Source organism: Pristiophorus japonicus, chromosome 6, assembly GCF_044704955.1.
Source record: "Pristiophorus japonicus isolate sPriJap1 chromosome 6, sPriJap1.hap1, whole genome shotgun sequence".
NCBI classification, from domain to species: Eukaryota; Metazoa; Chordata; class Chondrichthyes; family Pristiophoridae; genus Pristiophorus; species Pristiophorus japonicus.
In genome coordinates, this window is record NC_091982.1 from 255020929 (window position 1) to 255093017 (window position 72089).

Here is a 72089-nt window from a genome sequence, read left to right on the forward strand (position 1 = left end):
CAAATAGCTCTCAAAGGAAAGCTTCCACCACCTAAATATCCTTTCTCAGTCAGGTGGGTGCAATGTGGGCCATAAGGTTTAACCCGCAGCCGCTGTCGATGCTGCTATTCAATGGAAAACAGATTGAGATGGCAAAAATGAAGCATTTTCAGATTTTTCGAGACCGTCTGAGCTGGAAAGTCTCATGCCTGCTTTAACCTCTACAGTAGAATTGATGAACTTACCTGACCAAAGCAACCAATTCTACGTGACCGGCTGGGAATTCTTAACCTATTCTTTCGAAATAAAACTAAAGCCACTGGAACTTGAGGCTTTATCGTTCTCACTTTTTTTAAAAGAAGAAATTTTCCCTTCGTCTTAATTCATTCGAATGCTTTGCAAAGGTACTAGATTTTACCACTAGTTTCCGGCTGTATTTTCTGGCGCAGCGTGTGATAATTCAGTAAATTAAATCATCCTTTTAAATTCAGTCGGTCATTCCTCTGGAACAGTAAAATTAACAGCTGCATTCAAACCTCATGAGTACAAACTTGCAAGGGCTGACAGAATAATTCTTAAGTTGGGAGGGATACATCTCATTTTGTTGATTATAATGTTCAGCTTTGACCATGGAAAAAGTTTGTAAAAACATGGAATTTATAATTGTTACAAGTTTTGATTATATGGAATACTAAAATTAAATCGGTTGCATCTTGTATTTTGTCTCAGGGCATTGAATAAGTGAGTATCAAACTCCATTTAATACTGAGGAAATAAGGAATAAATATGGAGTTCAGTCAGAACTACTTCACACAAAGAGTAATAGGTGCAAGTTCTAGGGAAGACCTTGAAACAAATAAATGGGCTCAAGAGGCAACTAGATATCATTCCAGAAGAGATGGGAACGTGGGGTTAGGACCAGCAAATAATGCATCTTTTTCCTGTTCTAAAAAATTTCTGTATTGCTCTTGTCATGGATCCATTTCTTCCAAAATATCGCTTGGAAAATGTTTTCACCTTTTACACATTATGCCAACAGGAAAAAAGTTCTGCATAATTCTAGATGATTAGTTATTTGGTTTGATATTGAAACCTATTATCAAGCAATGTGTTCCTAAATCGACTGTGGAATGCAGAATCATATGATGTTATCAGTATATAGGTCAAAAACTGCCATGTAAAGTGGAAGTCTTTTCTACACAGAACATGGCCATCTCATAAGAACATAAGAAATAGAAGCAGGTGTAGGCCATATGGCCCCTCGAGCCTGCTCCGCCATTTAATAAGATCATGGCTGATCTGATCATGGACTCAGCTCCACTTCCCTACCTACTCTCCATAACCCCTTATCCGATTATCGTTTAAGAAACTCTCTATTTCTGTCTTAAATTTATTCAATGTTCCAGTTGCCACAGCTCTCTGAGGCAGCTAATTCCACAGATTTACAACCCTCTGAGAAGAAATTCCTCCTCATCACTGTTTTAAATGGGCGGCCCCTTATTCCAAGATCATGCCCTCTAGTTCTAGTCTTCCCCATCAGTGGAAACATCTCTCTGCATCCACCTTGTCAAGCCTCCTCATAATCTTATACGTTTCGATAAGATCACCTCTCATTCTTCTGAACTCCAATGAGTAGAGGCCCAATCTACTCAACCTTTCCTCATAAGTCAACCCCCTCATCCCCGGAATCAATCCAGTAAATCTTCTCTGAACTGCCTCCAAAGCAACTATATCCTTTCGTAAATATGGAAACCAAAACTGCATGCAGTATTCCAGGTGTGGCCTCACCAATACCTTGTAAAGCTGTAGCAAGACTTCCCTGCTTTTATACTCCATTACCTTTGCAATAAAGGCCATTGGCTTTCCTGATCACTTGCTGTACCTGCATACTAAGCTTTTGTGTTTCATGCACATCTCATGGGTTAGTAATATCTAATTATGTCAGGCACATGGATCAAATCTCTGTTATCAGTAAGTGGTTCGGCCGTGGTAGATCTGTAAAAATTGAGTCATGCTCCACCTTAATTCTGTTGAATTTGAAAGCAAGATCCTAAAACAGAGATTCAGTCCCTGATTAGCATATTCAGTGTAAAGGAAAATCAGGAGTAGAACAAGTGGCCAATCCACGGCCACTCATTTTGTGTTCTTGCTACAATTGACTTTGAGCACCACTGTCCCTGTGATTCTCCCCCTCCCCAAGACAATGGAGCTGGTCTAATGTATGTGGCGAATAAACTTCCATCAAAGGATAAGGAAGTCTTTACTAAAAAGAGGTAATGTCACTTTTTGAAAAGCCCTTTTGCAGTGGATTGTGTGTGTGTGTGTGTGTGTATAATGTGCCTCAAGAGATTATGGTTGTTTTTGGAGTGATTTCTACAATGAGCTTTGGTAATACTTCACCTGAAGATATTGGATTTTTGTTAGCATTTCTAGCTACTTACAGTTTTCTTAAATTATTAATTGCTCCTATTGAAGTCAAGAGATAAGTTATACCCAAGGGATGACGCACCTTTCAGTTTTACTGGCATTATTTGTTCAAGCAAGGTAACATATCATGCAACATGGAGGCTGAAATTGGCCACTGCCGGAAACGCGGCACACCGATCCTGTTTCAGCTGTTTTTACCAGCACGGTTGATGCGGTGGCCTCTTGAGCGAAATTCCGCTCTTTGGCTTTTTTTCCCCCAGCAGCCCAGAAGTTGGTCACAATGGAGGCGGAAGTGTGGCGGCAAGCGGGCGTTCTCACACTGGAGGGGCGGAAGTTGGGGGCGGGCAGACTGTCCTCCGTTATCGCTCATCAGCGTAGCGCTGATGACATCATCGCGCTGGTGTGTCATTATGTCTCTCCCGTTCACTTAAAGGGGAAATCCGTGGCCATTATTTAAGTTAAGTCCACTGGGCCACCAGGGAGGATTTCGGCCGGGCCAGTGGCCTGACACCCAAGAGGGGGGTGTCAGGTTGCCTGTTGGTGGCCCGGCCGAACCCGAGGGTATAATTGTTGGCCCAACATGGCAGTCGGCTGACAAAAAAAAATAAGATGGCGGCCGCGGCAATAGGTCCTCCCCTTTTAATGTCAATTTGAACAGACTCCAAGCACAGTGCACCGGCTCTCGATGGCACCAAGTGGCAGTGCAAAATTTACTTGACGGGGTGGGAGGGTGGGACAACGGTGGTGTGCGCTCTGATGACGAACTTAGGACGGATCGGCAGCAGCGGAGCGGTAGTGGGGGGAGCAGGTCATCGCTGGGATACCGTAGAATTGGAATTTTCAAAATGGCGGCCATTGCACGAAAAATCGGTGGTAAGGGAAGGGGCAATTTCAGCCCCATGGTGTTTAGCTTTTGCACCAATTGGTACATTTTACTTTCTAACACAACAATGAATATGACTTTGGCACTTTAATTATATGTAATTGGCAGTCATCTCCATATTTGCTGTGACTTCCTAATTGTCTATTAATCTAACATTCCCCCTTCATTTTCCCTCCCCTCCACCATCTGCCTCAATTTAGCTCTGAACCCAGTGACCATAACATTTTATGCAACAGCATAAGCACCATAGGGCATGTATGCCTGGACTGCATTGCAATCTCTATGCAAGATTCTAACCTGACATGATAGCAGCGGACAATTTCTAAATTCTTGTCAAAGATGATTTAAATTATTTTTTTCTTTTTACGTTCAGGTGATGTAACATGTTGATATGCCATAAAGTGAAAGTCTGGGTATCTGTGGATTTGCCCAATCACAATGTGGTTGTGATCTTGGATGAGCCCTAAAATAAAAGGTAGTGGTTTCCAAAAGGGAGGAAGAGTCTCTGGGCAAGACACATTAAATGCTTCTGGTAGCTGATTAAAATGTCTATAGAGCTCCCTGCAGTACAAAAAGCTGCCTCGGAGTCGGAGTGCTTCACAGGGTAATCGACAATGAGGAAACACCAAGTAGGGGATGAAAGGTAAAACGAGTTAGATGGACTTTTGAAACCGGAGAGGTAAGTGAAAGATGCTGAGGGAGGAAGTTCCAGATGGCAGGACCGAGTAGCTGAAAGAGTGACCGTTGATGGTGGAGGGAAGAGGATAATGAGAAATAGGCCAGTATCCAGATGAGTGGAGGGTGTACATAAAGACATATGGCTGGTGGAGATTGTGGAGATAGGGGTGTGTGAAACCATGACGTGATTTGAATGTAATAACAAGAATCTTAAAGGCAATTTCCTGGGCCTTGAGGAGACCGTTATGTTTGGCAAGGACAAGAGTGATGGGAATGGCAGCCTTCGGATAGTTGAGAATGTGTGTCATGATTGTTCTGGAGGGTGAAGCAGCTTGGGACAATTTTCTATGTTAAAGACTCTGTATAAAGTTTTTGTTACTGCGTGGCACTGGGAGTTGGCCTATGAATAAGTCATCTCCCAGCTTTGTTGGCTGAAGAACATGAATGCCTAAGGGAAGATCTAACAGAGAAAAGAAAATAACTACAAAATAATGGATTAATAGGCTACCTGTTGATTCTATGTAAAGGGGAAGACAACACAACACGACTGAGCAAAACCTGCAGGAAAAAAAGCACTTCAGAATCGGTCTGAAAATAGATCAATACCACCTACATTAAATTTAGGTTACAGGGACTGCTTGGATGGTGCAATCTCCTTGATTTCCTTCACACTACAATGTCAAAGAAGCTGCTCAAATGGATGATGCACAAAGATCCAGAGAGCCCTCATATCATATAGGCGGTCCCTCCCTCGAATGAGGATGACTTCCACATGAGTTCACAGATGTTTCAATGAAGGACATGATGTTCTAGTCCTGAACTCCAATTGAAGGGGTGGAAGATGCCTGTGCGTGGATTTTTTAACGTGTGGTGACCATTGCACATCGGCCTCCACATGGGCTTGACAGAGCTAGGCCTTTATCCAGTGGCAAGGGTTAACCAGGACGACTGGAGACCTGCTCTGCTGCACGGACTTAGTGCGCACACATATCGCACAGTGTGGGCTGGGCCTGTGCTGCCCCTGGGCCCTGGGCTCTTCTGGGCCCCGTACCCTCATTTGCAGCACCTCCGCCACAATCTCCTGCTTTATAGGCACGCTTGATCTCCTTCACGTCCTGTTTGCCTCCGGGTACCACTCCACACGGATGTAGCCCTTCTTGAGAGGCTGCTCGTAGTCTGTTCCCTCCTCCTCCGTGTCCGAGCTCTCGCTGCTGCTCACCTCGCCGTGAATCAGGCCCACAATGCCGTGCCGCAGGGACCCCCTGCAGGTGCCCGACACCAGGTCATCGACAAACCGCAGCCGCTGGCTGCCCATGCCCTTGCATAAAGAAACATTTAAAGCATTGTTGAAAACAATTAGTACCGCGGATACTGTTTGCAGAACATAATTACTATTCATGGCGCTCCCTCCTAAAATTGCTTTCATGTTTAAAAGCTAAGTTAAGAGACTTTGAGGAGAGAGGATTTTAAGATGGTTATGTGTAGACCGTATCACCAATAGAAATAAGCCATTCTTTTTGCCTTTCCTGATCCTTTTTTTGTGGATGGTAAGGCCTTTATTTAACTATTTTAACACTTTTTCCAGGCAATGGGGAAATACCTAGCTGGTATTAAATTATTAGGTGTTTCATCAGTAAACTCGGCTTGACTTCTATCTTATACACCAGTATCAGTAGTGTAGTTCAAGGGTTCCCTGTGACCAGGGCATCATAAAGGACATTTTAATGGTTTTACAGAACTTAAGCAGTGATTCGAGCACCACATTTCCACTTTAGTCTTTGGGGAAAACCCCCTCTGTTGCAGATGAGTGATAGTAGTTTCTTGTGGAGTAGACAAAGATCAGCAGGAATAAACTAGGGGCTTGAAATTGCCATGTTTTGCAATACCCGTTAGCGCCTCCGGGGGACGCTAACAGGGCGCAAACCAGTTTTCGCCCAAGGGGGACGCTACTGGCTCCCACGAAATTGCGCGACAGTTAGCAGAGGCGCTGCCACGGTGCCACCACTCCCCGTTGGTAGCGCGCCAGGTCAGTGCGCAACTGATGATGACGTCAACACCGTGCATGGCGACCCCGTAGCGCCGCGTGCTGACCCCGTTCGACCCCACGGAGGATATTGTCCTGCGAGCGGTGTCAGCGCTAGCCTCGTGGGTTGCGAACCAGGCCGACCTCCGCTCGGTTAAAGGGAAGGCCGTGAGTGCCTCACACAGCCTATCTTACCTGTTCGGCCCCTTCTTTACTTCTCAGGGGTGGTCCCGGCCGCTGCATCAGCAATCGCGCCCCGGAACCCGCCCCCATCAGGAAGTGATTGCGTTCCACTTCCTGTGAGGGGCGGTAACCACAATTCTGTGGCAGGGGCGGGACTTCTGCGTCGGGAGCAGGAAGTCCCGCCCCCAATCGGGTCGCTGGGAACTTTCTCCCCTTAGTTCTCAGACCTCTATCTTTATGATAATATATTTGCATTTGTTTATCAAAAATAATAATGGTTCAGATGGTAAGTAGCTACTTAAGGTTAGTATTGCTTTAAATATTTTATCAGGTTAAAATAAGTTTAGAGTACTTGGCTGAAAAGCACATCTTATTTTAAGAAGCTGACTAATCTCACTTTAAATATTTATTTTTCTTCGTATCTTTTTAAGTTAAATTCAGAATTAATTTAAATTCTGGCACCATGTAGAATTTGTTATTGAGTTCAGTTGGTAACTATAAAAGATGACAGCTTTCAAACCTGTGCTTTTATTGATCAGCTGTTTCATTTCAACCAACGTTCAAATGTCAATCATACAAACACTTAAAGGTCAGAGGAAATAGCCAGGAAACTTCAGGGGCTTGACTATAGATAAAAAGTTACACCAATATTATTACAGCCTTAACAATGGTTTGTGGCAGAAAATTTTTACATTCTAACTATTCTCTGCAAAGACACTGGGACCATAATTCCTTGAAGGTTCCCTTGGTCTGCTTCAACTCCAGTGGGAGACCAGTGGGTAACAATCGACATTGCATCCCAATAATTTTTTTTAGACCCATTTTTTTTCTGACCTCCCTTTTAATTATTTTTGTGTTTGTCTTTAGTTTGTGCACTCTTGTTACCATCTCACAGACCAGTGGGGAAAAAACTAGCACTCTTTACTCTATCATTAACCCTTCATAACCTTGAAGCCCCCTTTGCATCACCCCTTAAAATTCTGAGCTCAAGTGAAAAAAGCCCTAACTTCTTAGTTATCTCTTCACAACTGTATTCCCTCATCCCTGGTCTTATTGCACCTAGACAGCTTTTATATCCTTCCTATAATGGAGCACCAAAAAGATACAGAATACGCTAACTGCAGCCTAATTAAGTTCAATATTATCTCACTGCTTTTGTATTCAGTGTCTCGAGATACAAAGCCAAGAATTCTGACTGTCATTTTTGTGGTGTATGTAGGCACCTTTAATAATGACTCCACAAGGCAGGGTATGATGCTTTAACTGTGCAGACCTGCAGTCCTTTATTAGCAGCTCCTGAGTGCTGACAACAAGCTGTGTGTTCCTTTTTATACTGGGTTACCTGCCGTGTGCAGGCAACCCCCGGGTCTCCGGCAACAGCACCCTCTAGTGTACCGGTAAGGTATGTACAGTACAAGGGTACATTCAATGTGGCATAATAGTGTTACAGACATCACACAGTGAACAGGCATGCCTACACAACAATACTCCCCCCTGAGCATTTTTCATATCCTAGTTGCCATGACCAGGGGAGATGATCAGTGGTGGGCTATGGGAGGTTGTGGTGAGGGTTGTGTGGTTGCCAGGTGTGACCCCTGTGCTTGAGGCTGGCCTCGTACGTTTCCCCTCCCTCACACACAAACCAAGTGGGTGTCACTGTTGTGGGATCCCTCGGGGAGGTAGCCACGGCAGCAGTGGGTGGTGTGTATACACTGTGATGTGGGTAGTTGTGGGGTGGTGGGCAGGGCCACAAGACTGGGTGGGCTCCTTGTCCACCAATGGGGATGAGGGTCAGGTCATCCCAGGGTTTGCCAGGATAGCTGGAGGGTATTGGCCTCATGCTTCTGGTGTTGGCCCTGGTGGCCAGGGGCTGTAGGGTTGGTCTGGCGCTGGTTGCCATTGGTGGTGGCTGGGCTGCCCATTGACCACTGTCCCTGCAGTGGGTCTGCTCCCACTGCCTGTGTGTGTGTCCTGCAAGGGGCATCACATTCGTTCCACAGGTCCAGGCTACATGGTCAGGTAACCTGCTGGACCTAGGGGTCTCCCACAGGGGGATTCCATTGACATTAACATGGTCCCTGTAGGACCCAATGTCCTTTGGCAGTGTCCTACCGGCATACATGACACCTTGGCTCTGATCACACATAGTCGAGCCTGCATTATACATTCGAGCACTTGCATCACTTTTGGGTGTCCTGGTTTCAACAGACATGGTTACATTAAGCATTTTACAATCTCTATCATTATTGTTAAGCATAATAAACTTGTTCTTAACCTTACTGACACCTGCATTCATCTCATTAGTCACACTAGTTAAACCAGCATCACAATCGATGGTTACATTGCATACATTTTCATACTTGCACCTTTTAATTGCATCTTTAGCTTTAAGGTCCATGTATTCAAATAGTTGGAACTTCCCCTTTAAATTTTTTTGGTCACCGGTTTCCTTTAAGGGAGCTTTCAAATCCGATTGGCCGCTCGATGTCACATTATGCTCCTCCATGTTGACTCGCATTTTGAATGCAGGTCTGCTGCTTGGTGTGCTGCAGCCATTTTGTGGTGCTCTTTTCTTCCACATTCTTGTGGTGCTGCAGCCATTTTGTGGTCTTGTTGCAGGCAGGCTGTGGTGCTCTTTTCTTCCACATGCTTGTGGTGCTGCAGTCATTCTGTGGTATTGCTACAGGCAGGCTGTGGTGCTCTTTTCTTCCACAGCACACTTCACCTGATGTGGACCCGGTTCATTCAATTCCTGCCCAGCAGCGTGGGACTGTCGCCGGCTACAATCCACAGGAGGAGTTTGTGCAACACACCGCCCTGGGAGACCTGGACGTCTACACTGCCAACGATTTGGATTTTACCTTTGGTATAGGTGAGCAGCTTTGCCTGGACAGGAGACAGTTTTGGTCGAGTGGCAGGATTCCTCCAAATTTTTTCAAAGGTCTTTTGGCTCATCACAGACTGGCTCGCCCCTGTGTCGATCTCCATGGAGACTGGGATCCCATCGATGTCCACTTCCATCATCCACAGAGAACTTTTGTTGGAGCAGGTAAAGATTCCATATCCTTCTCCCAGGGTTAGAGCAGCTTCATCTTCATCTGTGTTGGAGCCCCGGTGATTAGCCAACTCATCAGAGACGCAGCGAGTACAGCCTTTTCTGCACATTCTCTGAAGGTGCCCTTTTTCTTTGAAGCCTTTGCATCCATAGTCTTTGTAGTGGCACTGGTGGGCCCTGTGGTTTCCTCCACAGCGCCAGCACGGGGCCATCCAGTTTGTCCCATGTGGTGGACTCAGGGTTGCGGGACTCGGGGCAGCATTTCTGCCATTAGAAGTGTCCATGCAGTGCACTGCTCTCACCGGTTTAGAGTCCTGGGTCAGTATTCACCTGGAGTCGCTGGCCGAAACCATGTAGGCCTGGCTCACTTGAATTGCTTTCTGCAGGGTGACCGTGATGTCAGCCAAGAGCAATTTGTGTAGGAGGCCTTCATGGCCGATTCCGATGACAAATATGTCCCTTAGTGCTTCATTAAGGTGGTCGCCAAACTCACACGGTGCAGCTAGTCTTCTTAAATGTGCAGCATACTTGGCAATTTCTTGGCCTTCAGGTCACCGGTAAGTGTAGAACCGGTGTCTGGCTGTGAGGATGCTTTCTTTCGGTTTTAGTTGTTCCTGTACGATTGTTACAAGTTCCTCATAGCTCTTGGTGGTTGTCTTCTCCGGGGCTAGTAAGTCCCTGACGAGACCGTAGATGGTGGGCCCACAACTGCTAAGCAGGATGGCCCTGCGTTGGTTCGGTATTGTGGCCGGTGTGTCCCCGTCCAGGTCGTTGGCTATAAAGAAGTGTTCCAATCTTTCCACAAAAGCGTCCCAATCTTCCCCCTCTGTAAATTGCTGAAGGTTGCTGAGGTTAGACATGTTGAGCGTGTAGTTCGTGATCCCGGATTCCCGTCGCCAGTTGTATGTAGGCACCTTTAGTAATGACTCCACGAGGCAGGGTATGGTGCTTTAACTGTGCAGACCTGCAGTCCTTTATTAGCAGCTCCTGAGTGCTGACAACAAGCTGTGTGTTCCTTTTTATACTGGGTTACCTGCCGTGTGCAGGCAACCCCTGGGTCTCCAGCAACAGCACCCTCTAGTGTGTACAGTACAAGGGTACATTCAATGTTGCATGACAGTGTTACAAGACATCACACTGTGAACAGGCATGCCTACACAACAATTTTTATGGTCTTATCTACTTGCTCTATTACTTTAATTAGCTACCAATTTAAAATCTTACCATTTAAAGGTGTATTTCTTTTCTGTATTCTCGCTTCCAAAATCTATTTCTCCACATTTTCAGCATTTAACAGTCATCATCATAGGCAGTCCCTCGGAATCGAGGAGGACTTGCTTCCACTCCCAAAGTGAGTTCTTTGATGGCTGAACAGTCCGATACCAGAACCACAGACCCTGTTACAGGTGGGACAGACATTCGTCGGGGGAAGGGGTGGGTGGGGCTGGTTTGCCGCGCACTCCTTCCGCTGCCTGCGCCTGGCCTCTTCATGCTCCTTGCATCGAGACTCGAAGAGCTCAGCGCCCTCCCGGATGGACTTTCTCCACCTCGGGCAGTCTGCGGCCAGGGTCTCCCAGGTGTCAGTGGTGATGTCGCACTTTACCAGGGAGGCGTTGAGGGTGTCCTTGTAACGTTTCCGCTGTGCTCCTTTGGCTCGTTTACCATGAAGGAGCTCCGCATAAAGCATTTGCTTAGGGAGTCTCGTATTTGGCATGCGGACTATGTGGCCTGCCCAGCAAAGCTCATCGAATGTGGTCAGTGCTTCAATGCTGGGGATGTTAGCCTGGTCGAGGACACTGATGTTGGTGCGCCTGTCCTCCCAGGAGATTTGCAAGATCTTGCGGAGACATGGTTGGTGATATATCTCCAGCGACTTGAAGTGCTTTCTGTACATTGTCCATGCCTCAGATCCATACAGGAGGGCGGGTATTACTACAGCCCTGTAGACCATGAGTTTGGTGGTAGATTTGAGGGCCTGGTCTTCGAACACTCTTTTCCGCAGACGGCCGAAGGCTGCACTGGTGCACTGGAGAAGATGCTGAATCTCTGCATCAATGTCTGCCTTTGTTGATAAGAGGCTCCCAAGATCTGGGAAATGGTCCACGTTGTCCAGGGCCGCGCCGTGGATCTTGATGATTGGAGGCTCAGTGCTGTGCGGCGAGGACAGGCTGGTGGAGGACCTTTGTCTTACGGATGTTAAGCGTAAGGCCCATGCTTTCATATGCCTCAGTGAATACATCGACTATATCCTGGAGTTCAGCCTCAGAATGTGCGCAGACGCAGGCGTCGTCCGCGTATTGCAGCTCAACGACAGAGGTTGGGGTGGTCTTGGACCTGGCCTGGAGGCGGCGAAGGTTAAACAGCTTCCCACTGATTCTGTAGTTTAATTCCACTCCAGCGGGGAGCTTGTTGACTGTGAGGTGGAGCATGGCAGCGAGGAAGATTGAGAAGAGGGTTGGAGCGATGACGCAGCCCTGTTTGACCCCGGTCCGGACGTGGATTGGGTCTGTAATGGATCCGTTGGTAGGGATCACGGCCTGCATGTCGTCGTGGAGCAGGCGAAGGATGTTGACAAACTTTTGGGGGCATCCGAAACGGAGGAGGATGCTCCATAGACCCTCACAGTTGACAGTGTCAAAGGCCTTTGTGCGATCGAAAAAGGCCATGTACAAGGGCTGGTGCTGCTCCCTGCATTTTTCCTGCAATTGGCGCGCTGAAAAGATCATGTCTGTTGTGCCCCGTAGGGGACAAAATCCGCACTGCGACTCCGGGAGGAGCTCAGGGAGAAGACGGTTGAGGAGAACTCGAGCGACAACTTTCCCAGTGGCTGATAGCAGGGAGATTCCCCTGTAGTTGCTGCAGTCGGACTTGTCCCCTTTCTAAAAATGGTCACGATCACTGCATCTCTGACATCTCCCGGCATGCTCTCCTCCCTCCAGATGAGAGAGATGAGGTCATGTATCCGCGCCAACAGCGCCACTCCGCCATATTTTAGCGCCTCAGCAGGAATTCCATCTGCACCCGTAGCCTTGTTATTCTTCAGCTGTTTTATGGCTTTGCCTACCTCATGCAGCGTTGGAGCTTCACTGAGTTGGTGGCAGGTCGCATGCTGCGGGATGGAATCGAGAACACTCGAGTCAAAGGCAGAGTCTTGATTGAAGAGATCTTCAAAGTGCTCCTTCCATCGGGCCCTGACAGCCTCAGTGTCCTTGATGAGTGTTTCCCTGTTCTTGGCCAGGAACAGGGTGGGGCCTTGGGAGTTTGAACTGTAGGTGGCCTTGACTGCAGTGAAGAATCCTCGCATATTGTGACTGTTGGCCAGTTGTTGTATCTCCTGTGCTTTCTCCATCCACCACCTGTTCTTTAGGTCCCGGGTTTTTTGTTGGACCTGAGCCTTGAGCCGTCTGTAATGTTGTTTTGCAGCTCCCGAGTTGGGCTGTTGCTTGAGGCTCAGAAATGCTTTGCGCTTGCGATCTATTAGTTCTTCGATCTCCTGATCATTTTCATCAAACCAGTCCTGATGTTTTCTGGTTGAGTGACCAAGTGTCTCCTCACAGGCACTGGTTATAGAGGCCTGGAGGGCAGACCAAGTGCTATAGGGATCCAGCATCTCAGGGTCATCAAGGCACGCCAGATTGGCTGTGAGGCGCTGGCTGTATAGGGCTCTCTTAGCTGGGTCTCCAAGCGCCCCGGCATTAACTTTTTTGATCTGCTGTCCCCTCTGCTTTGGGGCAATGTTAATATTGATGATGGATCAGATTAGGTGGTGATCCATCCAGCAGTCGTCAGCTCCTGTCATGGCGCGGGTGATGCGCACATCCTTGCGATCCCTGGCTCGGACAATGACATAGTCAAGCAGGTGCCAGTGTTTGGAGCGAGGGTGTTGCCATGATGCCTTGTATTTGTCCCTCTGGCGGAACAGGGTGTTGGTGTTGAGGAGTTCATGTTCTAGACATTTTGTCAGGAGTAGGGTACCGCTAGAATTGGCTTTCCCTATCCCCTCTCTGCCAATCACGCCTCCCCAGAGGGCTGTGTCTTTGCCAATCCTGGCATTAAAATCACCCAGGAGGATCAATTTGTCGGCCGTGGGGACACGGGACAGGGATGTCTCGAGGGTTGGAATAAAAACCCTCTTTAGCCTTATCCGTTGCATCGAGTGTGGGGGCGTACGCACTGATGACTGTGTCACATTGGTTCCGAGATAAGGTGATACGAAGAGTCATGAGGCATTCATTGACCTCACAGGGGGAGTCTTTGAGGCGGTCGACCAGCTCATTCTTGACTGCAAAGCCGACTCCATGAAGGTGGCGTTCTGCCTTTGGTTTCCCTTTCTAGAAGAAGGTGTAACCTCCACCATGTTCTCTCACACTGTGCCTCCCTCGTCATAGGGAAGCTGATCAAGTCCCTCCTGCATGCGTACAGTGCTTCAGTGATCTGTCGAATGCAGCAATGTGTGGCACGCTGAGACATACCGCAAATGTCGCCAGCTGTGGCCTGAAAAGAACCCGAGGCGTGCCGCGGTTACTTTGACCTCGACAGACAGTGCAGTACCGATGGTGCTGGCAGGCTGCAGATCTCCCCTTATCAGCTGGCATACCTCAGTAATAACCTCTTTGTGGAAGCGGAGCCGCTGAAGGCAGCTGGTGTCGGGCAAGTTGAGGTAAGACTGTTTCTCCCTGTACTTGCGGGGCGTTTAACGTCTGGTCCTCCTCCTCTGGCACATCTGGACACATAATGCTGTGGAATGTACCTTCTGCGATCTCGAGTCTGCTGCATGTAATTGGTCATCAAGAGAGGGTGAGAAAGGACAGGCCCCATTGCCTGTTTTCCACGGATTGGTCACAAACAATGAATGTTCACCTATTCAATTCCAATCGGTCACAGTATGGTCAAGATGTTTGTACAGATATTCACATCAACTCTAACGACCTCCAGAGTACATCCGAACTCCCCCGAGGTTGAAGCGCAGCAGCCTTTTATAGGATGTGACATGTGATGTAGAACATGGCGTCCATAACGCTGTGATTAGTTCCGGTTAGTTCCACTTTTTCTGGGTGTTTTTTTGGGCGAGCGATATTGTGCGCGATATGTGTGCGAGTGATGAAAGTGACGCTAGGCGATCTCATGGCCGCTAGTTTTGGTAAATATGCTCTTTACGACAAAAAAAAAAGTGGGCGGGCGGTATTATTGAATCTCGGCGTTAAATCAGTATGGAAATTAACGCTGGGCGATATTATGGCCGTTGATTTCGCCCAGTCTGATGATTCCGCCCCAAAAAAGTGGGCAGGCGGTATTATTTTTTTCCGCCGTTAAGCACATGGGGAAAGTAACGCTTGGCGACATGTTTCCGAGAAATGCCCGTCAGTTTCTATTTTGTGGCTAAATGGGCGTTATATGTCATTAAGTAGGCGTTAAGCATGCAAAGAAAGTGGAGAATCTAGCCCATAGAAACCATGGATGTTTGGGTGTCTATGTTGCATCAAGATCCATTTACAAACACTGATTCCTAAATAGTCAAAAATGATATGGAAGTTCTGCTTCTAAAGACATTGCATGTTACATACTTAAAAATATTCTGGTTCATGTCCCGGAAGGAGGAGGCATGTGATTGTGTTTTATTTTGGTCTAGCATGAAGCTTTGCACTAGAGTTAGACTGGTTTTCTTCAATGATACCTTGTGGTTTTATTAAAGACCTTGATCGGTGTCATGGCTCCAAATGTTGGGATTCTGAATCTACAAATTAACTTAGAATAAAGAAAGCTTTCCCAAAATGTGGGGCCCCGGCAGTTGAAGGCACAGCCGCCTATGGTGGGAAGAAGGGGTGCACAAGAGGCCAGATATCGGGGTGCTGGGTGGTGTTGTAGACCATTCGCTCCATTCCCTTCACTCAAAATGAAGTCGATTTTTCAAGTACTATTGTCCCTTCAACCCCTTTATTTCTCTGTGTTCAAAACTATTCTACTTTTATTCTATCCCATTGTGAGCTTGTCTCCTTCCACTCCTTTTATAATTAGAGACTAATCAGTCCTACTCCATGCTATACCTTTAAAATTCCACTTCCCCCTTAATTAGGAAGTTGTTAATTTCCTTCTTGAAATTTGGAGGCTGAAATTCAGGCCCACCAGAAACCTGGCGCACTTATCATTTTTTGTGTTTTCACCGCCGGGTGGGATGAGGTTGATATTCAGCTCTTTGTCCTTTTTTTGGAAGCAGCCAGGAAGTCGGTCATAATGGGGGCGGAAGTGCGGCGGGAAGTGCTGGTGAGGGGAGGAAGTGGAGGCGGGACCTTTTCTCCGCCGCTGTCACTCCGCAGCCAAGCGGTGGTGACATCATTGCACGTCTGTGTCACCACGTATCTCCCCTCCTTTAAAGGAGAGAGAATCGGCAATTATTGAGGTTCGGCCATTGGTCCACCGGGGAAGGTTTCGGCCGGGCCAGCGGCCTGGCATCCAAGTGGGGGTGCCAGGCTACCTGTTGGCGGCCTGGCCAAACCCAGGAGCACAATAGTCCGGCCGACTTCCAAAAAATAAAATGGCGGCTGCGGCAGTGGGCCCTTGCCTTTAATGGCCGCTGCGCAGCCCGGCCTCAAAGAGAGAATATAAGGTGCACCGACAGAGAAAGCTGTCAGGGGCACCGCTCGGCCTGGATTTTGACGGAGGTGGGGAGGGGGGGGGGTCCCGGCGGTGTGCGCACTGATGGTGCACTCGGCAGCAGAGGGGCGGAAGTGGAGACCGCCAGAAAACCTCCCCTGCTGAATTTGGCTGGCAGCGGCCATTCGACCAGAAATCGGCGGCCATTGGATTCTGCCGCCTGGCCACCACATTCCTGCGGCAGTGGGCTTTATCGGGATCCTGAATTTCGGCCCCCTGTACTCTGGCTACATTTGGAGAGAGTTATTCTGTCACTTTCAGCTCTAGGTGAAAAATAGAACTTTAAATCGTTCTTCGCTCACGGTGTCCAAAGCCTTTAATTGTAACCACTGGTAGGGCCCAAGTTTCCACAAGAAAAAAAACGGGCGCCCCCTCCGAGCTGGGCGCCCGTTTTTCGCGCCTAAAACGGCGCCTAAAAAAATCCTCGGTATTCTCCACCTACCAGCAGGTCCTCTGGCCCTCGGCGCAGCCAGCACAAGCTGTGGGGGGGCGGAGCCAGGTCCCTGCGCTGAAAGCAGTGCCGGGACCTCTGCACATGCGCGCTACAGTCGGCACGCAAGTGCAGTAGCTCCAGGCGCCGAACTGTGTGGGAGGGCCCGAAGCACACAGCCCCTAGCCCTGGCCCAATGGCCTCACTGGGGCTGCGTGAATGAGGCTCCTCCCACGGCCAGCTCCTGCTCCCCCCCCCCGTCCCGACCCGACCCGAGACCCGACCCCCGCTCCCCCCCCCCGTCCCGACCCGACCCGACACCCGCTCCCTCCCCCCGCCCCGACCCGAGACCCGACACCCGCTCCCTCCCTCTCCCCCCTCCGCCCCGACCCGCCCCGACCCGAGACCCGCTCCCCCCACCCCCGACCCGAGACCCGCTCCCCCCACCCCCGACCCGACATCCGCACCACCCCCGACCCGACACCCGCACCCCCCCCGACCCGACACCCGCTCCCCCCACCCCCGACCCGAGACCCGACACCCGCTCCCTCCCTCCCCCCCCTCCGCCCCGACCCGCCCCGACCCGAGACCCGCTCCCCCCCGACCCGAGACCCGCTCCCCCCACCCCCGACCCGACACCCGACACCCGCTCCCTCCCTCCCCCCCCCCCGACCCAACCCGACCCGAGACCCGCTCCCCCCCCGACTGACCCGACCCGACCCGCGCTCCTGTTCCCCGACTCCCCCCCCGCTCCTGTTCCCCGACCCCCCCTCTCTCCCTCCTCTCTCCCTCCCTCCCCCCCCTCTCTCCCTCCCTCCTCCCCCCCTCTCCCCTCTCTCTCTCCCTCCCCCCCTCTCCCCTCTCTCCCTCCCTTCCCCCTCTCTCCCTCCCTCCCTCCCCCCTCTCTCTCTCCCCCCTCTCTCTCTCCCTCCCTCCCCCCTCTCTCTCTCCCTCCCTCCCTCCCCCCCATCGCTCTCTCTCCCTCCCCCCTCTCTCTCTCCCTCCCCCCCCTCTCCCCTCTCTCTCTCCCTCCCCCCCTCTCCCCTCTCTCTCCCTCCCTTCCCCCTCTCTCCCTCCCTCCCTTCCCCCTCTCTCCCTCCCTCCCCCCTCTCTCTCTCCCTCCCTCCCCCCCCTCTCTCTCCCTCCCTCCCCCCCCTCTCTCTCTCTCCCTCCCTCCCCCCATCTCTCTCTCTCCCTCCCCCCCCCTCTCTCTCTCTCCCTCCCCTCCCCCCCCTCTCTCTCTCTCTCCCCCTCCCGCTCAGCGGCACGAACGGCTGCAGAATTCTCCCTGGCTGAAGCACTTTCACACAGGTAGGAAGATGGTTTATTTAATCTTTTCTTGGCTTATAAATGTTTATTCAGGTTGAATTTATTTGTATAATATTTGTAGAAGTATAAAAAAGGATTTATTGTCGAATTTAATGACTTCCCTTCCCCCCACCTCGTTCTGGACGCCTAATTTGTAACCGGCGCCTGATTTTTTAATGTGTAGAACAGGTTTTTTCAGTTCTACAAAAATCTTCACTGGCTCCATTCTACTTTAGTTTGGAGTACATTTTCACTGTGGAAACTTTCAAATCAGGCGTCAGTGGCCGGACACGCCCCCTTTTGAAGAAAAAATTCTGTTCTAAACTAGAACTGTTCTACCTGACTAGAACTACAGAAAAAAAAATGTGGAGAATTGCGATTTCTAAAATAGTCCGTTCTCCACCAGTTGCTCCTAAAAAACCAGGCGCGAATCATGTGGAAACTTGGGCCCCTAGAGTCTAAAAACGGCACAGGTTAACTGTAATGTAATTGTAAGAAGATTCCACGTGTTGGCAAAAGTAGTTGGCTAGTAAATCGTACTTTGTGACATGGATGTGATAAACCAGCTCTGCAGAATCTACTTTCCAGAACTTGAGATTATTTATACAATGGAAGTATTTTATTAGAACCTGTGTAAATACAAATAAAACAATAGTTATGAATATAAATCAGTGATAAAACTATCATTGAGAGTAGTTATCAAATCTGAAGTATTTCCTCAGTGGAATTTAACACTTGGGTTACTTGTTTAAGTAAGTGTTTGAAACAGGATACATCATCATCATCATCATCATCGGCGGTCCCTCGAAACGAGGAAGACTTGCTTCCACACCAGCAAAAGGGCGAGTTCACAGGAGTTTCAATGAAGGACCATAACTACATCCTGAAGGGTGGAAGATGCCGGTGGGTGGATTTTTTTAACGTGGGGTGGCCGTTGCACACTAGCCACCACACGGGCTCGATAGAGCTAGGCTCAATGGCATATAAATGAGGAATACCAGTTCTAGCACAAATTGCATGCAATATAGGTATGAAATTGTTTTTATAATCTCAAAAGTTGTTCTTCCAAGTGAAATAATGAAAACATGAGCTACCTTTATTTTGCAGTCGATGTGTCAGGTTTCAGAAATTCCATCGTTTTTCTTTTGAGAGCTTCCCTTTATCTTCACCAGCAGACAGGCTATTCCAACCATGTAAAGGAGACCACATACATAAAACAAGAAGTCATATTTGTTTGTCAAGTCAAAGATCCAGCCTAATTAAAGAGAGGACTCATTAAGTACCCAACAATAGATATTCTTATACTTCAGTCATTTCGGTTACTCTTCATTTTCATTTAGTGCTTTTACACCTTGCAAATGTAACGTTGTAATGATCTCTTTACAACATATATACTGGCCACAGAAGTGTCCCTTACTAAAAACAAGAGTATCTTTTGTTGGACCTCAAATAATGTCACAGTCTTTTTGTGAACATGATCATGGGTCAGAACATGCAACACTGGCATCGCCCATGCTCGCAAAATAGAATAAATTAACCGCACATAAATTTGATCTATTGTATTTTGTATTTCAAATACAAGAAGTACAATTTCAAAATTTGTGGCGACACCAAATTCAGGGCTGTAGTTAATACAGCCAGAGGACTGCGACAAAAAACAGGAAGATTAATAAACTTGCAGAATGAGCGCGAAATTGGCAAATGAACTTCAATATAGATAAGTATAAGGTGGTACATTCTGGAAAATCAGTGCCTAAATGGGGTACAGGAACAGAGGAATTTGATGATACAGATACAAAAATCAGTGACACAGCTTAAAAAGGACATAAAAAAATAAATCAAAGCACTGGGGTTCATTTCAAGAGGGATTGGATTGAAAAGCAGGGATGTCAGGTTAAACACGTTCCCGAGCCATTAACACCATCCCTCTCCCTGGCAAGTGTCTGAGGACGAACCAGAATGTTCGGAGAATGTTCCACTTAGTATCTTACTTACATATTTCAGTTCCCTTACAATTGGCTTGTTACTTCAATTAAAGGGGAGGGCCACTGCTTATTCGGCATGGCCTCTGATGGCCACCACGGGGCCACCAGGGCAGTGTGTGACCGGGCCAGTAGCCCAGCACCCAAGACGAGTGCCGGTCTGCCCATTGGCAGCCCGGGCCACGCTAAGGACGCCGTGGTCGAGCCAAGAGTCGGTTGACAAAAAAGATGGCGCCCCGGGCCGCTCGCACCTTCCCCTTTGATCAGCGCCCCAAGAGCGGAAGCCCGCCAGCTTCGCGACCCGTGAAGATGGTGTTGATATCTGCTCGCCCCAGCCTCGCGGCCCGTAGGGCCTTAAAGGGGTCGGCACGGGGCGATGAGGGGTCAAAAGTGGACCCCTAAATGAACTTCTGAACACATCCACGCCATCACTTAGACCGCCTATTTCCACCTCCAGAACATCCCCTGACTCTGTCCCTGCCTCAGCTTATCTGCTGCTGAAACCCTAATCCATGCCTTTGTTACCTCTAGATTTCACTTCTGGCCGGCCTCCCAGGTTTTATCCTCCGTAAACTTGAGGTCATCTAAAACTCGGCTGCCCGTGTCTTAACTTGCACCAAGTCCTGTTCACCCATCATCCCTGTGCTCCCGGTTAAGCAACGCCTCCAGTTAAAAATTCTCATCCTTTTCAACTCCCTCCATGGCCATACCCCTCCCTATCTCGGTAATCTTCTCCAGTTCCACAATCCTCCGAGATATCTGCGCTCCTCTAAATCTGGCCTCTTGCGCAATCACGATTTAATTGCTCAGCTATTGGTGGCCATGACTTCGGCTGCCAAGGCCCTAAGCTCTGCAATTCCCTCCCTAAAACTCCCTGGGGGCAAAATTGCCCCTTTTTATAGCCCCGTTAGCACCTCCGGGGGGGTGCTAACGAGGCACAAGACAGTTATTGCTCGGGGGAGGGGAGTCGTTATCGCCTCCCGGAAAATTGCCTGGAGTTTGTGGAGGTGCTGGAATGGTGGTGCTGCGTCTCGGGCTACCGGCGTTGATGTCATCGCCGTGCGTGGTGACCCCTCACCGCCCCGTGCCGACCCCTTTAAGGCCCTATTGGTGAGTATTGGTGAGGCCACACCTGGAGTACTGCGTACAGTTTTGGTCTTATTTAAGGAGGGATATACTTGCATTGGAGGCAGTTCAGAGAAGGTTCACTAGGTAGATTCCTGAGCTGAAGGGGTTGTCTTATGAAGATAGGATGAGCAGGTTGGAGTTCAGAAGAATGAGAGGTGATCTTATTGAAACATATAAGATAATGAGGGGGCTCGACAAGGTGGATGCAGAGAGGATATTTCCACTCATAGGGGAAATTAAAACTAGGGGACATAGAATAAGGGGACGCCCATTTAAAATTGAGATGAGCAGGAATTTCTTCTCTCGGAGGGTTGTAAATCTGTGGAATTCTCTGCCCCAGAGAGCTGTGGAGGCTGGGTCATTGAATATATTTAATGCGGAGATAGACAGATTTTTGAGCGATAAGGGAATAAAGGGTTATGGGGAGTGGGCAGGGAAGTGGAGCTGAGTCCATGATCAGATCAGCCATGATCTTATTAAATGACGGAGCAGGCTCGAGGGGCCAAATGGCCGACACCTGCTCCTATTTCTCATGTTCTTATGTAACACATACCTTAAAACCTACCTCATTGACCATCTGCCTTAATATATCCTTATGTGGTTCAATATTAAATTTTGTTTTATCATCATCATCATAGGCAGTCCCTCGAAGTGAGGATGACTTGTTTCCATGCCAAAAAGGAATGTGTTCACAGGTGTTTCATTGAAATACCTAATATTCCAGATCCCGAACTACATCGTGAGGGGTGGAAGATGCCTGTGCGTGGATTTTTTTAACGTGTGGTGGCCGTTGCACACCAGCCACCACACGGGCTTGACAGAGCCAGGTCTTGGTCCAGTGGCAAGGATAATCCACGACCAACTGGAGACCAGCTCTGCTGCACAGACCGAGCGCGCGCACAAATCGCAGAGTGGGCTTGCCCGTGCTGTCCCTGGGCCCTCGCCTCTTCTGGGCCCCAGATTCACACCTCTCTTGGGCCCTGGTCACTTCCCTCTATGGACTCTTGCCACTCCTGCCCGCACTGCAATCAGCGACCTGGCTTTGTAGCCGTCGCCCTCCTGCAGCAGCACGCGCTGCTCCCTGCAGTGGTATACCGCCGCACGCTGCTCCCTCTAACATCAAGAGAAACAATACATGTATTATCAGCAGCAACAGCAGAATCCACCTTCGGCCGTAACGTGTGAACTCGTTGGTGTTTCAGCAGGGTGGATGACCGAGTGAATCCGTTCCCACACTCGGTGCAGGTGAACGGCCTCTTCCCAGTGTGAACTCCATGGTGTGTCCGCAGGCCAGAATACTGAGTGATCCCTTCCCACACTCGGTGCAGGTGAACGGCCTCTTCCCAGTGTGAACTCCATGGTGTGTCCGCAGGCCAGAATACCGAGTGAATCCCTTCCCACACTCGGTGCAGGTGAACGGCCTCTCCCCAGTGTGAACTCCATGGTGTGTCCGCAGGTTGCATGAAACAGTGAATCACTTCCCACACTCGGTGCAGGTGAACGGCCTCTCCCCAGTGTGAACTCCATGGTGTGTCCGCAGGCCAGAATACCGAGTGAATCCCTTCCCACACTCGGTGCAGGTGAATGGCCTCTCCCCAGTGTGAACTCCATGGTGTGTCCGCAGGTTGCATGAAACATTGAATCCCTTCCCACACTCGGTGCAGGTGAACGGCCTCTCCCCAGTGTGAACTCCATGGTGTGTCCGCAGGTTGCATGAAACAGTGAATCCCTTCCCACACTCGGTGCAGGTGAACGGCCTCTCCCCAGTGTGAACTCCATGGTGTGTCCGCAGGCCAGAATACCGAGTGAATCCCTTCCCACACTCGGTGCAGATGAACGGCCTCTCCCCAGTGTGAACTCCATGGTGTGTCCGCAGGCCAGAATACCGAGTGAATCCCTTCCCACACACGGAGCAGGTGAATGGCCTCTCCCCAGTGTGAACTCCATGGTGTGTCCGCAGGCCAGAATACCGAGTGAATCCCTTCCCACACGGTGCAGGTGAACGGCCTCTCCCCAGTGTGAGCTCCATGGTGTGTCCGCAGGTTGCATGAAACAGTGAATCCCTTCCCACACACGGAGCAGGTGAACGGCCTCTCCCCAATGTGAGCTCGCCAGTGTCTCAGCAGGTTGCATGATGCAGCAAATCCCTTCTGACACATGGGGTTTGTTTGATAACGCTCCTGTGAAGCGCTTTGGGCCCTTTACTACATAAAAGGTGCGATATAAATACAAGCTGTTGTTGTTCTATGTAACCTTGGCTAGACCACACCTGGAGTACTGTGAACAGTTCTGGTCGTCATATCATTAAAATGATATAAAGGCACTCGAGAAGGTGTAAAAAAAGATGTACAAGATGATACTGTTCCGGAACTGAGAGGTTATATCTCAGGTTATGTGTTCTTGGTTACCTCAGTGAAATCATGAGCCACAGCTGTTGGGGGGCATGCCTTGTCTCCAAGGAGCCATCTTTAGATATTGTTGTCTTCACATAAGAGGTCAGCGAGGGTAGAGTGATTCAGAATGAAACCATTGTGGCAGATCCCAGCATGACTGGCATTCACATGCAAGATGTTCTGACCGGCATCACAGACACAGCATTCAGTAAATGGAATCTTGCTGTTCCTGAATGTCAGCAGATATTTTGGTGGCGTTTAGCGAATCCCATACCCGCTAGAAAATCGTTCCGAGTATGTGGAGCGCTAGGAGGGTTTGGGCAGTCGAAAAATGCTATGGTGGTGAGAGACTGTTGGGGGTGGGGGGCGGTGCAGGGGGGTGGGCGGGTGCGGTATAGTGAAAATCTCAATATGCAACACTGTGTGGGAAAAAAATGGGTTGAAAAAAGATTTGTGAATCCAAAAGTCAGCAATAAAAGTTTAGGGACTCTTCCCAACTCTGTCACTCCTCACTACCACTTATATCAGGTGACTTGGGAAGGTGGTTTACAGGGGTCTCATTTACCCAGAGTGCAGTAGTGCTGTTAAAACAGGAAATTCTCGTGCACAGCACCACAAGGTGAGTGACACTCCTATGCAAATAAGCCGCACAGGACTTGAGTGGGCGGATTCTCAAAGTTGCCAGAAAGATCTCGGAAATTTGTGTTCCATGCAATAATGGCACCTTTGCTGAAATGCAGATTTCCTTGAGCTTTTTAAGCACTATAATGCGTGACTGGCATTCATAGAATCAGAGAAATTTACAGCACGGAAGGAGGCCATTTCGGCCCACCGTGCCCACACCGGCCGACAAAGAGCTATGCAGTCAAACCCCACTTTCAACTCTTGGTTCATAGCCCTGTAGGTTACGGCACTTCAGGTGCACATCCAAGTACCTTTTAAATGTGGTGAGGGTTTCTGCCTCTACCACCCTTTCAGGCAGTGAGTTCCAGACTCCCACCACCCTCTGAGTGAAGAAATTTCCCCTCAAAACCCTTCTAAACCTCCCCCCAATTACTTTAAATCTATGCCCCCTGGTTGTTGACCCCTCTGCTAAGGGATCATTACTGCCAATGATCATGAGGAATTTCACCCACTATGTTACTGTATTGCACCTGTGAAGGACAAACTTCCAAGCACATTCTGCCAGCCAAGAATTTTGCCCATCCAAAAATCACAGGCAGTTTCATTGGGCGAAAAATCACAGGCAGCCCTCTTACAATTACTTCACATGGTATTGGCTGAGGCTTCCCTCTGGCAGTTCATACTTGGAAAATAAGAACATAAGAATTAGGAAAGGGAGTAGGCCATCTAGCCCCTCGAGCCTGCTCCGCCATTCAACAAGATCATGGCTGATCTGGCCGTGGACTCAGCTCCACTTACCCGCCCGCTCCCCGTAACCCTTAATTTCCTTATTGGTTAAAAATCTATCTATCTGTGACTTGAATACATAGAAACATAGAAACATAGAAACATAGAAAATAGGTGCAGGAGTAGGCCATTCGGCCCTTCTAGCCTGCACCGCCATTCAATGAGTTCATGGCTGAACATGCAACTTCAGTACCCCATTCCTGCTTTCTCACCATACCCCTTGATTCCCCTAGTAGTAAGGACTTCATCTAACTCCTTTTTGAATATATTTAGTGAATTGGCCTCAACAACTTTCTGTGGTAGAGAATTCCACAGGTTCACCACTCTCTGGGTGAAGAAATTCCTCCTCATCTCGGTCCTAAATGGCTTCCCCCTTATCCTTAGACTGTGTCCCCTGGTTCTGGACTTCCCCAACATTGGGAACATTCTTCCTGCATCTAACCTGTCTAACCCCGTCAGAATTTTAAACGTTTCTATGAGGTCCCCTCTCATTCTTCTGAACTCCAGTGAATACAAGCCCAGTTGATCCAGTCTTTCTTGATAGGTCAGTCCCGCCATCCCGGGAATCAGTCTGGTGAACCTTCGCTGCACTCCCTCAATAGCAAGAATGTCCTTCCTCAGGTTAGGAGACCAAAACTGTACACAATACTCCAGGTGTGGCCTCACCAAGGCCCTGTACAATTGTAGCAACACCTCCCTGCCCTTGTACTCAAATCCCCTCGCTATGAAGGCCAACATGCCATTTGCTTTCTTAACCGCCTGCTGTACCTGCATGCAAACCTTCAATGACTGATGTACCATGACACCCAGGTCTCTTTGCACCTGCCCTTTTCCTAATCTGTCACCATTCAGATAATAGTCTGTCTCTCTGTTTTTACCACCAAAGTGGATAACCTCACATTTATCCACATTATACTTCATCTGCCATGCATTTGCCCACTCACCTAACCTATCCAAGTTGCTCTGCAGCATCATAGAATCCTCCTTGCAGCTCACACTGCCACCCAACTTAGTGTCATCCGCAAATTTGGAGATACTACATTTAATCCCCTCATCTAAATCATTAATGTACAGTGTAAACAGCTGGGGCCCCAGCACAGAACCTTGCGGTACCCCACTAGTCACTGCCTGCCATTCTGAAAAGTCCCCATTTACTCCTACTCTTTGCTTCCTGTCTGACAACCAGTTCTCAATCCATGTCAGCACACTACCCCCAATCCCATGTGCTTTAACTTTGTACATTAATCTCTTGTGTGGGACCTTGTCGAAAGCCTTCTGAAAGTCCAAATATACCACATCAACTGGTTCTCCCTTGTCCACTCTACTGGAAACATCCTCAAAAAATTCCAGAAGATTTGTCAAGCATGATTTCCCTTTCACAAATCCATGCTGACTTGGACCTATCATATTACCTCTTTCCAAATGCACTGCGATGACATCCTTAATAATTGATTCCATCATTTTACCCACTACCGATGTCAGGCTGACCGGTCTGTAATTCCCTGTTTTCTCTCTCCCTCCTTTTTTAAAAAGTGGGGTTACATTGGCTACCCTCCACTCCATAGGAACTGATCCAGAGTCAATGGAATGTTGGAAAATGACTGTCAATGCATCCACTATTTCCAAGGCCACATTCAATGAGCTAGCCTCAACTGCTTCCTTGGGCAGAGAATTCCACAGATTCACAACCCTCTGGGAAAATAAATTCCTTCTCAACTCGGTTTTAAATTGGCTCCCCCGTATTTTGAGGCTGTGCCCCCTAGTTCTAGTCTCCCCGACCAGTGGAAACAACCTCTCTGCCTCTATCTTGTCTATCCCTTTCATTATTTTAAATGTTTCTACAAGATCACCCCTCATCCTTCTGAACTCCAACGAGTAAAGACCCAGTCTACTCAATCTATCATCATAAGGTAACCCCCTCATCTCCGGAATCAGCCTAGTGAATCGTCTCTGTACCCCCTCCAAGGCTAGTATATCCTTCCTTAAGTAAGGTGACCAAAACTGCACGCAGTACTCCAGGTGCGGCCTCACCAATACCCTATACAGTTGCAGCAGGATCTCCCTGCTTTTGTACTCCATCCCTCTCGCAATGAAGGCCAACATTCCATTTGCCTTCCTGATTACCTGCTGCACCTGCAAACTAACTTTTTGGGATTCATGCACAAGGACCCCAGGTCCCTCTGCACCGCAGCATGTTGTAATTTCTCCCCATTGGCATCTGATCTCAGTAATACTCACTTCTTTGAACTTATTCTCTCTGGACCTACTTATAGATCCACCATTTTATTTATTTTAACAATGTCTGCCAACATAACTTAAAACAGTCACACACTGATCTTCTACACACACTTTATGTAATAATTACATTGGAAATTGCCCCAAGACGCTTCGCAGGAGAGATAAGGATCTTTGAGGATGTCAGGAGCAGGGTGAATAATGGGGAACCAGTGGATGTGGTGTATTTGGATTTGCAGAAGGCATTCAATAAGGTGCCACATAAGAGGTTACTGCACAAGATAAAAGCTCACGGGGCTGGGAGTAATATATTAGCATGGATAGAGGATTGGCTAACTAACAGAAAACAGAGTAGGGAAAAATGGGTCATTTTCCGGTTGGCAAAGAGTGACTAGTGGGCTGCCGCAGGGATCAGTGCTGGGTCCTCAACTATTTGCAATCTATATTAATGACTTGGATGAAGGGACCAAGTGTAATGTAGTCAAGTTTGCTGATGATACAAAGAAAGCAAATTGTGAGGAGGACACAAAAAATCTGCAAAGGGATATAGACAGGCGAAGTGAGTGGGCAAAAATTTGGCAGATGGAGAATAATGTGGGAAAATGTGAGGTTATCCACTTTGGCAGAAATAATAGAAAAGCAAATTATAATTTAAATGGAGAAAAATTACAAAGTGTTGCAGTACAGAGAGACCTGGGGGTCCTTGTGCATGAAACACAAAAAGTTAGTATGCAGATACAGCAAGTAATCAGGAAGGCAAATGGAATGTTGGCCTTTATTGCAAGGGGGATAGAGTATAAAAGCAGAGAAGTCCTGCTACAACTGTACAGGATATTGGTGAGGCCACACCTAGAGTACTGCGTACAATTTTGGTCTCCGTATTGAAGGAAGGATATACTTGCATTGGAGGCTGTTCAGGGATGGTTCACTAGGATGATTCTGGAGATGAGGGGGTTGACTTATGAAGATAGGATGAGCAGGTTGGACCTATACATATTGGAGTTTAGAAGAATGAGATGTGATCTTATCGAAACATATAAGATAATGAGGAGGCTCAACAAGGTGGATGCAGAGAGGATATTTCCACTCATAGGGGAAACTAAAGCTAGGGGTCATAATCTCAGAATAAGGGGCCGCACATTTTTAAACTGAGATGAGGAGGAATTTCTTCTCTCAGAAGGTTGTAAATCTATAGAATTCTCTGCTCCAGAGAGCTGTGGAGGCTGGGACATTGAATATATTTAATGCAGAGATAGACAGATTTTTGAGCGATAAGGGAGTAAAGGGTTATGGGAAGCGGGCAGGGAACATAAGAACATAAGAACATAAGAATTAGGAACAGGAGTAGGCCATCTAGCCCCTCGAGCCTGGTCCGCCATTCAATAAGATCATGGCTGATCTGGTCGTGGACTCAGCCCTTTCCCCGTAACCCTTAATTCCCTTATTGCTTAAAAATCTATCTACCTTTGACTTGAAAACATTCAATGAGCTAGCCTCAACTGCTTCCTTGGGCAGAGAATTCCACAGATTCACAACCCTCTGGGAGAAGAAATTCCTTCTCAACTCGGTTTTAAATTGGCTCCTCCGTATTTTGAGGCTGTGCCCCCTAGTTCTAGTCTCCCCCACCAATGGAAACAACCTCTCTGCCTCTATCTTGTCTATCCCTTTCACGATTTTAAATGTTTCTATAAGATCGCCCCTCATCCTTCTGAACTCCAAGGAGTAAAGACCCAGTCTACTCAATCTATCATCATAAGTTAACCCCCTCATTTCTCGAATCAGCCCAGTGAATCGTCTCTGTACCCCTTCCAAAGCTAGTATATCCTTCCTTAAGTAAGGTGACCAAAACTGCACGCAGTACTCCAGGTGCGGCCTTACCAATAACTTATACAGTTGCAGCAACACCACCCTGCTTTTGTACTCCATCTCTCTCGCAATGAAGGCCAAAATTCCATTTGCCTTCCTGATTACCTGCTGCACCTGCAAACTAACCTTTTGGGATTCATGCACAAAGACCCCCAGGTCCCTCTGCACCACAGCATGTTATAATTTCTCCCCATTCAAATAATATTCCCTTTTACTGTTTTTTTTCCCAAAGTGGATGACCTCACACTTTCCGACATTGTATTCCATCTGCCAAACCTTAGCCCATTCGCTTAACCTATCCAAATCTCCTTGTAGCCTCTCTGAGTCCTCTACACAACCCGCTTTCCCACTAATCTTAGTGTCATCTGCAAATTTTGTTGCACTACACTCTGTCCCCTCCTCTAGGTCATCTATGTATATTGTAAACAGTTGTGGTCCCAGCACTGATCCCTGTGGCACACCACTAACCACTGATTTCCAACCGGAAAATGACCCATTTATCCCGACTCTCTGCTTTCTGTTCGCCAGCCAATTCTCTATCCATGCTAATACATTTCCTCTGACTCCGCGTACCTTTATCTTCTGCAGTAATCTTTTGTGTGGCACCTTATCGAATGCCTTTTGGAAATCTAAATACACCACATCCATCGGTACACCTCCATCCACCAGGCTCGTTATATCCTCAAAGAATTTAACTCAAATAAGTTAGTTAAACATGATTTCCCTTTCATGAATCCATGCTGCGCCTGCTTGATTGCACTATTCCTATCCAGATGTCCCGCTATTTCTTCCTTAATGATAGTTTCAAGCATTTTCCCCACTACAGATGTTAAACTAACCGACCTATAGTTACCTGCCTTTTGCCTGTCCCCTTTTTTAAACAGAGGCGTTACATTAGCTGCTCTCCAATCCGCTGGTACCTCCCCAGAGTCCAGAGAATTTTGGTAGATTATAACAAATGCATCTGCTATAACTTCCGCCATCTCTTTTAATACCCTGGGATGCATTTCATCAGGACCAGGGGACTTGTCTACCTTCAATCCCATTAGTCTGTCCAGCACTACCTCCCTAGTGATAGTGATCATCTCAAGGTCCTCCCTTCCCACATTCCCAGCAATTTTTGGCATGGTTTTTGTGTCTTCCACTGTGAAGACGGAAGCAAAATAATTGTTTGAGGTCTCAGCCATTTCCACATTTCCCATTATTAAATCCCCCTTTTCATCTTCTAAGGGACCAACATTTACTTTAGTCACTCTTTTCCGTTTTATATATCTGTAAAAGCTTTTACTATCTGTTTTTATGTTTTGCGCAAGTTTACCTTCGTAATCTATCTTCCCTTTCTTTATTGCTTTTTTAGTCATTCTTTGCTGTTGCTTAAAATCTTCCCAATCCTCTAGTTTCCCACTAACCTTGGCCACCTTATACGCATTGGTCTTTGATTTGATACTTTCCTTTATTTCCTTGGTTATCCACGGCTGGTTATCTCTTCTCTTGCCGCCCTTCTTTTTCACTGGAATATGTTTTTGTTGCGCATTATGAAAGAGCTCCTTAAAAGTCCTCCACTGTTCCTCAATTGTGCCACCGTTTAGTCCTTGTTTCCAGTCTACTTTAGCCAACTCTGCCCTCATCGCACTGTAGTCCCCTTTGTTTAAGCATAGTACTCTCGTTTCTGACACAACTTCCTCATCCTCAATCTGTATTACAAATTCAACCATATTGTGATCACTCATTCCGAGAGGATCTTTTACGAGGAGATCGTTTATTTTTCCTGTCTCATTACACAGGACCAGATCCAAAATGGCTTGCTCCCTTGTAGGCTCTGTTACATACTGTTCTAAGAAACAATCCCGTATGCATTCTATGAATTCCTCCTCCAGGCTATCCCCTGCGATTTGATTTGACCAATCGATATGTAGGTTAAAATCCCCCATAACTATTGCCGTTCCTTTTTCACATGCTTCCATTATTCCCTTGATTATTGCCCGCCCCACCATGAAGTTATTATTTGGGGGCCTATAAACTACGCCGACTTTTTCCCCTTAATATCTCTAATCTCCACCCACAATGATTCAACATTTTGTTCATTGGAGCCAATATCATCCCTCACAACTGCCCTGATATCATCCCTTATTAACAGAGCTACCCCACCTCCCTTCCCTTCCTGCCTATCTTTCCGAATCATCAGATACCCCTGTACGTTTAATTCCCAGTCCTGCCACCTTGCAACCATGTCTCTGTAATGGCCACCAAATCATACCCATTTGTATTGATTTGTGCCGTCAACTCATTTACTTTATTTCTAATGCTGCATGCATTTAGGTAGAGTGTTTTCATCCTAGTTTTTAAACCATGATTTTTAGTTTTTACCCCTCCTGCAGCCCTTTTATATTCAATGGCCCTTTTTGTTTCTTGCCTTTGGTTTCTCTGCCCTCCACTTTTACTCATCTCTTTTCTGTCTTTTGTTTTTGTCTCCTTTTTGTTTCCCTCTGTCTCCCTGTTTTGGTTCCCATCCACAGGGAAGTGGAGCTGAGTCCATGATCATAGAAACATAGAAACATAGAAAATAGGTGCAGGAGCAGGCCATTCAGCCCTTCAAGCCTGCACCGCCATTCAATGAGTTCATGGCTGAACATGAAACTTCAGTACCCACTTCCTGCTTTCACGCCATACCCCTTGATCCCCCGAGTAGTAAGGACTTCATCTAACTCCCTTTTGAATATATTTAGTGAATTGGCCTCAACTACTTTCTGTGGTAGAGAATTCCACAGGTTCACCACTCTCTGGGTGAAGAAGTTTCTCCTTATCTCGGTCCTAAATGGCTTACCCCTTATCCTTAGACTGTGACCCCTGGTTCTGGACTTCCCCAACATTGGGAACATTCTTCCTGCATCCAACCTGTCCAAACCCGTCAGAATTTTAAACGTTTCTATGAGGTCCCCTCTCACTCTTCTGAACTCCAGTGAATACAAGCCCAGTTGATCCAGTCTTTCTTGATAGGTCAGTCCCACCATCCCGGGAATCAGTCTGGTGAATCTTCGCTGCACTCCCTCAATAGCAAGAATGTCCTTCCTCAAGTTAGGAGACCAAAACTGTACACAATACTCCAGGTGTGGCCTCACCAAGGCCCTGTACAACTGTAGCAACACCTCCCTGCCCCTGTACTCAAATCCCCTCGCTATGAAGGCCAACATGCCATTTGCTTTCTTAACCGCCTGCTGTACCTGCATGCCAACCTTCAATGACTGATGTACCATGACACCCAGGTCTCGTTGCACCTTCCCTTTTCCTAATCTGTCACCATTCAGATAATAGTCTGTCTCTCTGTTTTTACCATCAAAGTGGATAACCTCACATTTATCCACATTATACTTCATCTGCCACGCATTTGCCCACTCACCTAACCTATCCAAGTCACTCTGTAGCCTCATAGCATCCTCCTCGCAGCTCACACTGCCACCCAACTTAGTGTCATCCGCAAATTTGGAGATACTACATTTAATCCCCTCGTCTAAATCATTAATGTACAATGTAAACAGCTGGGGCCCCAGCACAGAACCCTGCGGTACCCCACTAGTCACTGCCTGCCATTCCGAAAAGTACCCATTTACTCCTACTCTTTGCTTCCTGTCTGACAACCAGTTCTCAATCCACGTCAGCACACTACCCCCAATCCCATGTGCTTTAACTTTGCACATTAATCTCCTGTGTGGGACCTTGTCGAAAGCCTTCTGAAAGTCCAAATATACCACATCAACTGGTACTCCTTTGTCCACTTTATTGGAAACATCCTCAAAAAATTCCAGAAGATTTGTCAAGCATGATCTCCCTTTCACAAATCCATGCTGACTTGGACCTATCATGTCACCATTTTCCAAATGCACTGCTATGACATCCTTAATAATTGATTCCATCATTTTACCCACTACTGAGGTCAGGCTGACCGGTCTATAATTCCCTGCTTTCTCTCTCACTCCTTTTTTAAAAAGTGGGGTTACATTGGCTACCCTCCACTCGATAGGAACTGATCCAGAATCATTGGAATGTTGGAAAATGACTGTCAATGCATCCGCTATTTCCAAGGCCACCTCCTTAAGTACTCTGGGATGCAGTCCATCAGGCCCTGGGGATTTATCGGCCTTCAATCCCATCAATTTCCCCAACACAATTTCCCGACTAATAAAGATTTCCCTCAGTTCCTCCTCCTTAATAGACCCTCTGACCACTTTTATATCCGGAAGGTTGTTTGTGTCCTCCTTAGTGAATACTGAACCAAAGTACTTGTTCAATTGGTCTGCCATTTCTTTGTTCCCCGTTATGACTTTCCCTGATTCTGACTGCAGGGGACCTACGTTTGTCTTTACTAACCTTTTTCTCTTTACTACCTATAGAAACTTTTGCAATCCGCCTTAATGTTCCCTGCAAGCTTCTTCTCGTACTCCATTTTCCCTGCCCTAATCAAACCCTTTGTCCTCCTCTGCTGAGTTCTAAATTTCTCCCAGTCCCCAGGTTCGCTGCTATTTCTGGCCAATGTGTATGCCATTTCCTTGGCTTTAATACTATCGCTGATTTCCCTAGATAGCCACGGTTGAGCCACCTTCCCTTTTTTATTTTTACGCCAGACAGGAATGTACAATTGTTGTAATTCATCCATGCGGTCTCTAAATGTCTGCCATTGCCCATCCACAGTCAACCCCTTAAGTATCATTAGCCAATCTATCTTAGCCAATTCATGCCTCATACCTTCAAAGTTACCCTTCTTTAAGTTCTGGACCATGGTCTCTGAATTAACTGTTTCATTCTCCATCCTAATGCAGAATTCCACCATATTATGGTCACTCTTCCCCAAGGGGCCTCGCACAATGAGATTGCTAATTAATCCTCTCTCATTACACAACACCCAGTCTAAGATGACCTCCCCCCTAGTTGGTTCCTCGACATATTGGTCTAGAAAACCATCCCTTATGCACTCCAGGAAATCCTCCTCCACCGTATTGCTTCCAGTTTGGCTAGCCCAATCTATGTGCATATTAAAGTCACCCATTATAACTGCTGCACCTTTATTGCATGCACTCCTAATTTCCTGTTTGATGCCCTCCCCAACATCACTACTACTGTTTGGAGGTCTGTACACAACTCCCACTAACGATTTTTGCCCTTTAGTGTTCTGCAGCTCTACCCATATAGATTCCACATCATCCAAGCTAATGTCTTTCCTAACTATTGCATTAATCTCCTCTTTAACCAGCAATGCTACCCCACCTCCTTTTCCTTTTATTCTATCCTTCCTGAATGTTGAATACCCCTGGATGTTGAGTTCCCAGCCCTGATCATCCTGGAGCCACGTCTCCGTAATCCCAATCACATCATATTTGTTAACATCTATTTGCACAGTTAATTCATCCACCTTATTGCGGATACTCCTTGCATTAAGACACAAAGCCTTCAGGCTTGCTTTTTTAACACCCTTTGTCCTTCTAGAATTTTGCTGTACAGTGGCCCTTTTTGTTCTTTGCCTTGGGTTTCTCTGCCCTCCACTTTTCCTCATCTCCTTTCTGTCTTTTGCTTTTGCCTCATTTTTGTCTCCCTCTGTCTCCCTGTATAGGTTCCCATCCCCCTGCAATATTAGTTTAACTCCTCCCCAACAGCACTAGCAAACACTCCCCCTAGGACATTGGTTCTGGACCTGCCCAGGTGCAGACCGTCCGGTTTGTACTGGTCCCACCTCCCCCAGAACCGGTTCCAATGCCCCAAGAATTTGAATCCCTCCCTGCTGCACCACTGCTCAAGCCATGTATTCATCTGCGCTATCCTGCGATTCCTACTCTGACTAGCACGTGGCACTGGTAGCAATCCCGAGATTACTACTTTTGAGGTCCTACTTTTTAATTTAGCTCCTAGCTCCTTAAATTCTTTTCGTAGGACCTCATCCCTTTTTTTACCTATGTCGTTGGTACCAATGTGCACCACGACAACTGGCTGTTCTCCCTCCCATTTCAGAATGTCCTGCACCCGCTCCGAGACATCCTTGACCCTTGCACCAGGGAGGCAACATACCATCCTGGAGTCTCGGTTGCGTCCGCAGAAACGCCTATCTATTCCCCTCACCATCGAATCCCCTATCACTATCGCGCTCCCACTCTTTTTCCTGCCCTCCTTTGCAGCAGAGCCACCTACGGTGCCATGAACTTGGCTGCTGTTGCCCTCCCCTGATGAGTCATCCTCCCCAACAGTACTCAAAGCAGTGTATCTGTTTTGCAGGGGGATGACCACAGGGGACCCCTGCACTATCTTTCTTGCACTGCTCTTCCTGCTGGTCTTCCATTCCCTATCTGGCTGTGGACCCTTCTCCTGCGGTAAGACCAACTCACTACACGTGATACTCACGTCATTCTCAGCATCGTGGATGCTCCAGAGTGAAACCACCCTCAGCTCCAATTCCGCAACGCGGACCGTCAAGAGCTCGAGGCGGATACACTTCCCACACACGTAGCGCCCAGGGACACCGGAAGTGTCCCCGAGTTCCCACATGGTACAGGAGGAGCATATCACATGGCCGAGCTCTCCTGCCATGTCTTAACCTTAGATACCCTTAGATCAACCAAAATCTTATTGAATAGTGGAGCAGGCTTGAGGGACCAAATGGCCTACTCCTGCTCCTATTTCATATGTTCTTATATTCTTCTAAAAGTTGACACCAACCCAAAGAAAGAGATATTGGGAGGAGTGACTAAAAGCTTAGTCAATGAGGTAGGTTTTAAAGGGGGTCTTCAAGGAGGAAAGAGAGTTGTAGAGGTGGAGAAGTTTAGGAAAGGAATTCTAGAGCTTAGAACTTCGCCAGCTGAAGGCACAGCTGCCAATGGTGGGGCAAAGGGAGTGGAGGGCTTTGGTGCAGCATAGGATATGCACAGCTAGAGATTTGGATGAGCTGAAGTTTATGGAGGGTGGAAGATGAAAGGCCAGCTAGGAGATCAAGAGATTGAGAGAATCAAGGGATATGGGGATCGGGCGGTAAAATGGAGTTGATAGGATCTTATTGAATGGCAGAGCAGGCTCAAGGAGCCATATGGCCTATTCCTGCTCCTAATTCTTATGTTCGTATGAGAGCATTGGAATAGTTGAGTCTGGATGAGAGTTTCAGCAGTAGATCACTTGAGGCAGGGGCAGAGACGAATGGTGTTAAGTGTGTGGATTTAGGCGGCCTCTGTGCTGGAGAGGGTATGGTGTCAGAAGCTCTGCTCAGGGTCAAATAGGTTAACAATGAGGTTGCGAACAGTTTGGTTCAGCCTGAGACAGTGGTCGGGGAGGGAGGTGAAATCGTTGATGAGGAAATGTAGTTTGTGACGGGGAGCAAAGTAAATGGGGCTTTGTTCTTCCCAATGTTTAATTGGGAAAATTGCAGCTCATGCAGTACTGGACGTCGGATATGCAGACTGACAACAAAGTGGAGCAGTTGAGCGATGTGGTGGTGAGGTAGAGCTGCGTGTCTTCAGCGCGCATGAGGAACGTGATGTCATGTCATTGGAGAATGTCGCTGAGGGGCAGCATGAAGATGGGAAATAGGAGCAGGCCAAGTTGGAATCCTAGGGAGACTCCAGAGGTAATGATGCAGGCCAGGAGGGAGAAGAGACGCCATTGCAGAGATCCGCTGATAAAAGTGGAACCAGGCGAGGGCAGTCCATTCAGCTGGCCATGGAGGAAGGGCGTTGGAGGAGGATGGTGTGGTTGACCATGTCAAAGGCTGCACCACGATTCCAGTTACAGAGGATACCTTTGCACCAGCCCACTCTACCCCTTTACTCTCGCCCACAGCACGTTTGCTGCTTGCGAGATCTGATTTCAATAATGGCAATCCCGATTCTCGGAATAATGTGGTTTGGAGGCAGTAACCAAATGCCTCTTAACCCTTGCAGACATGGAATGTTGGGTTTAAGCCAAAGTACCCCAGCTAAGAGTTTCTGCTTTGGACGCAATTGGCAATCAATTGGCAAATTATACTTAAAATTGTGCTATTTTTAAGAAGTTCTTTTTTGCTCAAGATCCTGCTAAAACTCATTTGGCATTAGAAAATATTCCTTGATATACTTAAGAGTGATAACCTGGTGCGGTTTTATTAATACAGCTGAAAATGAGTTTATCACAAAAAGTAAACAATTTTACTCAGAGTGTCGAGTCCATCGCCTGTGAGTAACCCGATTTTACATAGCTGGAAATCACTTCAAAAAACTATACTGAACCATTTGCTAGTTATATTGCATGCAGAAAGCAAGTGCAGGCAGCGGAAGGAGCATGCGGCAAACCAGACTCCCCACCCACCCTTTCCTTAAACCACTGTCTGTCCCACCTGTGACAGAGACTGTAATTCCTGTATTGGACTGTTCAGTCACCTGAGAACTCACTTTTGGAGTGGAAGCAAGTCTTTCTCGATTTCGAGGGACTGCCTATGATGATGATGATGATTGATATTGGTATACAATAGTCAGTTTCTTAGTACATTTAAAAATATATATATTTAAAAGCTTTTCAAACATGCCTATTGCTGTCCTTGTGCGTAAAAAAAAAGCTTAATTTTAAGAGCCTCCTCGAAGGGCCACAAACAGGCACAATTAGCGGAAACTCACAATGGTGATTCATTTGATTTGGGGGCGAGGCCAATTTTGTAGGCAGGTCTAACTTCTAGTGCGATGTTTTTTAAATTAGTCCAAAAATCGTGGAAATTCGATTTGCGTTGGTTGTAATTTGCGGGTGAGATTCCTTGATCTTTTGCGTTGGCTTGGCTGATTTTGGGCGAATTGTGCTGAAAAAACCAGCACAACCTAACGGAAACACTTGCCCCATATATTTAGCACAGCTTCCTGCAGGCTACTGTTTTACAACCAGGAGGTTCAGTCACAGGAATAAGCTGTCAATTTTCCTATTGTGAAAACAGGGCAATCAAGTTGATTCCTCCACTGAAGTAGAAATCAATAGGATTATCACATATCAGCATCTGAGCTCTGAATTGCAACCTTGTTTACTTTAATCACTTCTACTCATTTCTCCTTCACTTCAAAATGAACATCTTACAAGCATGACTACTTAATGGCCCCAGAACAAGAAGATTGTCAGTTACCACATTCTTGCATCCTCAAAATAATTGCTCATAATAAGTTGCTGTTCTGCAGATATAGAACTTTTGATTGTGAATGGACATAACCAGCACTTGTCATACATATTTATATTATATAAAGGAAAGGAAGGAAGCACTTGCATTTACAGACTGCCTTTCACTACCTCAGGGCATCCCAAATTGGTCACTGCCAATTAAGTACTTTTGAACTGCAGTCTCTGTCATAATATATGTTGAGCAATTGTATTTTAAAAATTGGATGAATCGGATTGTGTACAACTTAAAAAAAATAAAGACTTGGGGCTGGAAATTAGGTTGGTGGTTTTTTTGAGGCGTTAATGTAAGGCGGTGGGTAAATGTAGCACCGGGAAATGGTTTGCGTGGCAGCCAAACAATTAGGCAGGTGTGCCGACAGTGGAGCGGTGCGCTAAAGGACTCATTCTACACATATCTTAGGGCGCTGGGCTGGGTGAGCAACTGAATATCCGCTGCCTCCCGACAAAAAAAAGGAACAAAAAACACCAAAAAAATTCCCGATAAAGTCCTCGCCCCCAAATAAAGGTGAATCGCAAAAAGAAAAAAAAAAATCCAAGAAATATCAATTTCACCTTTTTCAATCATTCCTCCTCTTAGCGCCCCAGGATAGCGCTGCACGCCAGCTTTCTCTGCCGGTATCCCGACGGAGCGCTATGGGTGCAGCTCCAAGAAAAGATCGCATCGCTGTTGAAATGGGGGTGGGGGGGGGCGTTGCACACGGGTGCGACACTCCCGGGCGATACTGCTCAGTGCCGCCAGTACCGACACACTGAATGTGCCGAGCGACGCGAATGCCGGCGTGCACAGCTCCAAACCCTTTAGCGTCCATGTTCTGATCCTTTCCGGGGGTGCCAACCCGCTGAATTCTAGCCCCTTTAAGGAGTTATATAGGGCCCAAGTTTCCACCTGATTCGCGCCTGATTTCTAGGAGCAACTGGTGGAGAACGGACTCTCTTAGAAATCGCAATTCTCCACATTTTTTTTTCTGCAGTTCTAGTCAGGTAGAACAGTTCTACTTTGGAACAGAATTTTTTCTTCAAAAGGGGGCGTGTCCGGCCACTGACGCCTGATTTCAAAGTTTCCACAGTGAAAACGTACTCCAAACTAACTTAGAATGGAGCAAGTGAAGATTTTTGTAGAACTGAAAAAACCTGTTCTACACATTAAAAAATCAGGCGCAGGTTACAAATTAGGCGTCCAGAACGAGGTGGGAGGAGGGGAAGGGAAGTCATTAAATTCGACAATAAATCCTTTTTTATACTTCTACAAATATTATACAAATAAATCCAACCTGAATAAACATTTATAAGCAAAGAAAAGATTAAATAAACCATCTTCCTACCTGTGTGAAAGTGCTTCAGCCAGCCTCACAAGTTCGTTCGTTCGTTCCCGACGGCAGGCGGGGGGAGGGAGGGAGTGCGGGACTGACAGCCCGCCCGCAGCGGGGGGGGAACTTTCCCGACGGCGGGCGGGAAGGAGACAGTGAGAAGGCTGCAGGAAGCCTCAGTGCTGATGGCAATGTGCTTTTATTAAAAAATGTTCAAAAATTAAACAGCTACAAAGAACTACAAAAATGGCCGAGTGCCAATGTTTCCTTCACACTGCGCGTGCGCCAACGCTCCAACGCACACGCGCAGGGTTGCCGGCAGGAAAAAAACTAATTTAAATAGTACCCGCCCCCTCCCACTTACAAAATCGGCGCGAGTGTAGGCTCCGCCCCCCTGGGCGCCGCGCCAAACAGACAAGGAGCTGCAGGGCGCTCCAGAATCGCGAGTTTTTTTTCTGCCGCCGTTTTAGGTGCGATAAACGGGCGCCCAGCTCAGAGGGGCACCCGTTTTTTATCGTGTGGAAACTTGGGCCCATAGTGCCATTCATGACCTCAGGATGTCTCAAAGCGCTTTACAGACAATGAGGTACTTTTGGAGTGCAGTCACTGTTGTAATGTAGGAAATGCAGCAGCCAATTTGCGTACAGCAAGCTTCCTACAAACACCAATGTGATAATGACCAGATAGCCTGTTTATTTGCGATGTTGATCGAGGGATAAATATTGGCCAGGAATTCAGGGATAACTCACCCTGCTCTTCTTCGAAATAGTGCCATGGGATCTTTTATGTCCACCTGAGAGAGCAGATGGGGCCTGGGTTTAATGTCTCATCCAAAAGACGGCACCTCTGACAGTGCAGCACTCCCACGGTACTGTACTGGAGTGTCAGCCTGGATACTGGTGCTGACACTCCAGTAATTATTTCCCTGTGAGTCGAACATTTCTGCAAAAGACATAAGTCAGCAGCCTTTGTCTGTACTAGTGTCATTTCTTCACATAGCTCATTTCCAGATGTCCATTGTTGCTCTCTGACACTTTCCCTTCTACGTTTCCTCACAATGGAGAGTTTGCACTGATCGGGCTGATTGTCTGCAGACAGGGCTAAATAAAGGGCTATGATTATCTTCCCCCACATTCCCCGAGGGAAGAAAACTGGTAGAAAACTTGCATTCGACTGCTCTCAGAATCTCCGACAGTGAGTTGTAGAGCAGCGTTAATGGTGGCCTGGGGGCAGGTTGCTTGCCTCTTACCTTGGCTGGAGAATGGTGAATGGTGCAGGAGACCCCATAATATAAGACAAAACTAAAATAATTGAACTGCAGAGATCCTTTGTTAAAAGAGACTGCAATCCTTTTTGATTCTTATAATCATCCCTCCCCCACAAGGTTCGGCAACAGTTTCAATATACGGAACATGCTCGCAGCACACTGGATCCTCTCAGCCTGTAACTTCATTATTTTACGCCATATCTATTTACCTTCCATGCATCACAGACCAAATCAATGAGCCAAGACTCCTATGGAGGTTAAATGGGTTATCAGTCAGTTACCCTGTTTATACCACAGCTTTGGGATTACAGTTCTGTTTACTTGTGTTAAAGGAATTGATATACACTCTCCAAGCGAGGAATCATGATTATATAAAGGGGGCAAATAGCCCATGAGCAATTACATAAATAATGGATAAATGGAAATGAATTGTATAAAGAACATATACCAATATGTGCTGCTATTTCCAGTGAGATTGTATTGAATAATTCGGTGAATACAATTTTAGGAATAAAAGAACAGAGGTAGGGAAGAAATTTAAAAAAAATGTCTTTGCCTTTGCCTCCTCCACAGAATATTAATCAAGTAATTGGTTTGGGGCTCTTTTCATAATAAAGCAGGTGAACTGACATGCCCACAGAGGCAGTTCACCCGAGGTCCAGGATCGAATTTGGGCCTGCCTGCCTCGTCAGCAGGTAAATCCAGTGGGAGGGCGGTTGAGCGCAAGGAACAGGGCTGTACGCGAGCTAGCAGTGGCCTGCTTTAGTGCTATGGAGCTAGGGGGAAGCAACTCTTGCTCCTTTTGGCTGCACAGGAGGGTTTAATTCTTTTTGGTTGTGCTAAGGACCACTGGTTAGGCCGCCGTGTAACTGGAAAAACTAGTTGGAACCTTGCATGGTGTGGGTTTTGCCCAGTTTATCCCAACTTTTGAAAAAGGGTCCTGAAACAGGCGTAGGACCCTTCTTTGTACATTTAAATTGGACTAACGCTGATTTCAGTCGGCCGCCTGGGATGCCTTAAACCAGCGAGGGCCAAAATAGCGGCAGCCATGCCACCAGCACTGGGCTTGTATTCACTGGAGTTCAGAAGAATGAGAGAGGGCCTCATAGAAACGTTTAAAATTCTGACGGGGTTTAGACAGGTTAGATGCAGGAAGAATGTTCCCAATGTTGGGGAAGTCCAGAACCAGGGGTCACAGTCTAAGGATAAGGGGTAAGCCATTTAGGACCGAGATGAGGAGAAACTTCTTCACCCAGAAAGTGGTGAACCTGTGGAATTCTCTACCACAGAAAGTTGTTGAGGCCAATTCACTAAATATATTCAAAAGGGAGTTAGATGAGGTCCTTACTACTAGGGGGATCAAGGGGTATGGCGAGAAAGCAGGAAGGGGGTACTGAGGTTGCATGTTCAGCCATGAACTCATTGAATGGCGGTGCAGGCTAGAAGGGCTGAATGGCCTACTCCACCTATTTTCTATGTTTCTATGTTTCTATGACCTCACACCCAGAAATGAGTAAATATTGTGCCTGTTTCATGTCTGGGAAATGGGTGAAACACATACCAATTTCTAGCCCAATGCAACTCCCTCGCAGGCTCTCTGTCCCTTCTTAAAGATCCAGTCATTAAAAAGTTCTCTTAAAATGATCAATAAAAAGATTTTCAATTATATAGTGCCTTTCATGACCTCAGGACATTCCAAAACATCTTAGAGTCAATGACTTACTTTTGAAGTGTAGTCACTGTTGTAATGTAGGAAACGTGGCAGCCAATCTGGGCACAGCAAGCTCCCACACACAGCAATGTGCTAACCAGATAATCTGTTTCTGGTGATGTTGCTTGTGGGATAAATGTTGTCCCGGACACAACACAGAACTCCGCTGCTCATCTTCAAAACAGGGCCATGGGGTATTTTATGTTCACCTGAGAGGGCCGATAGGGCCGTGGTTTAAAACCTCATCCAAAAGATGGCACCTCCAACAGTGTAACACTCCCTCCATACTGCACTGAAGTGTCAGCCTAGATTTTGTGCTGAAGTCCCTGGAATGGGACTTGAACCCACAACCTTCACACTCAGAGGCAAGGGTACTACCATTAAGCCCAGACTGACACTTCTGGTGCTAAATCCTCTCTGAGAATTTCACTATGTGCAGAAAATATGCTTGCATGAAACATGTAATAATTGTGCTTGCAATTTTAAGCTTTTGGTATATTTAATGCCTTATGGTTAGACTAGAAGTTCCAGGTGTATCTGTGAGAAAATAAAATAAAGTTAGGAATGCATTGCTTCATTTTAATAGACATTGTGTATTCGCAAAAGGACACAGTTGCATGTTGACAAATAATAAGTAACCAGTTGCTATAAGTAATATGTTTGTTTCAAATTTATTCATTGCATCTGAAAAACTAAAAATTTACCAGTCTGTGAAGCTGCTTCCAATTGTTATGTTGTAAGATCTTGGGTAAACAGTGAAAGGGTTTTCTCTTGTGCTGAGCATAAATGTTTCTGTATTTTATCATCTCCTTTCAGTTCCACAACTCGTGCAATTTTTTTATTGGCTTCCTTTATTAGTATCATCAATATTTTCAAATATCCTGCCGGGGTTTTCTTGTTGCTGAACCTTGTTTAATTACCCGGCTGTCAATTCTCATGGCTCTCTTACAAAAAGCAAAATATCGCGGATGCTGGAAATCTGAACTAAAAACAGAAAATGCTGGAAATGCTCAGCAGGTCAGGCAGCATCGGTGGAGCGAGAAGCAGAGTTAACGTTTCAGCTCGATGACCTTTCAGCAGAGTTCTGACAAAAGGTCATCGACCTGAAACAGTGGCCCAGAAATTGTGGCCTCTCCGGGTGCGTACAATGTGCGCGTGTGCCCGAAGAGGCCCCGCAAGTTCCGGGTTTAGGTGCCCGAAGCGCATATGCCTGAACCGGTACTTGCAATCCGCCAAATGTCTTTTGACAGATCGCACGCATCCCCAAAAGAAGGACCTTCACGTGCGGAGATTTGGGATATTTGCCTGACTCTTGCCCAGCGAATGCCCTTCAAACTCTTACGCCCGCGACTTCCGATAGCGCTCCGCCTCCGTTGAGGGGCAGAAGGGCTGAATTCCACGTCGGCGGCAGAAATTCTGGACCGGGCAATAACTGTCCCAGACCCGGAAGGGTACCGCCTCCAAACGGGGCGCGGGGCAATTTCGCCCCGAAGCATTCGCAGTATGGGAATCACATGCACAAAGTCACCCGTGTGCCTCTATAAGATTGGGCAAGTAAATAATTACCAGATGAAGGAATACATTTTTTGTGACTGAGCAGTTCCCTTTATTAGGTTTTAAATGAGACACCCATGGACAAAGCCACATTTAGGGGCCGAAATTGGCGCTTTGCGCAGAGCTAGTTAGCGCTGTTGGCCGGCGCTAACACGTTAGTGCGAGGGCGTGGCAGCCATATTGACCCGCATGGAATTGCCCCTGGGCCTCCGCTGGCGAAAAGTGGTTTGCGCCACACACGCCGATGATGCCATCACCGTGCGCGCTGACCCCTTTATCGCCCGGCACCGACCCCTTTGTGTCCCGCGGAGGATAGTGCTTCCGTGAGAGCGCGGTCTGTTCAAGGGCGATGCCACTGGCACCTTCCCGGTGGGAGAAGCCGCGGTGACTGTGGCGCCCCGTCCGCCCTTAAAGGCATCTTTATTGTGTCATCCGACTTTTCAGTTAAGCCGACCGTGGCGGCCGCTGGTTTGGCCAGGCCGCCAACAGGCAGGCTGGCACCCCTTCTTGCCTGCACCACCAGCCCACCGGCCCAGTCGACACCCTCCCCGGTGACCCAGTGGGCGGCAGTGAATGTGCTGCTCCGATCACTGCGGTCCTCCCTTTAAGAGAAGGGGAGGGATGGTGTAACGTGGCGACATGACGCGGCGCGCCAGCACTGACAGGCTGACGTCATCAGCACCGCGCTGATGTGATTAGCGCGCCACTGATAGAAGGCACGGTTACTGCCCCCACCATTTTTTCCTGCAAAAGAGGGCAAATCTGCACCAGCTCCGGCGTTTTCAGCACTGCCACAATTCGCCCTGCTGATTCGAATGATGCACTGCAAACCCAGCGCAGTGCAGATTCGGCCCCTGGGAATTTACACATTTGTCCAATGAAAGGTAGAAAAAAAATCACATAGAAACATACTTTGGTGAGAAAAATGTTTTCTTTAGCTTGTATGCAATGGCTGGACTGCAATATAAAGATGAACAAGTATTGGAGGATATATTACCATAGAAACATAGAAACATAGAAAATAGGTGCAGGAGTAGGCCATTCGGCCCTTCGAGTCTGCACCACCATCCAATATGATCATGGTTGATCATGCATTCCAGTCCCCCATTCCTGCTTTTTCTCCATACCCCTTGATCCCTTTAGCCATGAGGCTAACTCCCTTCTGAATATATCTAATGAACTGGCCCCAACAACTTTCTGTGGTAGAGAATTCCACATGCCCACAATTCTCTGAGTGAAGAGGTTTCTCCTCATCTCGGTCCTAAATGGCTTACCCCCTAATCCTTAGACTGTGACCCCTAGTTCTGGACTTCCTCAACATCGGGAACATTCTTCCTGTATCTAACCTGTCCAATCCCGTCAGAATTTCATATGTTTCTATGAGATCCCCTCTCATTCTTCTAAATTTAATTGAATACAAGCCTAGTCGATGCAGTCTTTCTTCATATGTCAGTCCTGTCATCTGGGAATCAGCCTGGTGAACCTTCGCTGCACTCCCCCAATAGCAAGAATGTCCTAACTCAGATTAGGAGACCAAAACTGTACACAATATTCAAGGTGTGGCCTTACTAAGGCCCTGTGCAACTGTAGTAAGACCTCCCTGCTCCTATACTCAAATCTTCTCTATGAAGGTCAACATGCCATTTGCTTTCTTTACTGCCTGCTGTACCTGCATGCCAAACTTCAATGACTGATGTACCATGACATCCTGGTCTCATTGCACCTTCCCTTTACCAATTTGTCATCATTCAGATAATAATCAGCCCTCCTGTTTTTACCACCAAAGTGGATAACCTCACATTTATCCACATTATACCACATCTGCCATGTATTTGCCCACTCACTTAACCTGTCCAAATCACCCTGCAGCCTCTTAGCATCCTCCTCACAGCTCACACTGCCAAACACCATGTGCTTTAATTTTGCACACTAATCTCTTGTGTGGGACCTTGTCAAAAGCCTTTTAAAAGTCTAAATACACCACATCCACTGGCTCCCCTTTATCCACTCTGCTAGTTACACCCTCAAAAAATTCTAGAAGATTTGTCAAGCATGATTTCCCTTTCATAAATCCATGCTGACTTGGACCGATCCTGTCACTGCTTTCCAAATGCGCTGCTATTACAATCTTTAATAATTGATTCCAACATTTTCCCCACCACTGATGTCAGGCTGACCGGTCTATAATTCTGGAACACTTGCCTAGTTTGTACTTTGTTGATTATGATCACTATTGCTTTACTAAGATACTATTAATGATATAAAACTGTTCCAATGTTTACCTGCAAATGGTGGTCCCAACAAGGCAGACACTCCATTAGCGCAGATGATGATACCATAAGCATTGGCAAGATTGCTTAGTCCCACCAAGTCTTCAGTTACACAGGGCATGACTGGTAAACCCAATCAGTGCACCTACAATGGCCAGATTGATAAACGTGTGCATCAGTGGAATTATCAACATGCAGACGCCAAGACAAAAGTTAGCAAGAGTAATACATTCCAGGCGCTGATAAATGGGAGGTCGCAGATTATTCCCAAAATCACTTTTCAAAAAAATATGGAATACAGCTATGATTGAGGTCAGAAGCAACTTGTCATTGTCAGAGGATAAACCATACTGTTTTACAACCTCTGGTCGATGAATAAAAGGTATAACAAAACTACAGTAAGCAAATAAAGCCCAAAAAATAAACGCTACAAAAAGCTTATTTTGGAACAGTGACTCACCTCCGAAGTAGCTTGAATACCAAATGTGAAATGCTAGCCTCACAGAGTTTGTGCTCTAGCTAAGTGTTTTTGTCATGCATCCTACATGGCTACTGCTTGTACTATCACAAGGTGTGCCACCAGAGGGCACAGCAGTGGGAGACTTGCAGGTTACCTGTACAGGTGTGCCCGGCCTAGTATAAAAGGCAGGCCACCAGCTGTGATCCTCACTCTGGAGTTATCAATAAAGGACGAAGGTCACTACAGTTCAAGTACAACACATTGCCTCGTGGAGTCATTATCAGAGCATCCAAGGACACAACAGTTTTAAAGAGGGTCAATGCATACATGTTCTTAAAGATGATGCCTTTAGTGTCATTGTATTTCCATGTAGTTTCTGATGCACTGCTTACACAGCCTCTGTTTGAATTTTCTTCACACTCATCGGCGTTGTTTTTGATCTTCCTTGTTTCAGTGTTTTGGAAGTTAATGGCAAGCGCTGTGTCATCACTTTCAGCCGCCTGCTTCCTATTACACGTCTGCATACCACATAACTCTGCTACACTTCCTTTGGCGGATGAAAGTGGTTTTAATAGAGCACCACAGACACACAGCTTTAAATTTACTGCTCTACGAATCAGCATTGTATCTCTCCATCCAAACTCTGCAGAAAGAGTTTTGAGTAAAATTGTTATAAGGAACGCTCCAAACCCGGTGCCAGTTGTGCTTGTTCCCTGTGCCAATGCTCGCCGCTTTTGAAAGTACTGTCCCACCATGACTATATTAGGCAAGTAAGCCAAGCCGTTGCCAATCCCTGATCACACAATGAAGAAAAGAGATTTTAATTATACAGAAAAAGCTATCTGCACTACATAGGAAATACGGCACAGAAACAGGCCATTCGGCCCAACCAGTCCATTCTTTCAAATGGAATCTTCTGAACAAAATCAATGTTGGTAGCATAAACTAAAAAAACAATGAAAGTATATAAAATATTTATTATTATGCAAAAGCCATTTTGTTCTGAGTCCTCCCCCATCCTCCTCCAAAACCCTGTCCCCTCCCCCCACCTCCGCCACGCCGTTCCCACAATCCATTGCTTAGTCAGGATGGTGCATCCTATAGACATCATTCCTCAGACAGCACCAATGGTGCTCCTTGGATTATCGAGCAGGAGATAGACACTATTGCAATGTGAGATTGGACTATTGTTTTTAGACAGCTGATTGAGACAACTCATTTGAAACAGGTAAATTCAGGATTTGAAATGTTTTAAGAAACAGAGTAGTTTTATTCTACATCTCTTGCAAGTATTTGACATAAATCTTTCTGAATTGTGGTAATGGAAAGGACCGCGTTCAAACAAGATAATACAGAAGTAAGTCGAGTGCCGTTATAGCAAGTACACCGTCAGAATTATCAGACATGACAGAGTAAAAGAATTTTCATTCAACCATCAGCTTTCCCATAATTGAAAATGGTTAAACTAGTGTAGTGCGAATGAATATAACAATTATTATAAAAAACCATTTGACCAAATGCTTAAAATGCACTCACCAGCTACTACCCCAAATGAAATAAAGAGATATTAAACACTTGTTGCATAAGCACTCAGTGTCTAGTCCAGTGTGGTTATTAGCCCTCCAATTACTGCAGTTGTACGACACCCACATGCATCCACAAAAAAACTCACATATGGGCCGGTATTGCAGAAAAAGGACAGATCTGAATTAACTGGGCAGAAAAGATAGCATAGATTGATGGATCAATATTAGGCATTGAGATGTATAGATGTATTCCATAAGGCAAAAAGAGAGAAGCATCGAAGAATAGAGTCTCAAGGATAAATAGAGAGATTAAAACTAAATTGAAACTGTAAAGGGAGGCCATCTGATAAAATTCAAGCTAACACTACTAAAGGTAATCAGAAGGAACGTGTAATAAGGAGGTAAAATAGAAAGATCAGATGGGTTAAACGGGATTATGAAAAAAAAAGCAGATAATATAAAATGAAATTTTCAGGGGTTTTATGAGCACATAAAATAATTAAAGAGAATGTAGGATCACTTAGAAATGAAGGATGAAGTCCAATTGTGCGGGATAAAGGTATGGTGGAGATACAAAATCAATATTTTGCATTAATTTTTACAAATTATAATGTAAGTGACAACGTATATTTTTTAAAAACCGGTTCGTCTTCTTCGGCAGTCTCTCGAATTGAGGATGACTTGCTTCCACGCCAAAAAGGGATGAGTTCGATGAGTTCACAGATGTTTCAATAAAGAACCTAATATTCCAGGTCCTGAATTGCATATTGAAGGGTGGAAGATGCCTGTGCGTGGATTATTTTAATGTGTGGTGGCTGTTACCCACCAGCCACCGTACGAGCTTGACAGAGCTAGGTCTTGTTCCAGTGGCAGGGATTAACCAAGATGACTGGAGACCAGCTCCACTGCACGGACCTATCGCAGTGTGGGCAGGCCCATGCTGCCCCTGGGTCCATACCTCTTCTGGGCCCCAAACTCGCACCTCTCCTGGGTCCCGGTCACATCGTTCCATGATCTCGCACCACTCCTTCGCCCCGACCTCGCCGCTCCTGCTGTACCTGCCCACGCTCCAATCACCGACCTGGGTTATGGTGAAGGTCCAATCCAGTCACCCTCTTCACAGCCGTCGCCCTCCCGGACCTGCTCGCGCTGTACCCTGTAGTGGCATGCCACCAGGACGCTCCCAGGCCACCGCTCACTGCTCCTTTTAAGGCCGCAAATGTTCCCTCACAGGCTGGGGTTGCCACGCTGCAATTATTAGGCATGTGTTGACAGCGTGCAGAAAAGGAGTTGGTTTTGAAAAGGATTAGCAGAACTGAAGGTGGATAAGTCACTGGAACTCGATTGCAGGTATCGGGGCTGTTGCAAGAAGTCAAAGAGGAGATAGCGGAGGCTCTGGCCACAATTTTTTAATCCGTCATTAATATGCAAATTGTGCCGTGGGACGGGAGAGTATCGAATGTAACACCTTTGTTCAAGAGGGAAGAGAAAAATAAACCAGATAAGGACATTTAGACAGCTGTCTGCATTTCCGCAGTTACAGAACATAAGTGGATGTCAGCATAAGTGATCATCAGTTATCTATTGCAACAGCTGACTATATTACAATTCTATAATGACATTATCTGAGAGACATAGTGCAAATAAAACAAATAAGAACATAAGAAATAGGAGCAGGAGTAGTTCTTACGGACCCTCGAGCCTGCTCCGCCATTCAATAAGATCATGGCTGATCTGATCTTGGCCTCAACTCCACTTTCCTGCCTGTTCCCCATAACCCTTCACTTCCCTATAGTTCAAGAATCTGTCTATCTCAGCCTTGAATATACTCAATGACTCAGCCTCCACGTTCTCTGGGGTAGAGAATTCCAAAGATTATACAACTCACTGAGAAAAAATTCCTCCTCATCTCCATCTTAAATGGGCAACCCCTTATTCTGAAACTATGCCCCCTGGTTCTAGATTCTCCCACGAGGGGAAACATCCTCTTTCACCTGTTCGTTCACCTCTGACATCTGAGGTTGAATCCGGTCCAACAGATTGAATGAACATTTCCACACTTGGCTGGCTGTAAGGGTTCCAAATCAAACACGTCTGCGGTTATTTCAACCCATGTTCCAGTGGGCACGAGTCCACACCACAAAACTTACCATGAATTGACATAAATTGGTAGTCTCCCTAACCAAAAGTTAACATAAATTTGACACTCGTTCAAAGAATCCACATGCATAACTGTTGTCAAAGTGCACATGCAGTAGTTTTGCGATTGTTCTTGGCCGACATGGATGATTTGCACTTGGGTGTGTTGTTCTGAAGCTGGGATTGAGATATGTTATTGCCATTTTTAGCTGTGCCTGGCCTGTTCTACAGTGAGCTTGGAATGCTGCAAGCTGTGGTTCAAGAAGTGGAAAAATGTTCCATTCCTAAGCACTGGCACCCTGCCTTAGTGAACACAGAAACAATATGTGAAACATAATCGTTGGGAAAATCACAAGTAAATCTTGTTGACTTAATTTTAGCTCTGTTAGAACCAAGAACTAGAACTGAGGCTGTAATAAATATAGCTCCACACTGCGGACTCCTGTGGCACTACAGCCAGTGCTGTTTATAATAAAGGGAACAGATCACCTGACTGGTGACTTCTGGAAGATTCTGCCATCTTAAGGCTGTGTGTGCTGTGAGCTCCCTGAAGATATCACAATGGTGGCGAAGATGGGACTAAACGGATAAAACAAAGCTGCAATTTTTGTTGGTGGAGGATTCAGCCAGCCGACAGTGACTTTGAGAGCTTCTCTGTTTTGATTAACAGCTACAAATCCAAGGTAAATTACAAACACACTTGTTTGAACTGCCAGTCCAGATGGCCGCACCTATGGGGATAATAAGGCGTTTGGGGGAATTTCAACCAGACCATGACAGTTTCAGAGCATATGTGGAGCGGCTAGAAATGTTTTTCACCACAAATAATATCATTGAAGTCCTCGATGATGAAAACCATAACCGGGTGGTGTTGGAAAAGGGCTATTTTCTTAACTGAAGCAGGGCCCGAGGTATATGAAATCTTGAAAAATTTGCTTGTGCCTGACAAGCCAAAGGACACAACTCTTAAGCAGATTAGAACAGCACTACAGTCCCAAGCCCTTGAAAATTGCTGAAAGTTATCGTTTCGGAATACGAGATCAGTTAACCGAAGAAAATATCAGTGAGTACATTGTAGCATTAAAAAAGCTATCTATTCACTGTAATTTCGGAAGCTTTCAGGACTGAGCTTTGTTTGTGGGATGAAAAATGATGCGATCAGAAGAAAGTTATTGACAACGCCTAACTTGTCTTTTGATTTAGCTTGTCAGACAGCTATGTCAATGAACATGGCCGACCAATATTCCCGAGAATTTCATACTATTTTCAGTCGTCAGACAACCGAGGTGAATCACCTGCAGATTAAAAGTAAAAGGCGGTTGGGCCCCAAAGTCTCAGAAACTGACAATGGTAACAGAACATTGCTCAAAGTTGTCGATATGTGAAGGCAGAGTGTTTCTTCTGCAGGAAAACTGGGCATCTTGCGAAGGCATGCCGACTGAAGGGTAAACTGGCTTTCAAATCTATGAGTAGAAATCCCCAGAGACTACATAGCATGGAAGAAAAACAACAGGACGAAGAGATGTTAGAGCTAAACATCATCAGGAGCACGAGGTTAACTAACAGCGATTCGAAAAGTATCCTAATCCACATAGATGTTGCAGGAATCAAGATACCCATGGAAATCAACACTGGTGCATCCGTGAGTGTAGTACCGGAGTCAGTATACCTCGACAAATTGCGTGATTTCCCATTGGAGAAATCCAAGATAGAGCTGCGAGGCTACTCGGGAGAGAACATTCCTGTGGTACCGGTGAAATTCGAGGATCAATTTCTGAGCTTGCCTCTAATAGTAGTGGCAAGAGACAAGCCTGCCTTACTAGGAAGAAATTGGTTTGGATCACTGAAGCTGGATTTCAGTGAGATTTTTTGTGTTGAAACAAGATTTGCATCAAAGGATGATGTCATCAAGAATTATCCAAAGGTGTTCTGCAAAACAGGCAGTCCGATCCAAGGCTTCAAGGCGAGTGTCAAGGTACAGAAGGACGTTAGATTGGTTTACTGCAAGCTGTACCATATGCACTCAAGGAGAAAGTTGAGCAAGAACTCAAAAGACTAGAGACTAAGAATGTTATTTCTAAGGTAGATCGATGTAATTGGGCTACACCCATTGTTGTACCTAAGTCAAATGGTAAGGTAAGATTGTGTGGTGATTATAAAGTAACCGTAGACCAGGTTCTAGAGGGTAATGTCCCCAATACATTGCCAAATGTAGAAGATTTGTTCACAACACTGACAGGTGGTCAGATCTTCTCAAAGTTGGATCTTATGAATGCCTACTTAAAGCTTGATCTAGATGAAAAGTCCAAGTCATGCTTGACTATAAATACTCATCTAGGCCTATATCAATTTAATAGGTGACCATTTGGAGTGTCTTCCGCCCCTGCCATATTCCAAGGGGTGATGAACCAGAGTTTGCAAGGTATTGAAGGGGTAGTATGTTATTTGGATGACATACTAATTTCAGCACCAAATAGGCAAATTCATAATAACATATTGAATGAAGTCCTCAAATGGCTAGAGAAGCACAGAGTACGAGTATCTGCTCGCAAGTGTGAGTTATTTCAAAACTCAGTGGAGTACTTAGGGTACAGAGTAGACAAAGATGGTTTACATCCAACCATGGAAAAGCTGGGTGCAATCAGAAATGCACCCACTCCCAAGAATGTCACTGAACTGCGATTATTTTTGGGTCTTTTGAACAATTATGGAAAGTTCCTACCAAATTTGGCTATAGTATTACATCCACTAAATGAACAATTGAAAAAAACAGGTCCATTGGAAGTGGTCAGAAGAATGCAATACAGAAGTAAAAACAAATTGGTAGAGAGCATCATGTTAGTTCACTATAACGTACCTAAGGAGATCAAGCCAGCATGTGATGCCTCTCCAAATGGAGTTGGGGCAGTGATCTCTCATGTATTACGTAGTGGGGAGGAGAGACCTGGGTGTCTGGGAGCGGCTGCAGGACATTTTGGAGGGAGAGGGTGAACAGCCAGTTGTCGTGGAGCATATAGGTACCAACGATATAGGTAAAAAAACGGGATGAGGTCCTAAAAGCTGTATTTAGGGAGCTAGGAGTTAAATTAAAAAGGACCTCAAAGATAGTAATCTCAGGATTGCTACCAGTGCCATGTGCTAGTCAGAGTAGGAATTGCAGGATAGCTAAGATGAATACGTGGCTTGAAGAGTGGTGCAGGAGGGAGGGATTCAAATTCCTGGGACATTGGCACCGGTTCTGGGGGAGGTGGGACCAGTACAAACCAGACAGTCTGCACCGGAACCGGAACTAATGTCCTAGGGGGAGTGTTTGCTAGTGTTGTTGGGGAGGGGGTTAAACTAATATGGCAGGGGGATGGGAACCTATGCAGGGAGACAGAGGGAAGTAGAATGGGGGCAGAAGCAAAAGATAGAAAGAAGAAAAGTAAAAGTGGAGGGCAGAGAAACCCAAGGCAAAAAGCAAAAAGAGCCACATTACAGCAAAATTCTAAAGGGGCAAAGTGTGTTAAAAAGACAAGCCTGAAGGCTCTGTGCCTCAATGCGAGGAGTATTCGTAATATGGTGGACGAATTAACTGCGCAGGCAGCTATTAATGAATATGATATAATTGGCATCACGGAGACATGGCTCCAGGGTGACCAAGGCTGGGAACTCAACATCCAGGGGTATTCAACATTCAGGAAGGAAAGACAGAAAGGAAAAGGAGGTGGGGTAGCGTTGCTGGTTAAAGAGGAAATTAATGCTATAGTAAGGAGGGACATTAGCTTGGATGATGTGGAATCTGTATGGGTAGAGCTGCAGAATACCAAAGGGCAGAAAACGCTAGTGGGAGTTGTGTACAGACCACCAAACAGTAGTAGTGAGGTTGGAGACAGCATCAAACAAGAAATTAGGGATGTGTGCAATAAAGGTACAGCAGTTATCATGGGCGACTTTAATCTACATATAGGTTGGGCTAACCAAACTGGTAGCAATGCGGTGGAGGAGGATTTCCTGGAGTGTATTAGGGATGGTTTTCTGGACCAATATGTCGAGGAACCAACTAGAGGGCTGGCCATCCTAGACTGGGTGATGTGTAATGAGAAAGGACTAATTAGCAATCTTGTGAAAGAGTGACCAAAATATGGTAGAATTCTTTATTAAGATGGAGAGTGACACAGTTAATTCAGAGACTAGGGTCCTGAACTTAGGGAAAGATAACTTCGATGGTATGAGACGTGAATTGGCTAGAATAGACTGGCGAATGATACTTAAAGGGTAGACGGTGAATAGGCAATGGCAAACATTTAAAGATCACATGGATGAACTTCAACAATTGTACATCCCGGTCCGGAGTATAAATAAAACGGGGAAGGTGTATCAATTGTGGCTAACAAGGGAAATTAAGGATAGAGTTAAATCCAAGGAAGAGGCATATAAATTGGCCAGAAAAAGCAGCAAACCTGAGGACTGGGAGAAATTTAGAATTCAACAGAGGAGGACAAAGGGTTTAATTAGGAGAGGGAAATAGAGTATGAGAGGAAGCTTGCTGGGAACATAAAACTGACTGCAAAAGCTTCTATAGATATGTGAAGAGAAAAAGATTAGTGAAGACAAACATAGGTCCCTTGCAGTCAGAATCATGTGAATTTATAATGGGAAACAAAGAAATGGCAGACCAATTGAACAAATACTTTGGTTCTGTCTTCATGAAAGAAGACACAAATAACCTTCCGGAAATACTAGGGGACCGGGGGTCTAGTGAGAAGGAGGAGCTGAAGGAAATCTTTATTCGTCAGGAAATTGTGTTATGGAAATTGATGGGATTGAAGGCCGATAGATCCCCAGAGCCTGATAGTCTGCATCCCAGAGTACTTAAGGAAGTGGCCCTAGAAATAGTGGATGCATTGGTGATCATTTTCCAGCAGTCTATCGACTCTGGATCAGTTCCTATGGACTGGAGGGTTTAATGTAACACCACTTTTTAAGAAAGGGGGGAAGAGAGAAAATAGGGAATTATAGACCAGTTAGCCTGACATCAGTAGTGGAGAAAATGTTGGAATCAATTATTAAAAATGAAATAGCAGCGCATTTGGAAAGCAGTAACAGGATCGGTCCAAGTCAGCATGGATTTATGAAAGGGAAATCATGCTTGACAAATCTTCTAGAAATTTTTGAGGATATAACTAGTGTAGTGGACAAGGGAGAACCAGTGGATGTGGTGTATTTGGACTTTCAAAAGGCTTTTGACAAGGTCCCACACAAGAGATTGGTGTGCAAAATTAAAGCACATGGTATTGAGGCTAATGTACTGACATGGATAGAGAACTGGTTGGCAGACAGGAAGCAGAGAGTCGGGATAAACGGGTCCTTTTCAGAATGGCAGGCAGTGACTAGTGGGGTGCCGCAGGGCTCAGTGCTGGGACCCCCGCTATTTACAATATACATCAATGATTTAGATGAAGGAATTGAGTGTAATATCTCCAAGTTTGCAGATGACACTAAGCTGGGTGGTGGTGTGAACTGTGAAGAGGATGCTAAGAGGCTGCAGGGTGACTTGGACAGGTTAGGTGAGTGGACAAATGCATGGCAGATGCAATATAATGTGGATAAATGTGAGGCTATCCACTTTGGTGGCAAAAACACGAAGGCAGAATATTATCTGAATGGCGGCAGATTAGGAAAAGGGGAGGTACAACAAGACCTGGGTGTCATGGTACATCAGTCATTGAAAGTTGGCATGCAGGTACAGCAGGCGGTGAAGAAGGCAAATGGCATGTTGGCCTTCATAGCTAGGGGATTTGAGTATAGGAGCAGGGAGGTCTTATTGCAGTTGTACAGGGCCTTGGTGAGGCTTCACCTGGAATATTGTGTTCAGTTTTGGTCTCCTAATCTGAGGAAGGACGTTCTTGCTATTGAGGGAGTGTAGCGAAGGTTCACCAGACTGATTCCCGGGATGGCAGGACTGATGTATGAGGAGAGACTGGATCGACTGGGCCTGTATTCAATGGAGTTTAGAAGGATGAGAGGGGATCTCTTAGAAACATATAAAATTCTGACGGGACTGGACAGGTTAGATGCGGGAAGAATGTCCCTGATGTTGGGGAAGTCCAGAACCAGGGGACATAGTCTAAGGATAAGGGGTAAGCCATTTAGGACCGAGATGAGGAGAAACTTCTTCACTCAGAGAATTGTTAACCTGTGGAATTCTCTACCGTAGAGAGTTGTTGATGCCAGTTCATTGGATATATTCAAGAGGGAGTTAGATATGGCCCTTATGGCTAAAGGGATCAAAGGGTATGGAGAGAAAGCCGGAAAGGGGTACTGAGGTGACGATCAGCCATGACCTTATTGAATGGCGGTGCAGGCTCGAAGGGCCGAATGGCCTACTCCTGCACCTATTTTTTATGTTTCTATGTTTCTATCAGTCATTGAAGTTAGGCAAGCAGGTACAGCAGGCAGTAAAGAAAGCAAATGGCATGCTGGCCTTCATAGCGAGGGGTTTTGAGTATAGGAGCAGGGAGGTCTTACTACATTTGGCAGGACTGACATATGAAGAAAGACTGGAACGACTAGGTTTATATTCACTGGAATTTAGAAGAATGAGAGGGGATCTCCTCGAAACATATAACATTCTGACGGGATTGGACAGGTTAGATGCAGGAAGAATGTTCCCGATATTGGGGAAGTCCAGAACCAGGGGTCACACCCTAAGGTTGAGGGGTAAGCCATTTAGGACCGAGATGAGGAGAAACTTCTTCACTCAGAGTATTGTGAACCTGTGGAATTCTCTACCACAGAACATTGTTGAGGCCAGTCCGTTACATATATGCAATAGGGAGTTAGATGTGGCCCTTACGGCTAAAGGGATCAAGGAGTATAAAGAGAAAGCAGGAATGGGGTATTGAAGTTGCATGATCCGCCATGATCATATTGAATGGTGGTGCAGGCTTGAAGGGCCGAATGGCCTACTCCTGCACCTATTTTCTATGTTTCTATGTAATTGCTTTTGCTTCATGCAATCTCAGTGCCAGTGAGCGTAATTATGCGCAAATCGAAAGGGAAGCTTTGGCATTAATTTTTGGGGTCAAAAAGTTCCATAAATACTTGTATGGTCGTAAGTTTACCATCGTTACAGACCATAAGCCCCTGACAGCAATCCTCCATCCAAAGTCCCCAGTTCCAACATTAGCTGCAGCCCGAATGCAGAGATGGGCTTTGATTTTGTCAGCATTTACATATGATATTGAGTACAGACGATCAGCTGATCACAGTAATGCTGATACAATGTCTAGATTGCTTTCCCCATCACAAGTTACACCTGATAGGGAAGAAGTGTTCTATTTTTCATACATTGATGAACTGCCAGTCACAGCTGAAGAGATTGGTAGAGCAACCAAACATGACCCAGTTATGTCAAAGGTGTATGATTATATTGCAAATGGATGGCCAACCAGGTAATAGACAAAGATATTCATCCATTCTTCATTCATAGAAATGAATTATCAGTCGATAAAGATTGTATCATGTTGGGTGCAAAAGTGGTTATACTAAATAAATTCAGGTCCAAATTATTCGGAGACCTCCATGACCAGCACCTGGGAATGTGCTTGACCAAGAGTTTTGCACGCAATTACTTATGGTGGCCAGGTCTTGATAAAGATATAGAGTACATCATCAGTCAGTGTACGACATGTCAATCGGTAAGCAAGCAACCACAAACAGTACCATTACAGCCATGGAAATGGCCTCCCAGGGTGTGGCAAAGGCTGCATATTGATTTTGCTGAGCTAGAAGGACAACAATTGTTCATTGTGATTGATAGGCATTCGAAGTGGGTCAAGGCGTTTCCAATGTGGAAAATAACAAGTAAAACATTAGACATTTTACGAAGATTATTTTCTACATTTGGCCTCCCAGAAGAAATTGTTTCTGATAATGTACCACAATTTCGTTCAGAAAATTTACACAGTTCACGAGCAAAAATGGTGTGAAACATACCAAGATTCCACCATACCATCCTGCTTCAAATGGTGCAGCAGAGCGCACTGTACAAATTGTAAAATGTACCCTCATCAAACAGATGTTGGATCCTAATCCAAAGAAACGACAGTTGTCATTGGACCACAAATTGGCTAATTTCCTAATTACATATCATAATACTCCTCACACAACTACTGGTAGAACACCAGCAGAGTTGTTTCTGAAAAGACAGCCACAAACCAGATTCTCGTTGTTAAAACCAAACTTGGCACAGTCCGTAGAAGAGACACAATTAGGACAGAAAGAGAATCATGATAGAGGTAGAGTAAAAGAGAGAAGTGTGAAATTAAATCAGAAGGTGAAAGTGAAGAACCATCACCATAAATGGTTAAAGTGGTTACTAGGAAGAGTGGTGAGGATATGTGGTCCTCGCACATATTTGGTCAAGATGTTTGACAGGTTAGGTTTGTTCACATTGATCATATTTTATGAACAGATGTGGAAGTAGTTGAAGGTGGGAATGATTCAATTATTTCTGACGCATCAGATAGTTTTGATACACAAGTAGCATATCCTACATCCAATGTACTGGAAACAAATCCAAGAGAAAGTCAGAATTTAAGTCTGAGTCCGAGTCAGGCAGAAGTTAGAGAGAGTTCAAATGGAAATCAAGGGCATCCCTTGGAGGAAATCTTTTCTCAGGATCAGCCTCGAATGAGTTTAAATTCGACACCATGTTTGGAAGGTTCTGGTCGAGAGTGAAGGTATCCTCTTCGACACAGAAAACAAGTGGTTAAGCTTGATTTCTAAATATGGCAAAATAAATCCATATCTTTTGTTATGTATAACCATGCAAGTTATGTATGATGATTGTTTGTTATAAGTACTTCTTCATTCAGGAGGGGGAAGTGTAATAAATATAGCTCCACACTGTGGACTCATGTGGCATTGCAGCCAGTGCTGTTTATAATAAAGGGCACAGGTCACCTGACTGGTGACTTCTGGAAGATTCTGCCATCTTAAGGCTGTGTGTGTTGTGAGCTCCCTGAAGATATCACAGAGGCGTCTTGATGTCTACACATTCAGTTTTATTGCTGGTTGTGATTATCCCCTGCACTAGTGCCAATGCAAGTAGATGGATTTTCCATTGTCATTCCTCCCAAATGGATCATTGCAAGGTGACACATTATAGTCTCAAGACATTTCAAGAGATATTTTCAGGAGTAAAGCTAATGTAAAGTAATAAACATAGATTCGTAAACAATCTACATTATCTGATAGCTTAGTCTTTCATGTTATGTTTTGCCATGTCCATTTTCACAGTTCTACAATGTTCTATTTGAAATTTGAAGTGTTCAAAAATTACGCAATGGCCACTTAAGCAAACTCTCTGGTCGGGAGCTCAGAGACTGGTTTCACTCAGCCTTGAAATGATCCAAATACTTTACTCACCTATTGAGCCAAAAGTTTTCTTCTAACTGGAATATTTCATGTTTACATTTTTGGGAATTTGTTGATTCTAATGCCTTTTTATACACTAAGAAAACATTTTCCATCCATTTTGTTTTCTTTCCCGAATGAGTCCTCACCTAAGCCACCTGGTCCCAGGCCTCGACTGATATTGATCAGCAACTGGCTGCTGAGCCGTGTGCATGAGTTAACATGATGACCAATTGCTCACCCACTGACACCACACATTGCATTTTCTACCACAGGCAGTTTGGTTGAGAGTGGTATCTGATTGTGTCATGAACTATATCACTCGCATCTATTTGATGTGCAGGTACATCCCTAAAATGCTATTAATAAATCTATTTTCAACAAAAAAAATTACAGGAATAAATGACACACCTACCAACAATCAGTGATATACCCATTGCTAATGATCCGATCCATATTGTCAATCTGCGACTTTGATTAAACTCCTCAAGCCACTCAGCATAATGGGCCAAATTTTGGCCATGACTTGCATCAATTTTTTTTGGAGTAAGTTGTTTTTCTGGCGTAAGTTTAAAAAGTGCCATTTTCCTCCCAAAATTTGCTCCTGAGTAAGTCAGTAAGGTATGATTTTTTTTTAGTTCAGTTTTTTTTTCCAAAAGGGGGCGTTCCCAGACACTTACACTAGTTTTGGCCATTTATGCCACTTTGGCCAGATAACACTTACACCAAATCGACTTAGGTCATCGTATGTGGCCAGCTCTGAAAAACATTGCGGGCAATTAAGAATTCGGCGCAAGTTAGTACATTTAAAGCACCAAGACTTACAAAGCCCTAAACATAGCACAAAAATAAGCATTCAATAACAAATAAAAAATACAAGGAAGCTGAGAGGACATGCACCAAGACTTACAAAGCACTAAACAAACCACAAAAAGTAATAAGCAATCGATCAATAACAAATAAAAAATAGAAGTCCTACCTTTATGCCAGAATCAAGTTTTTTTAAAGTTCTCCCCCCACCACCCCAATCAAAACACTCCTTCTCCTCCCCCGCCCCCTCCCCCAATCAAAACTCTCAAGTACAACCATCAACAAATAAAAAATAAAACTGAAGTCCTACCTCGGCCCAGGAAGTCAGTGGGCCGGCTGGCCGGTGCGGGGGGCCACTCGGCCGAGGATAGGGTACGGCGAACATCGGGGCAACCCTTCGGCCGGGGATAGGGGCTGCGAGCATCGGGTCCTGCTCATAGCCCGCAGGACACGCTGGGAGGGCGAGGAGCATGTGCGCAGACTTCACTGCGCATGCGCGCAGCTGACGGCAGATTTTCTGCGCTGGGCTGTTGCTCCCCTCCCCCACTTCACTCTCTACACCATGCTGGGACACCGGAGACTCGGCACAGCCGGCAGGATGGGGACACTTTTTCTCGGCGCCCTTTCCAGCGCGCAAAATCGCCGCATTTAAGGTAAGTGCGCCAAAAAAAGGGGTTGGGGAAAATTGGGCCCAAAGTATCCACAGGACCATAACAAGCACATGCATGATGCCAGAACCACCATCCAAGCCCAGCCCCTGTCCATGTTTGGATTTATTCTCTGCATTTCACTTCTGCGTTTAGTACAGTCTTCTGAGTGGTGTTCAATGGTTCCACCACTGGTTGCCATCTTGACATTTGAGGCTGAAGAGAATCTACAAGAATAATAGGAAATAATTGGTCATACTTATTTTAAATGTGAACAACGATTTTTCATTACAGGTAATCTCATCCCTTCATTTTTGTATTTACCCACGTCAGATTTTATATCAAATTCAAAACGCTTGGTTCATCTTTTAACTGTTTGTTGTGGCACCATCCCACAATTCATTTTTATTTCAATATTTGTGCTTTATGTTTCCCTCTATTAATTGAGATTGAAATGATTCTTAAATTCAGATTGAAATGAAATTCAAATTCGCAAATTTATGTCGAATGTATTTATAATCTGGGATTGGGACCTCCAAACTCAACCCAGGGCTTTTCTGCACCGATGCAGTTTAACAAAACTAGGCGATCACTAGATACAGGTTATTGAATAACTGTGACTACCAACACGATCTTTTTCTATCTTCTCCAATGCACAAAGGTCCTGAGTCTTGCCTTTTCAAGTAGTTGAGTACATTGAAACCGTAAATCTAATTTCTGAATTGTCTCAAATACACAGGGGTCCAAGGTCAGAATACTAAATCAGTCTAAATATTCATTCTAATTATGTTTAAGGACAAATATCCTGTACCCAGATTTGAAACAGCTCCAGCAATGACACAAGTCTCACTTTGTATTTTTTACAGCACATATTTATAATTGCAATGATTCTGAACGATGACATTGGAATTATATATATTAGATAGATAGTAGAAATATAGCTGTTTGAAGCACTGTCAACTTTTTGAATTATTTTAACCATGTTTTCTTTTCTTTTGCTGCCTCACTACTACCATAATAGTCTGTGCTAGATAGTCTTTTGCTGCAAACCTTCTACAGTGGCAATTAATGGCGCACTGTTGCAGCTACAGGTCTGTCCTGTTTGCTCAGTGGATGGAGTACTAACTTCCATTGGTCTTTCACTGGCAATGTGAACTGTGCGTTACTCTGAAGTGGACTACCTAGAAATTCGGCTGACAAATAGTAAATTTCACCCATGGAGAATACCCAACATACTCTGAGTGGGAATCAGTAACTGTTGATGGTGTGACCAGGTCATTCAACTGTCCAGCCAGCAGCCACAAAGTGATGTTTCTGGACTCCAAACCCTGATTGGATTTACATTCAATTTCCTTATTTCCAATCTGCAACCCAAGCATTCTCACAAGATTCAAGTGAGATTACCCCTATTATAAGTAGTTCACCTTTCAGTCCAGGCTGGATTTAAAGCTAAGTCCCAGAGCTAAATGGACACTGTACTAAAGCATATGCCACCGAGTACCCCTCTCAGCGGCCAGCCCCCACCCTCCCATTGTAGCACAAAATTTAAGTTTTGTCAAAATATATGATATATTTGGCCAGAATTTGCGATGGGTATGACGGCGTACTCTGAGTACACAATCACACAGCCTTTGAAATGGACAGCAAGTTCGGGATATCTGTGTGCGCTTGTCCATGCGCTAAATCTCGAACTTGCGAACTGTCAGGTTCCAACTTAACAGATGGTCTGCACCGACAAGGAAATCCTCATTGCTGGCACAGAGTCGGGCTAATTCCCCCGCAACTGCTCAGCATTTGCGTATGAAAATTTTATGTCTGGTGCAAACGGGCAGGGTCCGTTTCCACAGCGTAAGGGGACGCCTCCTGACAAACACGAGTAATTGTAAAAGCTATAGGAGGCCGGAAATGGAAACATTTTAGGATTTCGTCCCTGAAAAATATTTATTGTCCGAAGTAAAGTTCGGAGGGAGCTTTGCTACATTGAGGTGTTTATTTATTGTTTTTGCATCAATGTGGAGCATACGCTTGAAATAAATCCGTACAGAAAGTGGAGGGAGGAAAAAAAACAAACCTCATTACCAGAGCCTTCCGGGATTTAATGTGCAAAAACATCTATGTTATAAATAAAGAGAGACCTCCTCTGTTTGCAAATTGGAGCACCGTCCCACGTGATCCCGGGTATGCTTCCGCACGCAGTGCGCCCCTGGGATGCGTGGACCACTACGCTGCCCTCTACTCCGCAACGGCTGAGAGGAACTTTCCGTTTGGGGCCTTGCCCCAAAATAGACCATTGTGAATACAGCTCGAAGGCCGGTGGTGTACTCCTCCGCTGACTGCAAAATCCGCGTCATTGTCTCACAAATATATTACGGGCTCGGTGGCAAGGTTATTTGTTTTGTCTTAAAACACTCCTGTGAAGTGCCTCGGAATGTTTTACTACATTAAAGGTGCTATATTAATACAAGTTGTTATTATTGTTGTCCTGCTGAAAGTTCAGTATTCTCAGTATTCCCTTGGTAATTTACGACATCCAGTGCTGAATTCAATGAAATGATGCTAATTTGCCATATTAACAATTGGAACTGAACCATTTGATCTTTATTAACTAGGTTGCCTTACCTTCTGCTAGCAATAAAATAATGAAAGGGAACACAAATGAAACAAGCCAGGGAGGAAAATTTTAATGCACAAGAATCTGTAAAACACAAGGAACAGATTTTGTGATCTCCGACTGCACTATCTTTGGAATTTTCTACCCCCGAGGGCTGTGGAGGCTCAGTCGATGAATATATTCAAGACAGAAATCGAAAGATTTTTAGGCACTAAGGGAATCAAGTGATATGGGGATAGGGCGCAAAAGTGCAGTTGATGTAAAAGTTCCGCCATGATCTTATTGAGTGGCGGAGCAGGCTCGAGGGGCCTTATGGCCTGCTCCTATTTGCTATGTTCTTTTGCTCTTACACTGCACATGTCAAGGCATCAAAACACCTGGGGAGAAATAACAAAGTATCCTACCTACCTAGAGATATTCAAGAATGTGAACGAGTTATTCATCTAAAAAGGCTGCCAAAGTAGAAGGTAGCACGGTTCAACCATGCAAAAAAATGCCAGCAGTGGATTTGCCCAATAAAATGCCTTACAATTGCTGAAAGAAGAGTTGTCTTTTTATTTAAAGAGCAGACCCAAATTATTGTTAATTTACAATACAACCAGAACACGTCAAGAACTCTATACACACCAATACGTGTCATTTGATTTGATTTAGCTTTATATAATTCTGGATCTTGGTGACACCAAATCCACTCGCCCTCTTCACTGCCGTTGCTCTCCTGCTCCAGCACGTGCTGCTCCCTGGAGCGATACGCCGCCACGCTGCCCCTTCTGCTCCCCGGCCTGCTCCGATGATGCTCGTAATTGGTGTAGGCCTGAGGTCCCGGAGCAGAGCCCGCAGGCCCCGTGTTTGCACCCGGCTCCAGGCCCGGTCAGTGACCAGCCAGGGGAGCGGTGGAGGAGCGGCGAGAGATCGTGGAGCGATGTGATCGGGGCCCAGGAGAGGCGTGAGTTCAGGGGCCCAGGAAAGGCGAGGGCCCAGGGGCAGCACGGGCCCAGCCCACACTGCGATATGTGTGCTCACTCGGTCCGTGCACAGAGCTGGTCTCCAGTCGTCTTGGTTAATCCTTGCCACTGCACCAAGACCTAGCTCTGTGTGGTGGTTGATGTGCAATGGCCACCACATGGTAAAAAAATCCACACACAGGCAACTTCCACCCTTCAATATGTAGTTTGGGATCTATAATATTAGGTCCTCATTGAAACACCTGTGAACTTTTTGGCGTGGAAGCAAGTCACCCTCGATTCCAGGGACTGCCTATGGTGATGATGATGATGGATATAATTCTAAATATTTCTCTGTGTTGCTTTTGCTACCACTGTTATAATGTTTATTTTATTGTTGCAATATTTATCTGTCGGCCATATGTCTGAATGGAAGATATTTTTCAAAAGTAATGGATTGCGTTAAAAGGTTCTCAGATGACAATCTGTCAATCTTTTTCTAATTCTTTCCCCTTCCAGCAACAGGACAATACCAGTTTTATTTATTCTAATAAGATCCATCCTCTAATAATTTCCTTAACTGATTCTTTGTCAATTGATGCTACTGTATTCTGTTTAAGTAGTGTACGATATTATGGCCCTGAATCTGTGGTTATAATAATGATGAAACTGTCAGTATTGGCCGTCATTACTCTGTAAAAAAGACAGTAATCTCCGGCGGCCCCACATGCTCAGTTAATTGCATAAAAAGTTACTGTCAGTGATACCCTGCTCCTCCACAGGGTGTGCTGTTGCAGTCTTTACAGATGCAATCAACAAAAAAAATCAGTGATTTGATGTGAACTTCAACTTTATATCCACTATTCTCACTGTAAAAACCATTGAAAAATTCAAGTCATGTTGAATGAGGTGTAACTGAGTTTTTAATGGCGTAATAAGTCATAATTACTGCTGAACAACCTCTCTGGCCCTGAAAAACTACTTTTTTATATAAATGTGGAGTGTCGTTCCTTCCATTCTATGATAAAAATTCCATAGATTTTTAAAATAATAAAATAATTATAATTTTTTTAAAGTTTGTTTATGATATTTCAGATTCTATCGTAATCCCATGTGTATGTCCCAATCTTTATTTTTCTCTCTGTAAAATGATTAAAAAGTGAAATATAATCAGTGTTTTTTACTTCCTTGTTTGCTGTCTGTGAGAATTCTTCAATCTGATTGACTGCTCAGCCTGCTCGATGACCTCACTGTTTCTGTATGCCACATATCCATTTTGGATGGCGCCAGATTGAAACTGACATCATAATAGGAAAAATCGACGGCTCAAACCTTTGTGGGCGGCTTTGAGGTCAGTTGTGAGCACCATCCCTTCGTCGCTGACCACATATTCCGGGCCGCAGTGTGTGACACAAAGCAGCATTATCTACAGTGAAACCATACTGCATTCAGTTGTAATTATAAGGAAAGATTACCCAACATAACATAAGCAGCTTATTAAATTTGAACTAAAATGAAATGGTAAAATTACTACTGTGATGCTTTATAGTGTGTGGTTGTAGCATTTGAATACATTGGACCGTAATTTGCGGCCCCTATGGGTGCGTACAAGGTGCACATGCGCCCATAGGGGCCGCGCAAGTTGCGGGTTTAGGCATGCGCTGTGCCAGCGCTAAAGCCCGGAACTTGCAATCTGATCCTCCGCATCCTGGGAAAAGGACATCTGCGGGCAGAGAGTTGGGTTATTTACCCAACATCTGTCTAGCGAATGCTGGTGAAATTCTTAACGCTTGGTAAAAGCTAACCGCCTGTGCCCCTAAGATACGTGGCCGCAAATTTCTATGGATCCCGAGGCAAAAGGTAAGTTCGTAGATTTTCTGCTAGTTGGAGGCCTCTGCCTGTGGGAAGCCTTCGATGGAAAATTCAGCCCCGATGGATTTGCTGGAGCGGAGCATCTCACATTGTGCCCTGTTAGTTAGACTTATTCCTCCACCCTTTATTGCATATGTAAGCACTCTGTTAATGAGTCCACGAGGCAGGGGTGTGGCACTTGAACTGTACAGACTGAAAGGACTCCTAGAGTGAGGACACCAAGAGGTGAGCTCCCTTTTATACTTGGTTACCTGCAGTGTACAGGTGACCCTTAGGTCTCCAGCCCCAACACCCTCTGGTGTACAAGTATGGTGTATACAGGGTGAAGGTACATTCAGGTCTAATGTTACAGTACATCATTGACATGCATACATAACAACACTCCCCCCTGAACCTTTCCCAAGTCCTTACTGCCATGACATGGGGAGGTGATCAATAGTGGGCTGTGGGAGGTTGTGGTGAGGGTTGTGTGGGTGCCAGGTGTGACCCCTGTGCTTAAGGCTGCCCTCATCCATTACTCCCGCCCCCCCCCCCTCACACACAGACCATGTGGGTGTCACTGTTGGAGGACTCCTCAGTGGTGGAGCCAGTGCAATGGGTAAGGTACATACACTGTAGAATAGGTAGGTGGTGGTGTTTGGTGGTGGGCAGGGCCACGGGGCTGTGTGGGCTCCTTGTCCTCCATTGGTGGTGGAAGTCTGACCATCCCAGGGTCCGCCGGGAAAGCTGGAGGGTACTGGCCTCTCACTCCCAGTGCTGGTCCTGGAGGCTAGGGGGGCATAGGGCCGATCTTGGGCAGGTTGCCAGTGGTGGCGGATGTGCTGCCCATTGACCGCTGTCCCTGCAGTGGGTCTGCTCCCACTGGGTGTGTGTGAGCCTTTCCTGGGGCATCACATTTGTCCCAAAAGCCCAGGCTACGTGTTCAGGTAGCCTGCTGGACCTGGTCTCCCACAGGGGGTTTTCTCTGGCATTGATATTATACCTGTAGAACCTGGAGTCCTTTAACAGTCTACATTTTACATGCATGACACATTGGCTCTGATCGCAACTAGCCGACTCTACACTGTTATCTCTCTTCACATTATCATATTTTGCACTTACAACACTTTCATGTGTATCGGTGTCTCCATACAGGGTTACATTTATCATATTAGCATTTCTAGTATTATTTAACAGTACAAACTTGTTACTTACATCACTTTTAAGAGCATTCATTACATTTTTTCCATGAGTTTTTCCGGCATCACCATTTAACATTACATTTGCATACCTGCATTCGCTTACTGCACTTTTAACTTTAATGTCCTTGGCATCGCTGTGCTAGAGTGGAACTGTCCCTTTAATTGCCTTGGGTTGCCGGTCTCCTTTAAGAGGGCCTCGCAATCTTTAACCCAATCCGGTTCGCTGCTCGGTGCCACATGCTGCTCGTCCAACGCTGCCCCTCGTCGCGGCCATTTTGATTCCAGGGTTCTTCGCCTCGTGGTGCGGTCGCCATCTTCTCCCTCTCCTCGAGGTAGGCTGTGGTGATCCTTTTCTCCCCAGGTTCGGCCACAGACGCCGGGAATCCACCTTTTTCACCGATCTTCTTCCCTCGGAGTCCTTGCCACGGCCCGGAAAGTGAGGTCTGGACGTTCGGGTTGGATGATCTCGCCACGGTGTTGTGCGGTCTGTGACGTCGCCACGCAGTCGAGCTGGACGGTAGGATCTCTCGGTGCTGCGATGGATCCAAGTTTGGGGCCGCGTAGGATGTCGATCGCCGGGGCCCAGAGGCCGTCGTCACTCTGTCCGATTTGAACCTGCTTCATCCAACTTCTTCCCAGCAGCGTTGGGCCATCGCCGGCAACGATCCACAAGGGGAGCTTGTACATCGCACCGCCATGTACCTCTACGCTGCCAATGACTGGAATGGTGCCTTTTGTGTAAGTGAACAGCTTTGCCTGGATTGGGGACAGTTTTGGCCGTTCGGCGGGATTGTTCCAGAGTTTTTCAAAGGCCATCTGACTCATTGACGACTGGCTCGGCCCCGTGTCGATCTCCATCGAAACTGGAACCCCGTTGGTTTCCACTTCCATTTTCCACGGGGAACTCTCGGTGGAGCAGGTATATATTCCGTATTCTTCTTCCAGGGGCTGAGCTGCTTCGCCTTCATCAGTGTCGGAGGCCGGGTGATCGGCCAAATCTTCAGCGACTCGGTGAGTAAAACTTTTTCTACACATTCGCTGAAGGTGCAGCCTTTGCAGGTGGGCCCTGTGGTTTCCTCCACAGCGGCAGCACGGGGCTAGTCGGTTGGCCCCGTGTGGCAGACTCAGGGTTGTGGGACTCGGGGCAGCATTCTTTCTGAAAGTCGCCATTCTGTTCACTGCACTCGTCAGTTTAGAGTCCTGGGTGTGGGTCATCATTTGTTTGGAGTCGCAGACCGAAATCATGAACGCCTGGCTCACTTTGATTGCCTTCTGCAAGGTGACATAGAAACATAGAAACATAGAAAATAGGTGCAGGAGCAGGCCATTCAGCCCTTCTAGCCTGCACCGCCATTCAATGAGTTCATGGCTGAACATGAAACTTCAGTACCCCCTTCCTGCTTTCACGCCATACCCCTTGATCCCCCTAGTAGTAAGGACTTCATCTAACTCCCTTTTGAATATATTTAGTGAATTGGCCTCAACTACTTCCTGTGGTAGAGAATTCCACAGGTTCACCACTCTCTGGGTGAAGAAGTTTCTCCTTATCTCGGTCCTAAATGGCTTACCCCTTATCCTTAGACTGTGACCCCTGGTTCTGGACTTCCCCAACATTGGGAACATTCTTCCTGCATCCAACCTGTCCAAACCCGTCAGAATTTTAAACGTTTCTATGAGGTCCCCTCTCACTCTTCTGAACTCCAGTGAATACAAGCCCAGTTGATCCAGTCTTTCTTGATAGGTCAGTCCCACCATCCCGGGAATCAGTCTGGTGAATCTTCGCTGCACTCCCTCAATAGCAAGAATGTCCTTCCTCAAGTTAGGAGACCAAAACTGTACACAATACTCCAGGTGTGGCCTCACCAAGGCCCTGTACAACTGTAGCAACACCTCCCTGCCCCTGTACTCAAATCCCCTCGCTATGAAGGCCAACATGCCATTTGCTTTCTTAACTGCCTGCTGTACCTGCATGCCAACCTTCAATGACTGATGTACCATTACACCCAGGTCTCGTTGCACCTTCCCTTTTCCTAATCTGTCACCATTCAGATAATAGTCTGTCTCTCTGTTTTTACCACCAAAGTGGATAACCTCACATTTATCCACATTATACTTCATCTGCCACGCATTTGCCCACTCACCTAACCTATCCAAGTCACTCTGTAGCCTCATAGCATCCTCCTCGCAGCTCACACTGCCACCCAACTTAGTGTCATCCGCAAATTTGGAGATACTACATTTAATCCCCTCGTCTAAATCATTAATGTACAATGTAAACAGCTGGGGCCCCAGCACAGAACCCTGCGGAACCCCACTAGTCACTGCCTGCCATTCCGAAAAGTACCCATTTACTCCTACTCTTTGCTTCCTGTCTGACAACCAGTTCTCAATCCACGTCAGCACACTACCCCCAATCCCATGTGCTTTAACTTTGCACATTAATCTCCTGTGTGGGACCTTGTCGAAAGCTTTCTGAAAGTCCAAATATACCACATCAACTGGTACTCCTTTGTCCACTTTATTGGAAACATCCTCAAAAAATTCCAGAAGATTTGTCAAGCATGATCTCCCTTTCACAAATCCATGCTGACTTGGACCTATCATGTCACCATTTTCCAAATGCGCTGCTATGACATCCTTAATAATTGATTCCATCATTTTACCCACTACTGAGGTCAGGCTGACCGGTCTATACTTCCCTGCTTTCTCTCTCCCTCCTTTTTTAAAAAGTGGGGTTACATTGGCTACCCTCCACTCGATAGGAACTGATCCAGAGTCAATGGAATGTTGGAAAATGACTGTCAATGCATCCGCTATTTCCAAGGCCACCTCCTTAAGTACTCTGGGATGCAGTCCATCAGGCTCTGGGGATTTATCGGCCTTCAATCCCATCAATTTCCCCAACACAATTTCCCGACTAATAAAGATTTCCCTCAGTTCCTCCTCCTTACTAGACCCTCTGACCACTTTTATATCCGGAAGGTTGTTTGTGTCCTCCTTAGTGAATACTGAACCAAAGTACTTGTTCAATTGGTCTGCCATTTCTTTGTTCCCCGTTATGACTTTCCCTGATTCTGACTGCAGGGGACCTACGTTTGTCTTTACTAACCTTTTTCTCTTTACATACCTATAGAAACTTTTGCAATCCGCCTTAATGTTCCCTGCAAGCTTCTTCTCGTACTCCATTTTCCCTGCCCTAATCAAACCCTTTGTCCTTCTCTGCTGAGTTCTAAATTTCTCCCAGTCCCCAGGTTCGCTGCTATTTCTGGCCAATGTGTATGCCATTTCCTTGGCTTTAATACTATCCCTGATTTCCCTAGATAGCCACGGTTGAGCCACCTTCCCTTTTTTATTTTTATGCCAGACAGGAATGTACAATTGTTGTAATTCATCCATGCGGTCTCTAAATGTCTGCCATTGCCCATCCACAGTCAACCCCTTAAGTATCATTAGCCAATCTATCTTAGCCAATTCATGCCTCATACCTTCAAAGTTACCCTTCTTTAAGTTCTGGACCATGGTCTCTGAATTAACTGTTTCATTCTCCATCCTAATGCAGAATTCCACCATATTATGGTCACTCTTCCCCAAGGGGCCTCGCACAATGAGATTGCTAATTAATCCTCTCTCATTACACAACACCCAGTCTAAGATGGCCTCCCCCCTAGTTGGTTCCTCGACATATTGGTCTAGAAAACCATCCCTTATGCACTCCAGGAAATCCTCCTCCACCGTATTGCTTCCAGTTTGGCTAGCCCAATCTATGTGCATATTAAAGTCACCCATTATAACTGCTGCACCTTTATTGCATGCACTCCTAATTTCCTGTTTGATGCCCTCCCCAACATCACTACTACTGTTTGGAGGTCTGTACACAACTCCCACTAACGATTTTTGCCCTTTAGTGTTCTGCAGCTCTACCCATATAGATTCCACATCATCCAAGCTAATGTCTTTCCTAACTATTGCATTAATCTCCTCTTTAACCAGCAATGCTACCCCACCTCCTTTTCCTTTTATTCTATCCTTCCTGAATGTTGAATACCCCTGGATGTTGAGTTCCCAGCCCTGATCATCCTGGAGCCACGTCTCTGTAATCCCAATCACATCATATTTGTTAACATCTATTTGCACAGTTAATTCATCCACCTTATTGCGGATACTCCTTGCATTAAGACACAAAGCCTTCAGGCTTGCTTTTTTAACACCCTTTGTCCTTCTAGAATTTTGCTGTACAGTGGCCCTTTTTGTTCTTTGCCTTGGGTTTCTCTGCCCTCCACTTTTCCTCATCTCCTTTCTGTCTTTTCCTTTTGCCTCATTTTTGTCTCCCTCTGTCTCCCTGCATAGGTTCCCATCCCCCTGCAATATTAGTTTAACTCCTCCCCAACAGCACTAGCAAACACTCCCCCTAGGACATTGGTTCCGGTCCTGCCCAGGTGCAGACCGTCCGGTTTGTACTGGTCCCACCTCCCCCAGAACCGGTTCCAATGCCCCAAGAATTTGAATCCCTCCCTGCTGCACCACTGCTCAAGCCATGTATTCATCTGCGCTATCCTGCGATTCCTACTCTGACTAGCACGTGGCACTGGTAGCAA

At 46.0% G+C, this 72089-nt stretch overlaps 1 protein-coding gene and 1 pseudogene across 1 annotated transcript in view; one reads left to right on the forward strand and one right to left on the reverse strand.

The window, feature by feature from the left end:
• fbxo36a (F-box protein 36a) overlaps window positions 1-697 on the forward strand; it is a 100751-nt gene extending 100054 nt beyond the window's left edge. Inside the window, exon 4 of the mRNA XM_070883861.1 lies at window positions 1-697. This exon is cut by the window's left edge and continues 1672 nt beyond it. The gene's annotated coding sequence lies outside the window, so the exon portion shown is untranslated.
• A 4378-nt stretch (window positions 698-5075) lies between these two features.
• LOC139266302 (monocarboxylate transporter 14-like) lies at window positions 5076-60013 on the reverse strand (annotated as a pseudogene).
• Between the last annotated feature and the right edge of the window lie 12076 nt (window positions 60014-72089).